The sequence below is a fragment of the Setaria italica genome, chromosome II (assembly GCF_000263155.2).
Source record: "Setaria italica strain Yugu1 chromosome II, Setaria_italica_v2.0, whole genome shotgun sequence".
NCBI classification, from domain to species: Eukaryota; Viridiplantae; Streptophyta; class Magnoliopsida; order Poales; family Poaceae; genus Setaria; species Setaria italica.
This window is the reverse complement of record NC_028451.1, coordinates 40,237,255-40,308,443: the sequence shown is the minus strand read 5'-3', so window position 1 is coordinate 40,308,443 and position 71,189 is coordinate 40,237,255. Positions and strand designations below refer to the sequence as shown.

Below are 71,189 nucleotides of genomic sequence, written 5' to 3'. Positions count from 1 at the left end.
GCGGTGGCCCCGAAGCCGGTGACCATCCGCCGCCCTGTTTTTTCCACTTCCCCTCCACTTTTTCTCTCCAACTTCAAACGTGAGCAGCCATATTTTTTCCGGCGCGATGCCATACGTTCGCCGGCTCTTGAGGCCCCCGCTTGATTTCCCTTCGCCGGATCCGGCCATCTCCGGCCCTGATCTGGTCTCTCCCGCCGTCTTCCGGCCGTCCCCAGTGGGGGAGCTCGGGGACCCCTGCCCAGCTCCGGCTCCTCCAGGATGGCGGCGGACGGGGCTGCTCCATCCAGGCCCTGCTGTGCTCGACTGGGGGCCTGGTGGCTTCGGCGACGGCGTGGGGTCGCGGGCACACTGCCCGGCGGCGATGGCAGACGTGGGCAAACTTCGGCGACGTCGGGGCTCGCCACACTTGCCTCTTCAGGTCGGCGCGGGCCGGATCTGGCACCTCCACGACCGGATCTGCTGGCGCCCAACAGCCATGATGCTCTTCTTGCATATCGATGCGGGGGCTGCCTATTCCGCTCACCGGTGGCCGGCAAGCACCGTCCTCCATGCAACGGCGGGGGCCGACGCGATGGAGGCCTCCATTGGCTCGCTCCTCGGGTCCGGTGGCAAGCACCTTACTCCCGTCCAGGTCAGGAGGTGATGCTGCAGGTACGTGGCTTGCGGGTGGCTGTGCGTCATGGAGTTGCAATGTCCCTTGGCCGGGTGCTATGTTCCTGTGGCGCAGTCTTCGTGCAGGCTGGCCATGTGTGTAGGTTGGGTGATGGAATCGCCAGCGAAAGCTACGCTGGAACTAGCCGGCCACGACGACGATGACGCCCTCGGGTGTCGTATCCTTCCTCGAAGGCGTTGTCACCGCGATTTCCTCTCCTCCTACACTAATTTGTTAGGGCACCTGGAAGTAGTAGCGATGGTTCACATTTGCTGGTGCTTGTTGGCAATGGCAGATGCGCAGCGAAAGCATTACGACCGGTGCGTAGGAAGGTGCCCACCTTCGCGCATCAAGTGTACTGTTGCGGCTTCCAAACTCCAAGGTGATGCCTCTGTGACGTATGATGCTGTGTGGCGTGGTGTTGTTATTCATGGTTAGGGTGTTAGTGTTGTGATATGTGGTTATGCCACAAATTCGTCCATGTGTTGGGCGTAGTGTTGGTAGAGGCCTAGTTTAGCAAACTAGGTAGCTTGTGGTTTTAGCCTGGTTTTCCCGAATTAACCGAGTATTGTTGGGTTTTGTCTTGTTTCTAAAAAAATAAGGCTGTTGATCTGTGGTATGCTGCACATTTGAATACAATTCAGGTGGGGATGCTCTGCCCCGACCATTCAAAAAAAATAATTAACAAGTTTAGGAGCTGTTTTTACTATGTTATTTAAGGTCTTCTGAATGGCAGGGTGTATATATACGAGTTGTACAAGATTTCTGAAATCCTGTGAGCCACTTTTAGCTGTAGGAAAATTTGCATCAAAATGTGAGGCGCATCCAGACTTTTGCCGCTGCCATCGACCGTACGTGCCGAGCAGACCTGCGAGTGGTGGCCTGGTGTGTTCCTGGCGAGGCGCGCGGGTTCGTCGGTCAGCCGTCCACCTCGGCGATGTGGGCTGTAATTTCCAGGCCGGCAACGGCGTCGCGTCGCCTGCGTAACCGAGGCGAGGGCCAATTTGCCGTCCAGGCATGCATGGCGAGAAGATCCATCAGCACGCCGTGAGACCTCGCGGTCGGCGTCGAACCGCGCCATCCCGACGGTGTCCACACCTCGCAGACGCAGGTGAAGACCATTGACCGCGCCGTCGTCTCCCAGGAGTTCCGGAACACGCCGTGCACCAGACTGGGCCTCTCGCTGATCGTGGCTGAGATCAACCGTGCGGACACCCCTGCTGCAGGAAAACAGACGCGCATGGTTGCATACCGCTGCCCGGTGCGCGCGGCGGTGCCCCGCGGAAGCGCCTCGATCGTGTTCCAGGCGCGCGCGGCGCGGAAACGATGGACGCGCCGGAACACGTACCTGGCGGCGCGGCAAGACGGGACCAGCGCCGCCTAGTCCCCGAGGTCGCCGCGGTGCGTTTCGAGGGGTCGGCACGAGGCTGTGCGCGGCGACAGGCGACCCGGCCGCGCGGGCTTCGCGACGGGCGAGCAGGTTGGGAACGGGGCTCTTTTCTTTGCGATAGACGATCTCGCCCGCACTTGTCCGATCGGACGGTCAAGGGGGACCCAGGGGTGGACGGTATTTCATTTACCGTCCACCCCCGGGGCCTCGCCATCTCGGGCGCTCTCCTCACCGAGCTCGTCGGCGACAACCACACCTTCGTGGCCTTCGTCGCTACCATCTCGACGCATTCTGCTGCACAGGATCTCCGATGTGCTCGCCGGCGTGCTGTCCCGTGGACTTCGGTTTTCGACTGTGCGTGTCCCGCCTTGTCATCGCGCTCCTGAACACTGGAAAGCGCCGCCGATCATCTCCATCATCAATGAGCCGTACGCGAAGGCGTCGTCGGCCACGATCACGATGTGCGGCGGGTGCTGGCGTGGAGCTAGTGGGCCTAGATGGACTTGTTCGAAGGCGGCGCGGCGGAGGACTCGAGTGCGCGCGCTCGCCGCCGAGGCCGGATGCCGTGTCTCTTGTCCTTGGAATGCCGAGGCCGGCCACCTACGCCGCCATTCGCGGCGCAGAAGCAGAGGCCTAGGCGCCTTGCTTCAATCAAGGTGACTGACAGTCCGACGCTTTAAGCAGGCTACGGTGTGCTGAGATCACCATGTTGGAGCGCAAGGCGACCACCGGATGACTCGTTCGTATCGGGTGTCGCCTGCTGAATCTCGACCGTTTGCGGTAAGGAACGAACGGCTCTCTGGCACCCAGGGGGTCGACGGTAAATCAAATACCGTCCACCCCGGACGGTGAACGAAATAATATGGCAGCGAGCAGCGGCGACGGCGACTCGGGGTACGGCGGCCCGAGCTACCTGCCGGTGAGCTGGGAGGAGGCGGCGACGGAAGCCAGGAAGAGGAGCCGATCGAGGTACGTGGCTGGGACCCTTTCGGCGGCAGCGCCGACACCAACCGCCCTGCACCATTCGAGCAGTGCCTACCAGCGCTGCGTTAGGCCAGGCGCGGCGACCGGGGGTGGAGCAGCGATCATGGTTGCTCTTACCTCCCAATCGGAGGGGGGGGGGCAGGTAGGTGACTCGGTGTGGAGGGAGGCCGCAGGCGGCGAGGGTCCAGCGACGGCGCGCTCGCTCGCATCCTAACCTCCGCGCCACGGCAGGGGTCACCGGGCGTCGCGACCGTCGTCCGTCTGCTCGCCCAGGCGGCCTGCGCCAAGCTCGCTAGTCACCACGCCGCCGGACGATCGACTCAGACACTCAGGTGTCTCTCCGCTCTGGCCACGGCCCACGGCGCCGCACACCAGAAGCCGGAGACCGTGCGCCCGTTTCTGATTGCCTGACCGACAAAAGTGACAATGGCAACCGTGGTTTATTTCCAATACCTTTCGTGGCTGATCTTCACTGAGAAAAGGCTCCTTTTTGTAAGTTGTTTTTAATACTCAGGCAAACAACTGAAAAAAGCTTCCAGAGAGAATTTCAGACAAGCTCCCTTGATCACTCGCCCAATTACCACAATCTTGTCGGTCAGATCAGGAATTGGGACAGTCATGGTAAAACAAAAGGATTCGATTATCATCACAACCTTTGATAAACATCAAAACTAGGGCCTTGTTTAGTTCCCAATTTGGGAGTGGTAAAATTGGCATTTTGCCATAAATGCATAACTGTAGCATTTCGTTTGTATTTGTGAATTATTGTCCAAACATTGACTAATTATGCTCAAAAGATTCGTCTCGTAAAGTACAACAAAACTGTGCAATTAGTTTTTGATTTCATCTACATTTAGTACTCCATGCATGTACCGCAAGTTTGATGTGATGGGGAATCTTCTTTTTTCATAGTACCAAAGTTGGGATTTTGGGGGAACAGGCCCTGGATGTTGGCAGGTTTACCGGTCTTGACCTCAACCGGGGACGATGAGATGGAGGACGCATGCACCATTAAAGCCAGTGGAAGGCCCAGTGAAATCAAAGGGGCAAGATCGAGCTTCTCTTTGAAGTTTTGTTTGGGAAAGACGTGAGGCAACACTGCAGGCCTTGTCACGTTGGATGGCGAGTTGCAACACATGGAAGAAATGGTGACACCAGGCAGCAGGGCCCGGGCCATGGACCAACTGAAAGTTCCTCTCACGCTTTCTCCATCATGCTGTTTGTAAAGAAAGGAACTTGTCTTCTTAGAGAAGGATGAAAGATGCAGCTTCTTCTCACAGAAGGATGGAAGATGCAACTTCTTACAGAAGGATGGAAGATGCAACCTGAGCCTGACACTGATGGATACGAGACAGCTACATTGCTACCACCATTAACTTTTAATAAGTACTTAATGGGTGTCCTCAGGGGTTATAAATAGGAGCTCTTTTACGGTACACAATACTACTACTTAATGGTATATAGTATGTATATTGTTTGTTGTTATGGATAATTTAGTAATTATTACATTGTAAAAAGTGATATTTTCAAACGGAATGGTTTTTTACTAGTGTCAAAAATAAAATTTTAGTGATGCCATTTGTGATATTTTACCGTGAAACCCTTATACTACATTAACTACTCATGTATACTATCCATACCACACGTGAAGGTTTCAGTAGTATACAATTAATTTTGACCGTAGTCGTTTTCGAATGCTAGTATAGCCTAGTATTGTGTACCGAGCTATAGACACGTCCTAACATGGTAATAAGGCCCTGTTTTGCAATGGCAGATCAGTTATTTCAAAAAAGTGTACCATTATAACAAAAGAAAAAATCTACAGACATTGTGTTGAGCGTTCAACAATTGACAAGTTTGCTGTGCTGAGTATACTTGAGGTTTTATTTACCAGCACCTCGTATCATAGCCTCTTTGTCCTCCACCGCTCGCTGTTGCCATCCCTACTCACCCATCATGTTGCAGAATAACAGCCTACACAAAGCAGAAACTGACAAAAGTTCAAGAGCAAATAATCAGCACCCAGATGGAAAAAAATCTGCGCTGGACGGAACGCCAGCCACAAACCACTTCGAGTGGATGGATTTCGATAGGAACTTAGGAAGCAAGAGCTTCCTACTGGATATCCACCTCTGCCTCTCTCTCTATCCTATTGTTGCTCCCCATTCTCCTCTGCTCCCTCCCCTGCTCTCTTCCTCACTCCTCAGCAGCACCAAGATCACCTCAGTACCTCACTGCCTGCTTAGCTGAGCACAGCAGCGATGGCCTCCACCGCCGCCGCCGCCACGTTCCTCTCCACCCTCGCCAGGGCCACCGCCAGCCTAAGCAGCAGCGCCAAGGTCGTCCGGTTCTTGCCCGCCGCGCAGGCCGGCCAGGGGCGGCGGCGCGCCGTGCTGTCCGCGCCGAGGGCGGCGGTCTCGGGCACCGAGAAGGCGCCGCCGCCGCCGTCCGACAAGGGCCAGAGCAAGGACGAGCGCGTGGTGAAGGTGAACAACGCCGAGGAGTTCGACGGCGCGCTCAAGGCGGCCAAGAACCGGCTGGTGGTGGTGGAGTTCGCGGCGAGCGACAACGAGAGCAGCAGCCAGATCTACCCGACGATGGTGCAGCTGAGCCGGACCTGCGGCGACGTGGACTTCCTGCTGGTGATGGAGGACGAGTCGGAGGCGACAAAGGAGCTGTGCCGCCGGGAGGGGATCACGCAGGTGCCCCACTTCAGCTTCTACAAGGGCGCCGAGAAGGTGCACGAGGAGGAGGCCATCGGCCCCGAGCGGCTCGCCGGCGACGTGCTCTACTACGGCGACAGCCACTCGGCGGTGGTGCAGCTGCACTCGCGGGAGGACGTCGAGGCGCTCATCGACGAGCACCGCGGCGACAAGGGCAAGCTCGTCGTGCTCGACGTCGGGCTCAAGCACTGCGGGCCATGCGTCAAGGTGTACCCCACCGTGGTGAAGCTGTCGCGCTCCATGGCCGAGACCACCGTGTTCGCGCGCATGAACGGCGACGAGAACGACAGCTGCATGCAGTTCCTCAGCGACATGGACATCGTCGAGGTGCCCACCTTCGTCTTCATCAGGGACGGCAAGATCGTCGGCCGCTACGTCGGCTCCGGCAAGGGCGAGCTCGTCGGCGAGATCCTCAGATACAACGGCGTCAGGGTTACCTACTGAAGCTAGCGTCCTAGCTCATTCAGCACCAGCAATGAAACAAAGGAAAGGAAAATTCAGGTCTTGTTTAGTTACCCCAAAATTCCAACTTTAGCACTATGCAAAAAGAAGATTCTCCATCACATCAAACTTACAGTACATGCATGGAGTACCGAATGCAGACGAAATCAAAAACTAATTGCACAGTTTGGTTGTACTTTGCGAGACGAATGTTTTGAGCCTGATTAGTCAATATTTGAACAATAATTCACAAATACAAACGAAACGTTATAGTACGTTACAGTGCTGGTACAATGATTTTGTCCAAAATCGGGCAACTAAACAGGACCTCAAGCGATACACACATGAACGGAGAAGATACAAGATGTAAAATTACTGCGACATCCATCGATGATTGGTCGATGTTTAGACTGTTTGTTGGGCACCATTACCATAAGTGTATGTTAATCAGAGTATTATCATATAGTAATAGTACAATTTTGGAGTGCTAACAGCTTTGCTTCTCCAGTTTTTCTTGCAACTAGTTTACATGCTCTTACAGCGACGCAATGACTTTTGTATCTCTTCGTACAGACGATTCTAACGACCGAATGACTTTTGTATGTCTTCATACGGACGATTCTAACGACTTGGCTCTTGCGATGTTATCCAGCAATGGTACAGCCAGAGACACCACAAAAATTTGTTTCAAGCATGCCACACCACGAGATACCTACGGTAGAATCCACAAACAACAAATGTCTGTTCAACAAGAGGCCCAAACATCCATTTTTCAGAGGCCAAACCGCAGGCAAGAAAGCATGCCGACTACGGCCAAACCGCAGGCAAGAAAGCATGCCGACTACGACTCGGAAAATATCAACTGCAGCGGGGGGAAATAGCAACTTGTCCACCAGTTTACACTTCACAGAAAATTATACATCAAGTGTTGTTTTCACCACTCCCATATCTTTTACCCAGCTGCTTGCTGGAGGTAACACCAAGCACACTGGTTAAAAGTGAACTTCCATGTTGCGGGTCTGCTCTTGGGAGAGATCCCCGCATTATCAGATTACACATCTGACACAGAATTGGGTAGTACATGCATGCTTTGCCCTAAGAATCTGACCTACTTTTCATATGCAGTTTTTACATGAAATGGCTCAAAACAATAAAACATATAAGTCAGGTTAGATTCTAAAATGCCGTATCTGCTACTAGATGCAATTACCTAACATGCTAGTAGGCTGAGTTTGTAAACTACACAGAGATATCCCTGAAGCAACACGATGCTATTGCTCTGCCACCTCCTCCCCCTCCTCTTCATCAGCTGCCCACCAAGCAAGAAGACCAAGACCATCTCCTTTAATACTTCCCTGCAAAAGCATTACTACCGCAGTTACTCACCAAAGCATGAAAGGACAAAACTCGGCATGATACAAGAATAACTCTCTCAAAAGGCATACAAAGATGCTATGTTTGACAGATCAAAGGAATCAAAATTCAAAGCACAACACGATTCAGATTATGGGATTTTGTCACCAGTAGAAAACTTGTGCATTATGCTATTTATCTAGCTTATTCAAGCAAGTAATTGTGTCCTAGGCATGCTAGATTTGACACCGTGCATGGTGACATGGAATGCATAGCAAATAACAGTGACTTCTGTGTATAGAATATGCAAGTAATCATGTGTTAAGCGTGTTAGATTTGACACCATGCATGATGAGATGTTCCACATGGCAATGACAAGAAGTGATGCAGATACGGACACATGTTAAGAAATATGCACCCAAAAATACAAAAGCATGCCAGCATGCTTGTATGAATAGCCTTTACCTTGCCATCAATCACAAGCTTTATGTGACCTCTCCACTTCCTATATGTAAACACAGAGTGCTATGCGTTGGCAACTTGGGAATTGAGATTAATGTTTCTCTTGAAAACTGAAAGAACTTAGTGGGCCAAGGGCTAAGGCCCACATGGGCTTCACTCCAATATATGTTCTATATCATATCAGGCCACCAAATTGGATGCAAGATATCAGAAGCAACAGCTTATAAGATATAGCAACAAACAAATGTTATGTAAATACAACTTGAAGCGGTGCTTAATAATTTATCGTGCAGAATGAGCATGAATGTAGATGCAACATGGACGTCATTATCCAAAGCATGATATTAGACAGAAATGACTATTCATGAATATAAATAGAGCTAAGCTGGGCATATGTACTATATGAACACAGGAAACAGTTCTTACAACAATCTGCATTGGGGAAAATGGTGGGTCATCTGCTTTTTGCTCAATTGGGATAGGCGGGTACTTTGTGCCAGATACCAAGAACCTTATCTGCACAGTGATTGCATTGATCATGAGTTTGGTGTGTGCAGTGATCTGAGGAAGTAGTCTTTGCTTTGCAATAAACAAAAACAATAGAGCTAAAAAATACCTCATCATCTAGATCTAGATATAGCTCATCATTATCTTCAGTCCGCAGCATCCATCTACCATCTGGTCCCCTGGAAATCCAATGGGCATTGAACAAAAGATGAGAAGTAAAGAAAATATACTGAACTTTACACTGGAAATACTTTCTTCAGAAGCAGAGGAAAATATCAGTGTTTCATCAATGCATAGTTAAACTAAGGTTCTTTTAGCTGCTATAAAAATGCTATCTACTTCCTGGAAAGAGCAAACATAGTTCTCCTTTTCCAGTAATTTTCATTTTAGTTTCTCAGGGATTCTTTACAATGTTATGGCATTACAGTCCACACAATCATGGTCGAATGCAGTACACTGACATGGTAACTAACATGATTTAGGTCACACTTGAGATGTAAATGATGAATAAATGAAATGTTAATACAAGAGAACTAAAACTAAAATGTACGATATAACTCTCGAAGCACATAATAACCTCAGTTTTAAATAACACTAGTTATTTATGTATTGCAACAAAAAATTAACAAATAGGGTTGTGCCCAACCTCACTGTGCCAAACTGCATCAAATGTCCAGGGATGCATATGTCATTGAAGAATTCAAGTGAAACTGCAAAAGGAGGTCTATTAGCTATAGCCAATGTAGTTATACGATGATAATATATGTATTTGATGTTTCATTTAATTGTCAGAACAGAAATGGAGCATTCCGATTTCATAGCGACCAGGAAATGTATAATGCTCGTAAAAAAGATATTTATATCTCCAAGCAGAAATACTACAGTGGAAGTTAATAGGCCAAAGTTTATTCATGCATGGCAAGGATTAGACATGAACCAGGACGTTTGGTCTTTTGCTTAAAGATTAGATTGGACATACAATGATATGAAAAAATGAAGGGAAAAATACCCTGCGGAGCAAAATGTTACAGAAAACTAAAATACAGGACCAGAAAGGACGCTAGACAAGTTCAATCAATTACGAATTAAGAGATTGCTAGCCAAGCAGTTCTCCAAAGTAAACTCACCCTGCAACCCCTTATCATCATATCCACTAATTCTCCCAACAAGAACCTCCCCATTAAATGGCCTGAACATCAGCAGACGAAATGAAACCTATCCGAAACAGGAACAAGGAAACGTAAGAGTTAAGCATGATTTGCAAAGTGCAGGAAACCTTGGGATTGAAGTAAATGACTTCACAGAGATCAGATATCTTATAATTATACAATACTGGAAGAAAGTGCCGCGCTGTTAAAAAGGTGCGACATTCTAGTTATAAAGGATCATTCATGTATCATAACTTGTGCTGAAATCAAGCCATTAGCAAGTTGACACTCAAACAAATAGAGTACAGATTCAGATCAAAGAAACAATCAACATCGTTTTTCAACAAAGGGAAGAAATGGATCTTAGCATTTTTTTTTCCTTGAAAGACATTGGAGAGCTGCGTGTCATTGTATTAACAACGAAAGAAAACAAGGAGAGGCCAGCGGCCAACTCCCAGAGATGTCCAATCACAGACGCGCCATGTACACTAGAACCTGGACCTCAACCATACACACCCTGACCAGGGTCAAGGATAAGTGACCTGATGACTAGCTCACGGGCAGCTGAAGCACCAGCGAAACACCACAAGCTACTCTCATTTGCCACAGATTGTAACAGTATTGAAATACAAGGCCTAGCACCCTCAAACAGAACTGGGTCTTAGCACGAAAACTAAAAGGATCAATTAGAAAATACAGATTGGGAATCATCACGGTTTGAAATAAAATTGAAAGTGCCTGTGTGGCAAGGCCATTGGAAAGAGAGAAATGCCAGGAAACTGTGCATGTTTTGCCTTTCAAGTTCAAGTGATGGGCAAGTAGCTATATACTCATACGTGAACAGAAGAAAAGCTATTGACAGGATAAGTAACCACCATAACAACACAGCTTTTAGGATCAACCACAAAAGCTACTGTTCTCATTCAAGCACAGCAACCAAACAGTAAGCAAACTAAGAAATGGTCATTCAATCACAGCAACCAAACGGTAAGCACTACTACCAAATGGTTTTAAGTAATTTAGTGAGCACCAACAAGAAGGAAACAGGATAAAAGCTAAATATAACTTGGATTTCACAGCTTGACATCAATCACACAAATTAAAAAGAGTGTGTCTGGGAATCGCAGTATTTCCCGAATTTTTCTTCCACAAAACATTATAAGGCAAGCAAAATATATCAAGAACTTGAACTTAAGAGATAAACAAAAGTAAGGCACGCATTACTTTATAGATCGAGCAGCCCTCTCCTGGATGGATGGACCCTCCTTCAAGGGATCGGATATCATAGACAGACACGCACAGCCCAAGGTTCGCGATAACCTGCCTCATACACCAAACGCAAACAGATAAACACACTTAGGAACCACCAACATTGGAGCAAAAGGGCTCAATCGATTATTTCTGACACTCCGAGCAAATTTTGCTCAACAATGTTGATTCTACGGCTAAAGAAAAAACAAAATTCGCTTAACCTTGTCCAAGAAGAGCCTCTCGAGCTCAGCCTTGATGGCGTCGGGGAGGGGGCGGCTCAGCAGGTGCGGCGGCATCGGCAGGTCGTGCTCAATTAGGCTCAGCGAGAACATCCTGCCCGCCAAGAACCACCGACCACCGGAGCCAATCGAGGAGGAAGGCGCCGGAGTTGGGTGCGCCGAATGGAGGATTGGAGGCGGCGCCGGCGCGCCCCTGGCCCGGCGGGCTGCTCCCAGCGAGGAACAACGGGGAGCAAGCGCAAGTCGGGCCCCCGCGTCGTGGAGGCGGCGAGCCGGCGACGGCGGCGCGGAAGAGACGGCGACGGAGACGGCGCGAGGTATAGGGTTTTACGGGGGACGCTGACGGGCTCATTGGGCTGCAAATGGGCTCCATAGTTTGTACCGGCCTTCGTCAAGCAAGCTCTCTCTCCTCCTCGCTTAGTTAGGCGGTGAGCCCAATTCGCCCGCGAGTTGATTTGGGTCAGGCCTTTAGGACTGAGGGGTATGCAAGGAGAGAACTTAGGGCCAGTTTGGTACGGCTTCGGCTCCTTTGAAAACGGCTCCAGCTTTGGCTCCTCAGGTGGAGTGGCTTCTCTGGTGAAGCTGAAACACTTTTAGAAAATCGTTTGGCATAACGACTCTTCCGTGTAGTTTAAAATGATTAGATAAGATAAAATACCCATAATACCCTTTCCTTTTCCTTTTCTTTTTTTCTTTTCTTCCTTCTGTGGCGGAACCGTCCAAATTAACTTGACAAAAAAATGCATTTACGTCGCCTGACAAGCGATCGTGCAATTTAACCAAGTCAACTTGGTCGTCCGTCGGATTTCATCACTTACTCAGGATCGAGAAGCATTTCTCACACGAAGGTGAGTGGCACAGAGATTACAACATTCCCATAAAATAAACATAGTTCAGCAATTTATTACATCAGAGTTTACGAAATTCAAGCAGAGTTTGTAAGGTTGTAAACAATGGAGAAGTAAAACAAGCAGAAGGTACACGACGATACACAATACCATAGCGAAGCCGATCATGATATCCATTTCAACGATCCACGTTGTCTGAGGCTGGTTTCCACTCGATCGACCAACCCGGAGGGAGTTGGGTTGGCCAAGTCAAACTGGCAACCATTTCCTCGAACTCAGCACTACCTGAAAATATAGCCACAAGTAAGGTTGAGCAACTAGTACTCAGCAAGACTGACCCGACAGGTGATAACTACTTCACTGACTCCTAGACATGCAAGACTTTTTGGCTGTCGATTTGTTTTTGCTAAAAGCGCATAAAGTTGGTCCTTACTTTCAATATTTTAGCTCAAGTTATAAGTTTATTAACTAGTCTAGATTAGCAATTTATACTAAGCAAGTATAGTTTCCAAACAATTAAAGGACAAGCATCAAGATTATTCAGTGCGGAATAGCGATCAAGCAGTCCCAAACTGTAAGAGGCAGACGTATCGATTCGAATTTATTAACCATGCATGGCGAACCTAATCCCATGACATCCGCGCACCACGAAGGGTCGCTTCACTTGTTAGCCGTCCCCATCGATCCCAAGGCACATGTCAGGCCAAACTTCTCTTGTGAGATAACAGGTTGCAAAGTTGAGGAAAAACATGAATTCCAGGACTTAGGTCATTTGAAGGATTTTGATGTACTCCTGATTTGATTCTTGTTTTTGACATTCTCCCACTCCAAATTAGCCAAAGTGCTATTAATAAAAGTTGTTTGAAATTAAAAGTTTTACAACTCCTATTTGGACAAAATTTCAAGTTTGTATATAAAATCTCAAGTTTCCTATTAACTCCAAAAAGAGCTTTTTAGGGGCAATTTGGACCTTCCACTACCTCTACTCAGTGACTAATGACTTTCTTAAGTTTAACTACACCTAATTAAGGTAGAGTTGTTCCACCTTTCTTCTTTCTTTTCTCTTCCTTCATTATCCTTTTGTCTCCCTTCATTATCCTTCTCCCACCGCCGGCTCACCCCCGGCCCCCACCATCCGCCTCCCGGTGTCCCGCCGCCTCCCGCGACTGCCCCCCACCTCTCGCTGCCACCTCCCGGCTGTCTCCGCCTCCCGCCCGTCTCCGCTCCCGTCGGCCCGCCCCCACCTCCCGCCGTCCCCGTCGGCCGCCTCATCCTTCATCCAATCCGTCAGTCCACCCCAACCCCATCTGCTCCGGCCCGCCGTCGTATGAGGAGCGGGCATCGTGCGGCTCTGGTCCTTGACGTGCCGCACCCTCGCTGCCACGTTGTGGCCCCGACGCACCGCCCTGCTTCGGCCTCGCGGTGCAGCCCTCGTCGCCATGTTGTTGCTCCGCCGCCGCTGGTGCCCACCGCGCGCTCCGCTGCCGTCGCTGCTCCTCACCATCGTGCGTCGTCACTGGTGCCTAGCTGCTGCATCTGCTCCTACTAGTGCCCGGTCCCTTGGCCACTGTGCGTGCCATTAGGGCTTGGTGGGTCGGGACGCTAGTGGCATGTGGGGGTGGAAAATAGCTAAACTCTATGAGCATTTTGGTACAATCAATGTGGGGGGCGGAAGAAGCCGCTAGAGCCAGTATTTTTGGCTCTGTGGTCCCAGTTCATTTTCGGGAATGGCTCCACAAGTGCTTCAACATCGAAGCCGTTTTCTTTTTTGGTGTTTGGCATGGCTCCTCCAGAAGCCAGAGCTGGATCCGTTAGGAGAGCTCTACCAAAGGAGTCCTTGTGCCCCTATATTTGCTAATAAAAAATGTACCATCAATAGAGAAGACGGGACGACAGTGCCTAAAGATCTCGACACACTGAGGGAAGCACCAGAACGCACGTTCGAATATCTACCTCCCATCCTTCCAAGTATTTGGTTTTGGGATGTACTCATAATGCATGCCTGGATTCACCATTTTGATTGCATTGAAAAGCACTAGCAGCTGCTCACACCAAGATTCTCAGTCCCCATATATCATCTGCCATGCTCGCTGCTTAGCCCTCCAAGCTTTACCATAAGTTATCACATAACCTCCATAAATCTCCACAACAGTTCTGATAATTGTCCTAACTTTCATGTTGGGTTGTTCCTGCAATATTTCCATCATCCGTTTGGCAATTAGGGTAGATGTCAACTGCCGATGTCTCACTATAAGCTCATGGTCAACACAATTGTGTGGACCGACAACTTTTGTGATCTTCCACTTTCCAGTGATATTTTGCTTCCTTGCACAAACTCTCCATGGGGCACCGTTCCATGTCACACACAACTGTGTAATGGAGTTGCGCATATGAATGCCAGACCTTGTAAGGTCTCTTCCGTATCACCGCAAACGCCTGCAACCACCTCTTCAATACGGGGAGGTCCTTGAATACCCTACACTCCTCAATCACCATACTAAGGCCAGCCTCAGGAGCTTCTAGGACTCATCATTACGTCCTTCAACAAACACCTAATCAGAATGGGTAAGATCGCTGAACTCGTGAACTCTCGGATCATGGCCGAGGAAGATACGCCTGAACATCTCAATATCACTCTCTGTCATCTCCCCAACAGGGCGATCATCATCAGAATCAAGATCCACTCTCATCTTATATGCATCTTTATCATTCATAATTTCAACACTATTGGAGCCACACAATCCATCTTCACATTGCACTTGCGCAGCAACTGGAGGCATATCCACATTTTCAGGAATGTCTCCTGCAACATAAGTAGAAACATGAGTAAAGAACAGATTGATGGAAAGAAGGGGGTTAGCTCCCAACAAGCGTGCTGATAAGACACTTACTCGGATGATTTTGTGTCAAAAGGATCTCATGAGGAGAATCTGCCACATCATCAACAGTCCAAAAAACATCTCCAACTACCTCATTGGGGGCAGATTCAGCATCGGGAACCGTAGGTGCAACCTCCACGTCCATAACAGGTTCCGGGATGGGAGGGTCGAAGTGTGCCCGTTGACCCATTGGTCGGGAAAATCGACGAGGAATTAGATCAACTAACACCCGACGAACAACCACTTCCATACTTGGGGAGTGGCCATTCATAACCGTTCCCACATATTTCTCCCACTGGTCTGCACACCGAATTGGGACCATCTTCCTTTGAATGTTGAGAGGGGAACCTAGGTGAAGTACGCCCTCAACTACAATGTCATCATCTCCATGACAATGTAGCTCCTCCTGAGCCCTTGCAACCAACTCACTAAACAAGGGCTTCTCATCGAATATCACAACCTCGTATTGCATGGCAACAAACTTAACACATCCATAGTCATCCCTTTACACGGTGCCTCCATGATATATGCTCACTACGTTGTCCATCTAGTACATAAACATAACAATGCACAATTCATTTAGTCCATAATAAATGAAGCATACTAAGTACAAGGTCTCTAGTATGAAATGAGATACTATCAATTCACTACTAACTACTAAATACTACTAACTAACTATGTCACCTAATATGTACCTAAGTATATAACTACTTAACAAAATATCGCAATAACTATATTACTATCTAACTACGTAAACAAAATTACATACGAAGAAAATTCTATCTAACTATCTATTTCTCTATCTAACAATTCTATCTTCTTATCTATTTGTCTATCTATAAGCACATCCACCTAGTTAAATAGTGTCATGAGTATTCTGTATTCCTTCTATCGTTGCAATTCATACACAAAACCTACCAAATTAAATTAGTTTTCATATCTAACAATTCTATCTAACTATCAATTTATCTATCTAACTAATCAATCTATCTAACTATTCTACTAACTACCTAACTATTCTACTAACTAACTATTCTTACCTAACTCACTGTAGGGGACGGCGCACACGGCATCCACCAGCGGCCAGGGGCGGGGACGGGCGGCCAGGGGCAGGGGCGGGCGCCTAGGGGTGCGGTAGCCTGCCCCCAACCAACGGCGTGGCGAGGGGCGATGCGCGTGAAGGGCGGCGGCGGTGGCGACGGGCGGCGACGCTAGAGACGGTAGCCAAAATAGTTGGAATGAAGAAGTAAGAAAAGAAAGGGGCGGCGTTCCTATGGTAGAAGGCTTGGTGCCAGGCTGGCTGGCGTCAAGATATATGGCGCCAAGGCTTCACCACGTAAGCTGTCAGCAGCTCACCACGTAAGATCTAGGGGCTGGACCTTGTCGCCATGGAGGCTAGCGCCAAGACGTGTTAGCTTGGCGCCAACCACCCTAGCGCCAAGCTATGGGTCCATTTTTTGAATTAGTTCGGTCAGGGGTGTATTTGTGAAAAATTTTCGCAAAAAGGGCTAAAATAAAAAAAGTTGGTGGCGGAGGCTGGCGCTGGGTGGATTGGTTTGGGCCCCACCGCTGGCACTCTCCAGGAGTTGGTTACATCCTCGAGCCTCGAGCGAGCGTACTAGCGCAACTTTTTCCTATGGTATACTAGGCGATCGAAAACAGAGAGGCAGCGATAGTGTGGCGTGTCGGCCGGGCAGTTGCAACTCTGATCACACTCCAGTGCATGGTGTGCATCGAGTTGCCGGAGCCCATGGCCAGCGCTCGGCGGTGAAGTAAAATACAATTTGATTTCACCTAGCTTCTAGTTTATTTTAATTCCGATTTACAAAATGATTTCATTGCTTAAATTTGCGCAAAACAGGTGGAGCTAAAGCTAAAATAAGCTGCCAAATAGGATCTTAAATCAAGCTATGATATTGCATTGCCCGATCTTATGCGTGTACCAGCCGAGCCATTCTCTTTTGCCGGTTTGCTCAAATTAAATAGGGAAAACTATATTGTGCATGAGTTTTTTTTTCTTCTCTCCATACTTAATTTTAGTTCTACTGACACAAGCCAATCCAAGACTACTGGAGCTTCTCCTTTGCATCCAGTGAGGTTAGTGTCGAGATTGGGATGATTGAGGTTCGGGGTTGGAATTGCCGGAATGTGCAGAGCCTAATGGGAAGGCTAGGGGTGGCTGAGGCCTCGTTCATTTCCTTTGGAATGGATCCAGTCCAGGAACCGTTCCAACCCAGGATCGAGTGGATCCCCTTGCTTCACTCAATCCTGGCCAGGAACCATTCCAAGCTCAGGAACCATTCCAAGCCCACAAATAATATGTTCGGCTGTACAGGAATTATTTCAGGGCTAGAGCTATTTCAACAGAGCTATTTGACCAAAAAAAATTGTTCTTGAAGCAACGAATTCAACCAAAACGAATTTAGCAACAAAACGCTTGTAGCAACAAATTTGTTCTTGAAGTAACATTTGTATTCGACAGAGCCATTTATAAGTAGCATTCTCCTTTTAGGAATAGGAAGGCACACTAAGCATTAATGTGATGGTGGCATGTGATTTCGATCTCACCATCACTTTTATTTCTAGTGGATGGGAGGGATCAGCTACAGATTTCAGAGTGCTAAGATCGGCTATGAGCAAGGGCTTCTAGGTACCTCCAGGCAAATTCAATCTGGTTGATGGAGGGTATGCAAATACTCCATCTTTCCTCGCTCCATATCGAGGGGTTCGATACCATTTGAAAGAATTTGGAGCTAGACATCAAAGACCACAAAACTCAAAGGAGCTCTTCAACCACCACCACGCACTACTGAGGAATCGTGTCGAAAGAACTTTAGGAGTGCTTAAGAAGCGCTTCCCCATTCTCAAAGTTGCCACCTTCCATATGTTGGAAAATCAAGTGAAAATACCAGTAGCTGCAACCATCTTCCACAATATAATCCGATTACTTCATGGAGATGAGGAATGGTTGGATCATCAGCCGGATAATATTGATCCAACACACTTTGTTTCTCTACCCAATGGCGATCAAATCAATGACTCAGGCACTGCATAAGGCAATGCTTTGAAAGATGCCATCGCCCAAGAAATGTGGGTTCAGTACCAGCAACATGTAAATTAGTCTTCATGAATTAATAAGCTTATATCATGAATAAGTTGGTGAATAAGTTAATAAGCTTGTATCATGAATAAGTTGACGAATAAGTTTTTTTTCTTTGAAAAGCGATGGTTGGAAAAGGCTCCCCAAAGCTCAATGTGATTGCAAGGGGGTCACCAAAGTTGAGTAGGTTCCTACCTACAACAAGTGCTACCAAAAAGAAGCCTTCTCCTAAATGTAGTGGGGCAAAGAGGAGTGGAGGTTCACCACGAGGTACGATGTTTAATGTTTCTTCATGCTTTCTTGTCAATTTTGTATTATTAATGCTATGAAATTTTTATTACTAATGCTTGACCATTGTTTATGTAGGAAAATAAAGAGCGGACTGGAACCCAACTCTTGAGAAATCACTTGTTGAAATTCTGCATGAGTATAAAGATAGTGGCTATAGAAGTGACAACGGTTGGAACACTAAAGGGTGGAACAAGATGGTGAAGGAGTTCCATCTGAGAAACAAGTCTGTCTCGTACACAAAGGCACAAATTCAAGATAAAGAATGTCAGCTTAAGAGAGACTATAAGATTCTCAAAGCGGCAAGAATGCAAAGTGGATCAAAATGAAATGAACAAAGAAATATGGTCAAAGGATCAACAGCAATGTGGAAGAACCTCATGGTGGTAAGTTAATTTTTTGAAGTAATTCTACGGATAACCTCATAGTGATAACTTTGTATTTGATCAATGTTTTTTCAAATATGCAGACTTTCCCAAAAATTAAGAAGTTTCAAAACAACAAGGCAAGCTTTCCGCTCTTTGATGCTTTGGGAGAACTCTATGATGGTAAGTTCTGTATAGTAAGCTCTTTCCCAGTCAGATCTCTATGATGTAAAATAGGTGCTTGTCCTATTTCTTTGAATACATTGTGCTAAATGTAGGTCATCCAGCTAAAATGACATACAATTTCACTTCTATTGAGTCACAACGTGTGGAAGAGCCCCTTCACCAAATTAATGATGTAGAGGAAGAAGCCCTACAGGAAATTAAGATACGTGATGAAGAGGATGAAGAAAAGGATGCAAGAGATGAGGAGGCAAGAAGTGGAGAACGAAGAATGGCAGCATTAAGAAAGAAACTAGAAAAGGAAGGACAAAGGCCTAGAAAGAGTGCAAAAATTGAAGCCATGATGGAGAGATTCCTGGAAATGAGAACAAAGCAAGCAGAAGATGAAGCTAAACAGCTAGCAAGAGAAAATGAGGCAAGAGATAAGGAGGCTGCTAAAGGTGATGAATACTCCATCAAAAGGTGCATATCGATCATTAACACAATGGAAGTGACCAAACAGGAAAAGGCCAAAGCTTATGCAATCTTCACCAAGAGCAAAGAAAATAGAGAGACTTTCATTTGTGCTAGTGAAGAAGATGAAGAATCCGCTTTGATTTGGCTTAGGAATGAGATGGCCTAGCAGGTGAGATGAGATAAGCACATGCCTTCAGTTTGTTTATATTTTCTCACATGCCATTATTTGTTTAAAATTAATTTGCTCAAGACTGATATCAGTAATCTGCTCTGGTCTGCATAAAGAATCTTAGCTCTGGTCTGCTCTTATCAAATTCATGTTTGTGTGTATAAATTGTGTATATATTGTTGCTTTCACAAGTAGTGTTGTCCACAACCAACCAGTGAATAGTTTTAGTTCTACTGCTTGAAAATTGTGAGTATTTTAGAAGGTTACTACATCTTAATTTATACTCTTATCTGAATTTCTCTTGCTTTCATTGTGTTTGTGCCATTTGCATATTCTTAGATTGTGTGTATAAATATTATACTATCATGCACAGATTATTTGTGTGTATAAATTGTACATGCTTCTGAAAAGCTCTATCTTGTTTATGATAAGTTCTATGAATGTTTGCAGCATTGGGAGCAGCCTCTACAGTTGAGGAACCAAGTACAGGAACTTCAAATACCTGATAAACAGAAGATCCTCAGTGTGAATTTCTACTTTTCTTGGCTTTAAATTGACACCGGCAATGAAGTAAGTTAAAGAGCTCAAGTGCTAACGAGAGGAGGGCGTGACTTGTTTTGTTCTTCTTTCTTTTCCAAGAGAGTGCTATGATTCGGACTTTGCCGTGCTAATAGAGGACACCTACAGTGTCTTGCTAGTTGCTACTTATAAATGGCTCTGTTGAATACAAATATTACTTCAAGAACAAATTTCTGTTGAATACAAATATTACTTCAAGAACAAATTTGTTGCTACAAGCGTTTTGTTGCTACATTCGTTTTGGTTGAATTCGTTGCTTCAAGAATAATTTTTTTTGGTCAAATAGCTCTGTTGAAATGATTCTAGCCCTGAAATAATTCCTATACAGCTGAACATGTTATTTGTAGGCTTGGAATGGTTCCTGAATTTGGAATGGTTCCTGACCGGAATTGAGTGAAGTAAGGGGATCCACTCGATTCTAGGCTGGAATGGTTCCTGGACTGAATCCATTCCAAAGGAACGAACAAGACCTGAGGCGGCAGGACGGACCAGGCCCGGCTCTGACCCTAGGGCAATAGGGGCGACGGCCAAGGGCCCATGACACAAAGGAGCCTAGGATTCTATACGTATAAATACATGTATATCTCCATTTGAGGCACAGCTAGCCTGCTAAGTTGCAGACAGAGGCACTTGTATGCGTTGGAAGCCTGGAAACAAATTGTCGTTTGATCCCTGGCGGCAGCGCCCGTCCATCCCTGACACCGCGAAACTGAAGTGACGCGCTCGGTGCTCACACCTGTCGTCCTATCCGCACCGCACCTGATACTTGTCCGCGGTTCCGCGTAATCGAAATGAGATTAGCAAATCAGATCGATAAGTTCCTCCAATCGGTGAGTGCGTCTTTACTTACTTACTTAGCAGTTAGCACCTAGCATGCATGCTATTAACCTAATATCTTAAATTTCTAGGATTTTAAACTTCTAAATTCCAATGTTACCAACGAAGTATTTGCCGAGTTCTCAAAAAAGAAAAAAAAGGAAGACAAGATCGTACTATTGACAATATTTTTCACCAGAATACATATTATTAGTACTACTTTTTTTCTTTTTTATGTTACAAATAAAAAGAAACATTTATGTTAAAGGGTTCATAATTTTGGTTTGCTCAAGGGTCCTCAAAAGAGCCCTCAAAACTGTGGGCCTGTTCGCTTCAGCTTATTCAGCCGGTTTATCAGCCACCAAACAGTATTTTCCTCTCACAACAAATCAGCCGTTTCAGCTTTTCAGCCGGCTTATAAGCTGAAGCGAACAGGCCCTGTACAGCTGGCCCCGACGGACTTGGATTTTGTCGGAGCTCCGCTGAGGCGTGGGGCAGGGTAGATTATAGAGAGAAAGAGGATGAAGAACTCAGACGTTAGACGTCGTTGGAAGTTGAAGATGATTGTAGGCTGTCCAATCTCCATCTAATGCATGGAAAAATCGAGTGTGTAAACACTCCCATTAAATAAACAATCCCCCTCCCCAAGCATATATGCATGCTACCTACGTGCGCATGCATGCATGCCCAGCAAGAACGTACTATGCGTGCGCTAGCTTCAAAAATTTTAAAACCGCCTAGTCCGCAATGCGCACCAAAGTCCAAACCGAGCCTCCGAATCCTCGTCGCGCCTCCCAGTTGGATGCCGGCGCTGGGCCCACGAGCCATCGGTGGCGCAGCCCGCGCCCGCCTACACCCGATCCGCGTGGAAGGCATGGTACGATGACGGGTGGGTCCAGCGCGGGCCCACCGCTGGCGCTCGCGGACTTTGCGGCGTGACGCGCCACGCGCGTACACGGCACGATCGGTATGACACGCGATGCCTGTTGCAATTGCAACGATCGATCGACCGGTCCAGTTCGGACACACACGGCCGCCGGCCGCGCGCACGACGAGATCGGCGTCCGGCATCTATCCGCGTTCGTACAGTGCGTGGCGCGCGGCGTGTCGTGCCCATGGATGCTGCGTGCATCCGCGTGTCTGTATAGCAGCGTGCAGTGGCGGAGCTGGCCGATTTCCACGCCTAGGGCCACTTGTCCAAGCGCTTAAAACACCCAAACTAACCCACTAGCGATAGTCACAGTAACAAAAACTCGATAAAATTTCCTGCGGCTGCTGCCAAACCACACGGGGGTACCGGCGGTTGCTGCTTGGATTTCCTAAGAAGTAGCGATCCTGGAGATTGGAGAGAAACAGAGAGGGAATGCGTCACTCCGTCTGGACGACGCAGACCAAGGCACGAGGCCGTCCGACGATGGTCAGGCAAGCCATGGGCTGCACGTTCAATGGCTGGGCCTGGGCCTTTGCCCCCTGCTCTGCTGCTGCGTAGGCCTGCTAGGCAGGGCCAGTCCATATAAATGCCAGCTAGACCATGAAAGGCCAGTGGCCCAAAGGCCCAAATCAGCCCCTGGCAGCGTGCGGAGCGTTGAGTCGTTGTCCCGATCTTTTTAAATGCATGCACTCTTTTAAATGCGTGCAGCTAGCGTATGATGTGATGATCAAGTTTCTCCCAGTCCATCTTGTATTCTCGAAATGTCCATTCCCATGCCTATCGAATCAACGATTCGGCAACAGACCACTCCATTCGTCCTAGCCTCCTACAGCAGCAAGGAGACCCCCACGTCTACCCTAAGCTAGATTTCACACCACATCAGGGCACATGCGCACCCATCTCGGCATATTCTTCCTCGTATGCCGCCGTACAAATTGAATAAGCTCGTGGCCGAGCGCTGGCGAGGCGACAGCGAACGGTCAGGGCGCCTAAACAAGATTATCCTCTCAACGATGGTCATCACTGCTTGGTTAATCTAATCACCCTCCTCATATCATCTTCCCGCGAACCATTGTTTATGACCTCTACAACTATCAATGCTAATCCTTGCAGGCCTGCATACCTAAGTCACAGTTGACAATACACATCTCCTGCCTCGGTAGCTTGGGTTTTTCGAATTTAAAATTGCAGAAAATTTGAGCTGGGTTCCAGCTTTCATCTCTGTTGGATTCGGCATATGTATACCCCCCGATCGAAGGATTGACTAGGATTGCCGTCTAGTGCAAGTGCATCAGAAATTTACAATTCTGTATCTGTCAAACCAAATCACATTTGAAAACTATGTGTGATTCTATAAATTGTAGCACAACTGGAAAGCAACCTGTTCCTGGGAGCGTCTGCCACTTATCTTAGGAAAAAGCCATGGTAAAACAATCTACATAAAATGAGAATTAAGTTTGCTATAGTTTAGCATTAACAAAGTAGGTAGACAGGTAAAATTCAAGTGTAGAACTACTCTTGGTTTCACGGGCCAAGTAAATTTTTCTTTGTAGTCTATGCATGTATTAACCTCCAACTATTATTTCTAATAAGATTCTCTTTTTGTATAAAAACATCATCATCGATGATCGGGTTGTGGACTAATTACATATGTTATCCACACAGCTGCCACAAATCTTGAAGATTGCACTAATAATAGTATTATATTATAATCATAATAAAGGACGATTCGGGACCGAAGTTTGCAACCAGTAGTGAGTCAGGCACAGACACTCAAAGTTGTTTAAAATAACAATAGACGACAGAACATAGAACTATACGGTGCTCGTTATAGCTATACGAATCAATCCATTAGAGATGGAGCCTATTCAAATAATTACAAATATATAATATTATGCCACTTGTGTTGTTTCAATTTATAGACGACTTTTAACTCTTGTAGTATCTTACCGAATCGGCACATGATAAAAAATGCGTTGACTATTACTATAAAAATATTCCATCTAACTCTAATTGCTAGTTTCTGAAAAAATTTAATGAAGGTGCAATTTTTTCATCATGGTTTCTCTATAAATAAATAAGATGAATCTTCAATTTATAAATAAATAACTAGTTATAGTCAGAACTTTTAGAACAAATATATTTTTTCTCCGTTCTTTGAACAGTGTGGTTTTTTAGGTTGAACATATAATATGCTATTCCACTTGTTCACAACTTTGATTTATTATTAACATATCTCTGGTAAGGTGTTTTTGAAACGAATCGGCCAGGAGAGCTGCCGATTATATTAAAAAAGAAGGAGTTCCAGACTGAAAGATACAAGAAAAGGAAAAGAAAAGAAAAACAAAACAGACTCGCCCGGTTAGATTGGGACATCAACGCGGGTAGCCACTCAACTCAAAACTGCCACACCCGACCGGTTGGATTGGGATATCAACGCGGCCTCACCACTCCGCTCGCCACGGCAGCACCCACCAACATCCACGCTCATAATTCACCGAAACCTCCAGGCGTGGCCCGACGTCGACAAGGAACCGATAGAAACAGACTGCATCGCACTGAGAAAGCCACCGCCATGCGGTACCCTCCGTTGTAGTGCCGCTGCAACACCACACTCCACCTGATAGAGTGATACCACCAAATCCGGACCTCTCGCAGGCTGCCTCGCAGTCGCCACCGTGATAACACAACGTGCGGGGATCTCGCCACATCTGCCGTTGGACTCCACCTCACTCTCGTCGCCTCGAAAAAACACCACGTGTGGGGGTCTCGCCACGCCCGCCATAGTACTCGACGTCACGGATCCGTTTCTTTTGTTGTTGTCAGAGTGGTGAGCAATGTTGCCCCGCTCCACAAGATCGTCGTCGATCAGCCAAACCAGCGCTGCAGGCCGACTTCGCCTCGTTGCTTCACCCGCGCAAAAATATCTGTCGCCATGTCAGCAAGCTAGAGAAGTTGCTTGCGTCGTCTTCCGATGATGTACTGCACCGGGTAGCCCAGCCAAGATGAGCAACCCGCCGTGGTCCGCTGCAAGTCTAGTTGTCCCATGATGCCGTTGCCGCAAACGCCATCCTCCGACGCAGTTCCACGCCGCACTGACCGTTGCCAAGCAACGCTAGCCGTCGTGGTCCGCTGCAAACGGCCAAGACCGACAATCATGTGACAACTCCTGGCCGCCACCGTAACTGTGATTGCCTCCACGTGGCCTCGGCAACAACCGTCCATCTTGCCATGCGGCGGAATTGTCGCCACCGGCTGCGGCCGTCTATGACTAATGCACCAGGAATGCTACAGACCGAGATAGGTCTCTAGAGATAACACCTCCAAGGAGGGCACGACACCAATGGCGCCACCGTCGCTCGTCTAGAATCAAGATAGGATTTTCTCCCAGAGGATCCCATGCAGCAGGGTTGTAGCTCAGAAATGACACCCCCAATGGGAAGAACGACGCCTAGTGCGCCACCGTCATCTCCACCAGCAAGAAACACCAACAAAGGCTTTCGCTCAGAGCATCCCAACCCCTGCACGCTCACGGCCCGGCACTCCCGGCCACAGTCACGATAGTCAATCCGGGATGGCGTCGCCGTCGTGCCTCCTCGCACCATGCCACCGTACCTCCACCTCCGCTCACTCACCGACAGTCATCCTCCTCGCGCTGCGCCCTGCGCCGCCCCACGCGCGGCCTGCGCACAACACCTCCTCTACGCCGGCACCACCTCTATGCCGCTGTCCTCCGCGCTGGCGCCACCTCAGCGCCGCACCCTGCGTTGCCCTGCGCGCAGCGCCCCCTCCGCACCGGCGCCATCTCTGTGCCACCGTCCTCCGCGTTGGTGCCCCCTCCGCGCCGCTATTCTCCACGAGCTGTCACTGGCCACTGCACCTCCTCCGCATCTCCTCCTTCAACGCCTCCTCCGCATCTCCTCCGCCTGGCGTCCCCACCGCGTCTCCTTCTCTATCAGGCTGCCACCGCTACGCGCGATCTTTTTGCCCCACGCCGGGGCCGCTGCCGCGCTCGCTATCCTACACCCGGATCGCCGCCGTCGTTGCGCTACCACTCTCCGCGCCACCCGTCGCTTGCTGGGATGGGTTGGGGGAGCAAATCCAGCGGCGGGAAGGCCGGGTCCGCCCACAGCAGGGCCGGATCCGGGCTGCCGCCGCTCTGTCGTGCCGCCCGGCCAAGGCCACCGTGCGCCGTCCCGCCATAGCGCACAAGACCCGTACTGGCCGGTCTGCCCCGCCGCCACCATCCTCGGGAGCCGTATGGGTTTCCGACGACCCCCTCCGGCGGCAGCGAGGTGGGCACGAGACGCGGTGGTGGGAGGAGGGGCGGGTTGGCGGTGGCGGTTGGGGCGCCACCCGGGTCACCCGCGGGGGGAGCGACGCGGGGGCGTGCGAGTTTGAGGCCACTGCCCCTTGGCCCTGCACGCGCTTCCACCCATGTTGCTAAAGTTGCGGCCGGCAGCACCCGATGATGAACCGCCGCCGCTACAGCCACCTCCGCACGTGCACAACGAAGGAAGCCGGCTACAGGTTGCAGCCACCAGGCGGCCATCAGCAAATGGCAGTCCAAACCTACACGCGAAGCCCAAGCGTCGCCGCACCGCAAATCGGCGGATCCACACCGGAGGACACTGGATCCGGTCTGCCATGCCGCGAAATCGGCTAGAGCCGCCACCAGCAAGCCACAGGGAAGGCAGGAAGAATAATGGAGAGCAGGGCCGACCCTGGGGGGAGGGGCGTAGGGTGTGCGGCTGCCTCGAGCCCCCCAAATCCCAGGGGGCCTACCCCAGGTGTCAGCCTGCTTTATTGGCGTAAATCCCAGGGGCCTGGTGCTGCCACATGCGTTGTTGCTGTGTTTCGCATGCTATCCCACCATCCAGGGTCCAAAACTGATTTGAGGGTTGCCGCATGCGTAAATCGTGTCCAGGTGTATATTCTCCGCCCGGCTGGCAGCCAGCGTATGTCCTCCTCGACCTCGTTCCTCTCCAGATCGAATCGACGACGGCGTGTCGACTGACGCGATGCGAACACGTGACGCGAATGGGCATCTCGATTCGAGAGTGTGTGCGACCACGGAAGGGCACAATCATTCGGTCCTTCTTGAATCGAGAGAGAGATAGGGGCATAACGGGCGGAGATCAGATAGGAGATCGTCAATTTGCTTCGGTGATCAGGTGATTCGATTGCCAATTCCCATTCTTCATATCATTAATTATTAATTCACTATCACAAGTTATTTAATCTCAACTGATTTATAATTGTTGTGTATTTATAATAATTTCAGCACTGTGAGATATCATGTCGTCTAGAAAATATGAATCAGGTAACGAGAAAAGGAAAAGACAAAGGCGTGTGGATGAGTTGATAGAATCACAGAGAGGAGCTATGGATAAATTTTGCAAGAGTAATCAGGGCCCTCAGAGTAATACGTGCGCTTCGACAAACCTAGATGAGTTGGCAATAGTTGTTGTGGATGAACCAACTAATGGGAATCAAGAAGAAAATGTTAACATCAACGTCGATGATAACAATGTAAGTAACTCTGAGAACACAATAAATGCATCAGGTGCACATGCACAGCTTGCTAGTGTTGATGAGTAACCAGTTTACACTTCAGATATTTATGATTCAAGAAATTGGGATAATCTTGATAATAAAGCAAGAGACATATTAGTTGATAAAGGGTCTATAAGAGAAGAAAATATCGAATTTCCTCTAGATTCTGCCTCAAGACATTTTTCATATGCTCATTATTCTAGAAAATTAAGCAATGGAGAGATACATGATAGAAAATGGTTAGTTTATTCAAAACATGTCGACAAAGTTATTTATTTCTGTTGTAAGATCTTCAAGTCTAGTACTAGCAAGAGTCCTAGTTCCTTAGCATGTGATGGGTTTAGAAATTGGAGGCATATTAGTGAGAAGTTTAGAGAACATGAAAATAGTGTCGAGCATATTAGTAACATGAACAGTTGGAATAATTTGAGAGCTAGACTGCGGAAAAAGGAAACAATTGACAAAGAATTGCAGCAGCAAATCACAAAGGAGAATAATAGCCATTGTGAAATTTCTTGGTAAACGCAATTTGGCTTTCAGAGGAGGCAATGAGCAGCTTTATAATGATAATAATGGTAATTTTTTAGCTTGTGCTGAGATGATTGCAGAATTTGACTTGGTAATGCAAGACGATCTTAGATGTATTCAGAACAAAGAAATTCATTATCATTATCTCAATCATAAAATTCAAAATGTGTTGATATCTCTTTTGGCTTCCGATATCCCAAGCTCTATCATAAAGGTTGTTAAAGAGGCCAAGTATTTCTCCATTATCCTAGATTGTACCCCTGATGTCAGTCATCAAGAACAAATGACTTTATTAGTTTGATGTGTTAAGTTGTCTGATGGTAAGATAAAAATTGAGGAGTACTTTTTGGGGTTCTTGAAGGTGGATGACACATCTGGTTTGGAGCTGTCGCTGTTTTAACCCGGCAACCTACCAAGGGAGTATCCGAGGTAGAGTTTTGGTTGGTGGGTATCACCGAAATTATGAGCTCAATGGTGTACGTAGGCACGCGATTTAGATAGGTTCGGGTCGCTAGATCGCGTAATACCCTACGTCCTGTATGTTGTTTTCTTGTATTGGATTGAACTTGTCTGGAGGTGATCCCTACCCGCTCTTATATTTTGGGGGAATAGGGTTACAGGGTAGTTGTCGTATAGGAGTACTAATCGGATTCGACTAGGGAGTTCTACTCTAACTGGGAGGAGTAGTTTCCATATCTTCGACTAGTCCCCTGGAGTCCATGTAGACTACGTCATCCTGTATCGTAGTCTCCATATCTTGATACGATTCGATGTACGTCTCCTGGTGTGGGTCCGTATAGGTCTTCTGGTGGGTTCATAGGTGTATGGCCGACAGGGGCCTTTTAATGTATTGCTTGAATCTATGGAGTCCTTTAGCCTGAATATTAGTGACATAAAGGGTCAAGGCTATGACAATGGTTCTAATATGAAAGGAAAACACCAAGGGGTACAAAATGGTTAATTGATATCAATTCAAGAGCATTGTATATGCCATGTGCGTGCCATAGTCTAAATCTTACTCTTTGTGATATGGCAAAATCTAGTGAGAAAACTATTTCATTTTTTGGAATTGTTCAACGCATATATGTATTATTTGCTGGTTCTACGAAAAGGTGGAATGTTTTACTTAAACATGTTCGTAGTTTAACTGTGAAAATATTGTCCAATACTCGTTGGGAGAGTCGAATCAAAAGTGTTACAGCAATAAGATATCAAGGTACTGAGTTAAGATCTACTTTGTCTGAGTTATGTCATGCTTCTGACATTGAACCTAAGGATAAAAGTGATGCAAAAAATTTATTTGATGCACTTGGCAGCTTTGAGTTTGTACTTGGTATGGTTATCTGGCATGATATTTTATTTGTTGTAAATAAAGTGAGCAAGAAGTTGCAATCACCAGGCATGTGCATTGACTCTACTTTGAAGCAAATACAAGGTATAACGCAATACTTTGAGAATTACAGAAATGAGGGATTTTCTTCTAGTCTCATCATCATCAAAGGTATTGCAACAGAAATAGGTGTAGAGGCATCATTTTCAGAAAAACATCATGCTACGAGGAAGAAACGGTTTGATAAAAGTAATTGCCAAGAAGAAATTCTTGAAGCTGAGAAGGATTTTGAAGTTAAATATTTTTTGTTTTGGTTGATATGGCGATCACTTCTTTGAAGAACATATTTGAAGAACTCATAGTGTTTAAAGATATATTCGGATTTTTATTGAGCTCAAGCACTTTGAAGTCGTTAAATGATAATGAACTTGAAGAATGTTGCACTAAATTTGTAGAAACTTTTTTTTTTGATGGTTCATCTGATGTTGAGGTATATGATCTTATTTTTGAATTAAATATTATGAAATTCTCTTTGCCAGATGGCGTAATGTCTGCTATGAAGATTTTCGAGCATGTCAGAGATGTGGATTGTTATCCTAATGTCTCCATTGCTGACCGACTCTTATTTACTATGCCTGTGACTGTCGCATCGGCTGAAAGAAGGTTTTTAAAGTTGAAGTTATTGAGGAGCTATTTGAGGTCAACAATGACTCAGGAGAGATTAAATGGTTTGGCAACATTATGCATCGAGAAGAAATTGTTGGATGAAATTGACATCAACTCTATCATAAGTGATTTTGCATCGAGGAATGTTAGAAGAAACTTTTTAAGGTAATATGTATAAATAATTTGATATGAATATTTCTTTTAGATACATTTAAATATTTATTGGTAACATTTCATATATATTTGTTATAATGTTTTGTTATAATGTTTATATTAAAGGGTCCAAGTTTTACTTTCGTCCCGAACCTTCCAAATTTCAGGACCGACCCTAATGGAGAGACATGGAGGGAGAAAGAGAGGAGCACGGCTGTGCCCCGCCGCCGCCATCCTCACAGCCGGCTAGGCTTCCGGCGGCGTGCTCGGGCAGCGGCGAGGCCGAGCTGAGGAGTAGCAACGGCAGCGGCTAGTTGGAAGGAAATCTCTGTACTTTATCTCTCGAGGTCAACTGCCTGTCTCATTTTCTTTTGAATTGACTTGCCTCTGACTTTTATTCAAACATAAATAAATATAAGTGCTGGTCAATGCGATTGTTTTAGTGAAAGATAGCAAAATATATTCACATATACATGGTATCTATGGTCATCAAGACATCTGCAATATATAGGTTGAGTTTCTACATGCGCCCATTATATTATAGTTGAAATCTAAGAAAAATTATAAGTGCAACTGCTCATTAAAAAATTGTTGGGTGAGTATAATATCATTTTAGAGCTACCAGCTAGGTTAGTTGGTACAATGTCTTACACTACCATCCCATTATATTATTATTATTATGTATAGACACATCAGTACTAGGCAGCATGTATAGTACTAATATTCATCTAAAATAAGGCAGTGAGCATACTCCGTGAAGATATGGTAGTGATATTTTTCCTTTTGACTTTGTAGACTCATACTAAACTTTTTCTTTTTCGTAGAGGAATAACAGAGTTTTTCTAGGAGCGACTTTATAACAGTCTTTCACACTGGTAGAATCAGGATCTCCTACCTACAAAAGTATTATATCCTCTATAGCTTACTCCTACATTAGATACAAATTTACTTATCCCCTTCATATTTACGTATTTCAAATTTTCGTATCGTCCCTTTTTCCATCCCATTGCTTAATTTTTTCCATCCCTTTTTCCACGAGGCTGAAGTACATGCATAGCATTATTTATAGCTTAGCTTGGTGCAACGATGTCCTCATGCCTGTCCAGGTCCACGCTGAACCTGGCTGGAAAGGCATCCCGTATTAGAATTTGGGATAAGATATTGCCGCATTGGAACCTCACCTGTATCTTAACGTTACCCGAGAGACTTCCGAATTTCTACCTCGTTAGAATCAGCGGTGCTTTTGCTTAACCTTTCAAAAAATTATAACCATGTAGTATTGCCTAATGAAAGAAGCAAAGAATAGTGCGCGAGCCGTGATAATGATCACCAGAGCAGTCAGCACGCATTATTCGAAAAAGGGATTTTCTACCAAAGTACCAATGCAACAATCAACTAATTTTGTATGAACCATCAATCAGTTTTTTCTTTTGTTCAGTAATAATGTCATGACTTGTTTGCTAATAACCAAATTGATACTTCCTCCATTCCAAATTGTAAGTCGTTTTAATTTTTCTAGATTCATAGATATTATTATATATCTAGATATACTATAGAAATTTGGAACGGAGAGAGTATTAACGAACTTTTGTGTGGATAAGATCACCACGAGGCTGAAGTACATGCATAGCATTATTTATATAGCTTAGCTTGGTGCGACGATGTCCTCATGCCTGTCCAGGTCCACGCTGAACCTGGCTGGAAAGGCATCCCGTATTAGAATTTGGGGTAAGATATTGCCGCATTGGAACCTCACCTGCCGCTTCGGTCCAACGAATTGTCCAGTCACGTAATATATCTACACATTTTCCTTGGGTCGCAAAAACAATGAGTTTTCACCAGTAGCATCGTTTTGGCGATCATGGTTGAAATGATGTACTGTACAGTGGTATTTTGATATTTGTTTCTTTCCTGCAAAGTTTGTAAAAGCATACTAAACTAATTACATTGTTTTGCATCTTCTCCTAAGGTGCAAGGTGCTCTATAAATTTCCACATAGTAGGAACACAGGAACACTTTTCCCTGTCCACTAGTAGTACTCTATAGGTTTAAAGTTTCCTTAAAAAAGAAGAGAGCAAAAACCATAAAATGGGAAATATTGTTTACTCCATCCGTCTCATTATTACTTGTTTGGCTTTTCTACACTCATAGATTTTATTATATATATATATTATGTCTAGATACATAGTTAAAATATACGTACATAGAAAAACCAAAACGACTAATAATTTAGGATGGATAGATACATATTATGTCCAGATACATACGAACCTAGAAAAACCAGAACGACTAATAATTTAGGATGGATGGAGTATTATATACTAATACTATTATGAAACACAAAATTGGCACATTTTAAACAATCAATTAACTAAAATAACGTCATTAAGATGTGTGATTATTGTGAGTGAATACTAATCCCATGTTAAACGGTGATTCGACGCCTGACAAATTGGATAAACAGTTTTCTAGGAAAGAAGGCCTGATCGCTTCAGCTTATAAGCCGGTTGAAAAGCTGAAACAACTAATTTGCTGTGAGAGAAAAATATTGTTTGGTGGCTGATAAGCCGGCTGAATAAGCTGAAGCGAACATGCCGGAAACTGTTCTTTTAGCCAAGAAAATAGAATAAAGTCAGACAAGGACATGTCAGAGCACGTGAAGGCACTTTTACGGATCCAACCTTCACAGAGTCACTAATTCTTTATAATCCGCTGTTAAACTTATTCCTTAGCATGTGTATAAATAGTAGGAGTACTCATTCTGATATGCCTGCGTACTTTATGAGTATATACGCACGAGCAATGAGTGAAATGGGAGAACCAACTTTTAAAATGCATGCACTCTTTTACTGTACCCATCTGAGTTAGCTTTTGGTAATCATGTGCTTATATGCATAGCTATAGCCATAGAAAACACGTCGACACCTTGGAGGAACATGCTAATCTAACACTAAGAGTGTGTTTGGTTGCATGCTCCACATGATGCATGCATGGATGATCCTAGAGGTGTGGTTCAATCAATTTGCTTGTATCATATGGTTTACTCTAATTAGTAAAATAATGTATTAAGTGGGATGGCCTCATCCTGGTCCAATTCACCCAACCAAACAAAAGGATTATTATTATTTTAAATCATTTCATACATGAATCAAATGATACAACTAACAAACACACCCTAGCAGCCCGTCGCTTCCCTTTTCTCACGATAAGCTCCATGGCCTACAAAATTGAACATGCTACAAGCAGTACGCACACTGTCATTTGCAAGTGCCAGGAAAACAATCATAGAGTACTATATATGCTTCTACGAAGGAATATGCCCTGAGATGCCATGGAACCTCTGTCTAGAATGCCACGCGTCCGCCTAGAATGCCTCTGTCTTTATTCTGATAGTAGTACTAGCACTACTACCAGCTGCTAGTAGCATTGGACTATTATTGGAGTTCTATACCTGTAGTATGACTTATTCGACTTCCGGTTTGTGACTAGCTAAGGAGGTGTTTGGGAGGCATGTGCTAAATTTTAGCACTTGTCACATCGGATGTTTGACACTAATTAGGAGTATTAAACATAGTCTAATTACAAAACTAATTGCACAACCCCTAGGCTAAATCCCGAGACGAATCTATGAAGCCTAATTAGTCCATGATTTGACAAGGGGGTGCTGCAGTACCCATTCTCTAATGATGGATTAGTTAGGCTTAATAGATTCGTCTCACGATTTAGCCTAGGGGTTGTGCAATTAGTTTTGTAATTAGACTATGTTTAATACTCCTAATTAGTGTCCAAACATCTGATGTGACAGGTGCTAAAATTTAGCACCTGCTATCCAAACACCCCCTAAGTGAGGTGATGCAAATGCAACTATGCAACAGAGAACGTTCAGAATTTTGGGATTCTTAAGTATCATTCGACTTATGTTGAAATATCTTTTTGTAGATAGTGATGTATGGATAGTATATTCCTATAGCAACTTGCTACAAATTGATATGCTTTTGAAATTAAAAAGATGTCTTCAAAGACAAGCTCAAAGTTTCAGTAGGTATAAGAGAGAGGCACACTGGTCATTTTTCTGAAAGAAAGCATATATGATTTACATAGAGTTTGATATATATTACATAAATCAAATGACTCTCTCAACAATAACATAAAGATACGAAGATAACTCTAACCCAACTCCGGATTTCCACCAGCTGATGGTGCTGGTAGAAAATTTGCTCAGTTTGGCAAGTGGTTTTGCTAACTTGTACAAGTTTATCTTTCACTATTTTAGACTCGAGCATATAGGTTTGGTCTGCTCATGGCTTGAAGCCCGTCCACAACCCAACCCAATTAAGTTCCTGAATGGGTCTAGGTAATAAGGCTAACACACCCGAAGCAAACCAGGCCACGCATGCAGCCATTTATTTGTTCCACGCTTCGCTTGAAGAAGCAATGCTAACCATAACAAGTCAAAGGTAAAATAAACCTAGCATTTCTCTTTATTTTTTTTATAGCTTAGTGCTTTAAACACAAAAGAAGTGCTTGGAAGAGGCAAGAGGTGAGAAGAGAACTCCTTGGACTTTGGTTTTTCTTACGACCTGCCACACCCCAATTTCGATCATGACACACATTCAGTGGATAAAATGTGCGCTGTATTGAAGGCGTAGTTACAAAGCAATGGTACATTATTTGGACACTTATATTGCCCTTTTAGTCAGAAAAAGAAGAGTTACAATAACTTAGTTTACTTTTTAGCATGCTTGGGTTGAGAGGGTGTGCTCATAGACATTCGTGAAAAAAGAAAAAAAATGAAGGAAATATTACACATCCGATCCCATATCCGTATGCGCCAAAATAGAATTCGGAGAAAGAGAGGGGCTGAAGTGTGAAGCCGGGCGCCTCGAATCCCTGGCCCAGCCGCCCAGGCGAGCAGCTTCCCGTCTCCCCGTCGCATGACTCAGCACCACCTTCCCTCATCCTCCTTCTCTCTCCTCGTATAAAGCGCCGCAACCCACGACGGCGACGCCGCCCATGGGAGCACCACCACGCCACGCCGCCCCGGCTCCACGCCGCGAACCCTAGCCGCCCGCCCCATGGCCGCCGAGTCCTGCGGCAGCCGCGGCGCCTCGCCTCCGCCGCCACCTTCCTCCGCTGGCGGCGGCGGCGGCGGCGCGGCTGGGAGGCGGCGGAAGGCTGAAGCCTACGCCGAGGTACTCCGCCGCATCCGCTCTGGCGGGTACGGCGGCGGGCGCCCGGGGTTGGAGGACGAGCTCTGGGCCCATTTCCAAGGCCTACCAGCCAGGTCCGCCCGTCTCTCTCTCTCTCTCTCTCTCTCTCTCTCTCTCTCTCTCTCCTGCATGTACTAGGCTGTGGTCGCTAGTTTGCTAGCACTTCTCTGCGAAATTTTGCTGCGTCGCGCTTGATGCGTAGGATGCTCTACTGTTGGATCGCATCAAGAGTTCATCTGTCTTGTCCTCGCTCGATTTTTCTTCGTTTCGGCTGTTGCGGCTTGGGCCCAGTGGATCGCACAGGGAGCTGATCCGCGCCGCAGCTGCTCGTCGCCGCTGTAGCTAAAGCTATGGCTATCGCCCTTTTGTCGCTGATAAGATTTATTCGCCGTGGAGCTTGTCGTATGGTCCACCATGGGCCATGTCAACTTTCGTGATGCTACGTAAATACACACGGATCAGGATGCAAAGATAAAGCTAGCCGATTTCTCTTTCTTGGTAATTAGTACATGCTAATTGGATTGATTAACGCGCAAGCTTACGAGCTTAATGCTTCCCGTTGCAGGATCTAGATTAACACAACCTAACTCGTCTTGCAGACAGTACATGCTTCCCGTTGCAGGATCTAGATTAACTCAACCTAACTCGTCTTGCAGACAGTACATGCAGTACAGCTCCTCATAGTACAAGTTGCTGTTTCTTTTCCCTTTTCTCTTTAATCTAGTGAAGACTAGTTTTATAACCCGAGCCTGAACCAGTCTGGTTGGATGGTCGGCACACTGTTTAGAAATGGATGTTTTATCCCTCTTTAAAGTTTTTCAGAAGTTTATACCGTTTATTGCATTAATTGACACTCGTAAATCTACTCATGTAGAGATTTCTCCTTCTCATCTAAATGAAAATTGTGAGCAATTGGTGTACTTTTTCTCAAGCTTGGGCTGTGTGTGTACACATCAAACGGTCATTGTTTGGGCATTCCTCGTGATCATCACCATTTCATATTGGTGACACTATGCATCTTGTTTTCTTCTTTACTTGTCACGATGCGGTTTGCTTCTTTAGAATGGCTCGGCCTGTTTATTAGAGTATTTCTCACAACATCGAAACAGCAAGGTTGTTCAGAAGGGTACTGCAACGTTGTTATATGTGCGTGGCTTATTGTAGCTCGCTGTAGAGAGAACTAGCACTTTTTTAAATAATTGCATGCCACTGAAATCGTATATTGGGCTTGCTTGACTATATGGATTGGACAGATATGCTTTGGATGTCAATGTAGAACGAGTTGAAGATGTCTTACTGCACAACAAATTGCTTGAGCAAGCCCGTGAACCCATGAATGGGCTGGTCTTTGATGTTCGTCCTTCACAGGTGATTATCTCATACAGCACATATCTACTTCATTTATTCATTCTGACTAGGCATCAATAATTAGCAGCCGTTATTGTCCCTATCTGTTTAATGAGATAACCATAAGCTCTTCCTTAAAAGAGTCTTAAACCAGCTCCTATCTAGTTTAAGCACAATTACAAGAATCAGCTTTCCTTCTATTTTTCTGAAAAACTCTGTTTATGTGACATCGTGCCATTGTTAAAACGAACTGCATAGAGACTGCTTTCTACTTTATTCCATTGCATGGGTACATTCTCAGGCTTTTGCTTTAATCTTGGTGACAGCTAGGTCTTTTCATTTTATGTGGAATAACTGCTTTTGCGTAAAAGTTTGCGCAGTTACTTTTAAGCTTATCTTGTCTTGTATGAATATGCATGAAGGGTTGGATGCCCCAATCAGTTTTAGAATAAAAGTTCAGTATGCGTTTATTCAAAGCATATCTCATATATTTCTTTTTGTATATTACCTTTTGGCATTTGTTTCTCTGATTTCAGCGCTCTTAAAGTACACCACAAATTCATGGTTTGCTACATTTTCTTGTGTGCTTTTATCACGAAACAGAGGGAGATAACATACAAAACTGTAGACTCTTCTTTTACATTATTCTTACTGTACCAGTCGCTGTGTCCGTGGAGTATATGTTGCCATAGTACTGTAGGACTATAGTTTGGAATTGTGCGTAGTGGGTATCGATAACGTTTTATATAAGAATTGATCAGGGATTTATTTAGCTTTTGCTGTGTTTAATGGAAATTGCATTTCTTACAGTGGGAAGTAACTTTAAATTTGAGTCAATGAATATTTAAGCTGGATGTTTGCAAACTTGCAATCCTTGATATCTGACAAACTAGACCCTTCATAGTATAGATACTGATACTGTGACTTTTTTAGCACATATATTATAGTATGTTTCATTAGCATGCTATTAACCCAACTAAGTGAAGTGCACCTTTATGTTGACAATGATTTAGTTTTAGGTTGTTACTCCGGAGGACAGCACCGGATTTGAGTCCTCAACTTCCTTTAAGCAAGAAGAACAAGATCCCCAATCCTCAGCATTTACATCAAGAGATCAAAGGTGATTTGGTCTAGTCTTGTTTCATATTATGCAGTCCACTTGTAACTTTGTTAGTCGTGTCCTTGGGATGGTTTTTTAATGCATCTTATAGTGTAGTTTAATTAGTTATTTTTTAACATTTCTACAATCTTTTTAGTTGTGTGTTTCACTTGCATTTCTCTCATTCTTTATGGGGCTTCTGTAGGTTTGAGTATGTTTTGGTAATGACAAGTTAAGGGCCAATATTTTCTGATACGTAATACCATTACAGGCCTTTATATGAAATTATATTTGCATGTGACGATAAGCCAAAGCTTCTTAGTCAGGTAAACAATCAACTTCTTGTCTGAACTGGGCACTATTACTTGCATGGTAGTAGCATTTTAATGTGACTGCATCCTCTTTGTGGCAACTTGATATAAGTTATATTATGGCCTCAGAATTGTGGAAACCTCAATCAGCATGGAGCCACACGAGCGATGTTTTAGTTATTGTGCTTAGTAGTGAGATATACTGCATATGTAAGCTACAGCCAGCCTGTGGGCTGTTGATATGATGGTTTTCTTGTGATTCCTGCTCTTTTCTGCATAATTATGCTTTGCATCTTCACCCAATTTCATTTCTTTTTTCCTTCAATTGTCCTTTGATGTAGCATAAAATTGTTTCAAATCTTGTTTTGTCTTGTATCTGTGCCTTATTCTTTGGATGCTGTGGATATTTTACTACTTCGGAGCTTGTACTTTATGTTATCACCAACAGTATAGTTCCAGCAGGATGCTACCCAACTCTTTCCATAAAAAACTGTTTATACACTAAAGTTATATACTTGATCAGTTGGTTCTGTTTTATAATTCTTCATGATTGCACTTTGCTGTACTCTTGGTTGCTTTTTTGGTTTTGGGATAGCTATTAAACATGTGCATCTTTTGTTTTATCCAGTTAACCTTGCTTCTTGGGGAGCTTGGTCTTAATATCCAAGAAGCGCATGCATATTCGACAAGTGATGGCTATTCCTTGGACATATTTGTTGTCAATGGTTGGGAGTACGAGGTAATTCTACTTTTCTGTGGAAAAACAACTGAACAATCATTGTTTGACAGAGCCATGTATACTTACTGTAAAGCTATCATTTAAGGCAAGGTCATACAAGCTGAAACTGCAATACATACAACCAGTGTACTGATTTTGCATAGATGTATTGTCCAATGAAACCAGTGTACTGATTTTGCATAGATGTATTGTCCAATGAATTGTAGGGTCTGAATTTGTTCTTTATACAATGATAGAAACTTTTGGTATCGTATATTCCAGAGTACAATTGGGCTCAGAGTCAGATAGCATATTGTTGGTGAACCTACTATTTCACCAAATTTCCAAATTAAAAAAAATACAATACTATAGTTTGACGAGGGCTTCTCAACACCTCATAAATGTGATGACAACACGATCGAGCAGTGACATAAAAAGTGTAAAAGTTCACCTTATCTGCTAATTGAGCTAAGATTCCAAGTTTGAAGTGATAATAGTTCAAACTCGTCTAAAGTATCTTTTCTTGCCTTGTTCTAATGTCCTCTGTTTTTTTCTCTCAAAATGTGCCACCACCAGGTTCTTGTCATAGTTTATGTGTGACAGCATGCCTAGAGGCACAATGGAAGCTATTCGGTTAAATTTTATGCTTTTAGGCCCTTTAGTTTATTTTGACAAATCAACATTTCCATTTTCCTGTCATAATTTGTCATGGTTTTTAAATGCGATCTTGTCTCATGTTACGAGTGTCATCTTCATTGGCTTTCTTTTCTCTTTTTAACAACAACAATGCAGGAGTGCTGGCATGAAGGGGTAAATAAAACAGATTTTGTAGCTGAACCATGCATCTTGTTATTGTGTTGGGGGCAGTTATGGCCGTTTTCCTGCGCACTTGTGCATGGGCTCAGGATCTGCAAAGGGGCATATCTTGGGGTGCTGGCACTGATTTGTTATTTTGTTATTCCTCACACAATATAAAAGAAAATGGACGGTGGTAGGTTTCCTGGTTTAATGTCAAACCAAAACTAACTCTGGAAAACCATAATCATCTTTGCACCACCCTTCTGCCAAACACTCTTCTTGATGACGTAATCTCCGAATTCCAGCCTGTAGTACAGAACCTATCATGTAGGTGTAACCTTTTGCTCAATACTCAAACCTACAATAGCATCTGAGGCCACGTCAATGGATTATACATTTAAGGCTGGTAACCATTTCCAGAAATGTGATTTGAAAACACACATGATTTTTGGACAGTTCGTTTTCATATCTGCCGGTAACTGCCAGAAATCACTGGATCTCAGGTCTCACACACCAATGGCTATGGCTACCAATATGGATGGTAGACCTATGGTGGAAAATAGTATGTTGGTTGTGACATGTTAGAAACTAAGGAATTTGCAGAGTTATAGCAAACTTATAGTGACCACTTGGCATTTGAAAATGCGTATATGTTTGACCTCTTAATGTTTTTTAGCCTTCTGTTTCATCCTCTTATCCAACAAATGCAGGTTGACATTCTCCGAAGTGCATTGAGGAAAGGCATTGATAAAATAAAGGTAAGATGACAGACCAATGCTCTAACTGGAATATGATTGACTTCAGATTTCTATCTATCTCATATGACGAGTCTCATGTTAGTTGCTTCTTTATACTACAAAATGAGAGAATTGTTGATATAACTGTAGGTTTAGAATTTGTTAGTTTTCTCTTACTATTTAATACTATATTGTCTGAAAAGTAGTGGTTCCACTGGATTTTGTTGTTTCTGAACAGTAAGATTTGTTTGTCTATCAGATTTAAAAAGAAACTGGTAAACTTTAGTGCCATTTAACTGTGAGGAGCAGCTTGAATAAGACCACCAGCACTGCTGGACTTGGAGCTCATGCAATTTATCATCCATAGACTTCTTGTGCACTATGGTCACCTTCTTTGTGTTTCTTTTTAAATACTATAATGCAGTACAGAGCATGGCCATTGGTCCAGTCAATGGCTGCTAGGATGGATCACCGGCCAATGGAGGTTTCTCCTTCATCCGACTTTGTCCAGATACCAGCTGATGCAGCTGATGTTTGGGAAGTTGATCCCAGGCTTCTCAAATTCGAACGAAAATTAGCGTCTGGATCATTTGGTGATCTGTATGTTCAAGAAGTAAATTGTAGTAACTCTTATTTATATGTAACTGACTTACTTGGTGTGCCATCAGATACCATGGGACGTACTGTAGTCAAGATGTAGCTATCAAAGTACTCAAGCCTGAGAGGGTTAGCGTTGATATGCTGCGTGAGTTTGCACAGGAAGTATATATAATGAAGTGAGTGATGAGCTTTACATATTCTTGGACTGAGAAAGTGGTGCAACTCCAATCTCTAAAAATACAACATTTTAGAATGATGTTCCATTATTTTATTTATGACTGCTCAGGCGAACTGAATTCACCATAATGACTTTGCATGTAAGAAGTAATGCGATGCTAATTTAGAAAAAAAACATTTTCATATATCTGCAATTTGGGTTTACTGACCATGGGTTTAAGAAGTAACCTATACTTTGTTTCACATCATCTTCTCAAATAAAGCTTAATAATGTAGTGTATAAAAACATAGAAGATCATTAGCCTGTTTTTTTTCAGTCTTGATGATCTCTTGACATAATCACGCTCCATCTCCCTTGTTTTTTTTTCTGTTATTTCAAAATTAATTTGGCATGCAGTTATTCTCATCGATATGTCATTCTCATCCACAGAAAGGTTCGTCACAAGAATGTTGTACAATTTATTGGTGCATGCACGAGACCTCCTATTTCATGTATAGTTACAGGTATACAGACTTCACACGAAATAATACCTCCTATTTTACAGTGCAGCTGCTTAGATTCCCTTGCGTCTCTACTCTATTTATTTCTTTTCTTTTCGTTGTTGCCAGAATTCATGCATGGAGGGAGTATTTTCGACTTCCTTTACAATAGACGAGGAAAATTTCAGCTCCCAGATGTGATAAGAATTGCATCTGACATTTCCAAGGGAATGAATTACTTGCATCAGATTAATATTGTTCACAGGGACTTGAAGACTGCAAATCTTCTTATGGATGATCAGGTGCTTGACTGCTTCTCATATTATTGACCTTTGTTACAGCATCTATGTTAGGAAAATAAAAGTCTACTACAATTTTCACTTCTCAGCATAGTGGAATCTTAGCTTTGTGAGAAAAGGTTATTTTGATCCTGATATTCTGACAATATGAAGATACTTCTGCACTTCACTTCTGTGAAATTGAATAAAACGTGATCAAGCTCCATGGCTGTAATTACGTATGATAACACAAATCAAGAAACCATCTGCCTCAGCTATCCCATTTTCTGCACACCAGTCGGCCAACTTATACCACAAATGCTTCACTATATGATTAAATACAATAGTGTGATGCTTGGCCAAAGCTGACACCCATAACCCATAAGTAAAGATTGAACCAGGTTGCCTACCCTGAAACAGATCAATGGACCCATTCTATCTATGATTCATGGCATTTGCTTTTGAGAATGCATCATGATCATGTTGACCTGGTTATGTTTGCTCACCCTTGGCACTACATATGTTCCAAAATATATAAACATGTGTTACCTCGAATTACTGTGCCACTTCTATGATGTAATCGGTGTTTCCTTTTACTTGCATTTTTATTACATACAACATTTATCTCGCAGGTTGTCAAGGTTGCAGACTTTGGGGTTGCAAGGGTTAAAGACCAGTCAGGAGTTATGACTGCAGAAACAGGAACCTACAGATGGATGGCCCCTGAGGTTGATTTTGCCAAACTGCCTGTAACTAAACATTTACAAGCTCTTAGCATTAAACTAATCTTTTATGAAATTCGTTTTCAGTCTTAAATGTGGTTTTGTATCAAGTGTTTACATACTAGCTGTGCAGACTGCAGTGAGAATGCCAAAATGCAAGAACTTACACTCCCTTGATTATCCGCTGACAGTTCTGCTTGAAGCAGCAAATTTGTGGGGCCTTTTAGTGTTGGACTTAAAACCTTAGATCCCAATGTCATTTATCAAGAAATCAAATTAAAGTTTCTTTGAGCAGCTTGCAATACCTGAGCTATTGTGACATAATTCATTCTTGTTATTCTGCTTGATCTACATGAATGCTGCTTCACCAAGCCACCAGTTGTAGCTTGTGAATATAATTCGCTTATTTTGTCTGCAGTAGGTATCACTCTCTGTATTATACCAATTAAGATATTATTAAAGCAAATCCTCATAATTATCAGAAAGTACCTATGAAAAAGGAAATCCAAAATCCTTTTGTGGGATTAAACCGCTGATCTCTGCTAGAGTAAAATAGTGGCATGCAAAACTGAATGTAATCCAGCAAATTCTTATCAACATTTCTATGTTTAGATTGCCTTCAGCAAGACATAACAGATAATTATTGGCGTATTGGGGTTAATGAGTTCCTTTGGAGGTGTCATATGAACGTGCCATCTTCACTATGTGCTTGAGCTGTGTGCCACTTAAAGAGTTAAGACTAGCTTGTAGCATCTTTTTTACTAGAAAATATTTGCAGGTCATTGAGCACTTGCCGTATGATCATAGTGCAGATGTTTTCAGTTTCGGGATAGTTCTTTGGGAGCTACTAACCGGAAAGGTTCTTTACTCTCGCCAGCCTTTTGTTTTCAGGCATAATGGTAGTGCAGAATTGTGATTTTGCTGATTGTGAAGTTGCCTTTTTCCTTTTCAGCTTCCATACGAAGACATGACACCTCTTCAGGCTGCAGTTGCCGTTGTTCAAAAGGTATCCTAACACATCAGTTACTGTAGTTTGTCAGAAAATAAGAACAACAGCACATCTTTGGCGTAATCATAATACACACGCAATTTGCTGAAAGGAGAAACTACAAAAAGGCAGATGTTGAATTGTTTGGTTCGTTTGGGGTGCTGGACTATTTTCCGGTGCTTCCTGGATTTGAACTGCTCCTTGTGAAATTTCTGCAGAATTCTGTTCCGAATACTACTATGTTAAGCCTAATATCTCTGCCTGCAGGATCTGAGGCCCACGATTGCTGCTGATACTCATCCCGTGCTTGCTGATCTGATTCAGCGTTGCTGGCAGAAAGATCCGGCTCTAAGGCCAACCTTTGCAGAGATTGTGGATATACTGAACTCCATAAAAGAGGTTTGTTCACACAAAGATCTAGTGATCTACATGCATTTCGCCTGTTTTCTTTTTTAATTTTGTGTTTTTTCTTTTATTGCCAGGTGGTTCGGAGTTCTGGGCATCACAAGAGACATCCAGGTCGATCCGACTCTGGGAGGAGACGAGGATGTTGATGCGGCAGTTTTGTTTAGTGTTCCACGCCTTTGTTTCGTCGCCCTTTCTCATTTTCATCTTTGACATTGGTGTTATTTTGGTTGTAGTTCAGTAATAGCTTCAGAATATGGTCAGATGAGTTTGTTGCACTCATTTCGAGAGGGTTACTTACAGTTTGTAGGCTTGACTAAATGTTAAGAGGAGTTCCACTTTTTAAAGCTTGATGAGGGGTGTAGCGTATCCACGTGTGGTGTACTTAGGGGTTAGGGGGGTTAGGGATGGTAAAGGATCCTCTAATTTAGCCTAACAAATTTAAGTATCGGGTTTAATAAAGGCCGGACCATAATAATATATGATTTTGAGCTAAAAATAAATAAGGTAAAAATAAATAGGGTTAAGTTGGATCCCATTTTCGTTGCTTCATCCTTCGTGCAGTACAAAACTACAAATGGCGTTGCCATAGAGCATAAGCTAGCATCGGTCCCCTGATTTTCCTCTGTTCACCCACCACCTTTTTTTTCTTACGAATAACGTATCGTACTTTATCTAATTATTATTGTCCTCAGGCAAGCTACAAGTATGATCTTGATTCCACCTTACCAAAGTGCTGTCGTGGTATTTCTTCGATTTATCCAAGATATATGAACCGCTGTTAATGCCCTACAATCTCATCTTAATCGAAGTATCTCTATCGTAAAGCAATAAAAGAATGTTTTTAGGCCACGTTTGAAATCTATAAATCTTACTAGAACCTTGGTGGTGCGAAAAATCCTATCATGCTACAGCCTATACGCATACAATTTTCTCAATAAAATTCGTATTTGGAACTTATGAACACATCATTCTTTTCTTCTTTGTAATCGAAGTATCGCACAATATCGTTTCAAGTCTGAACTTTGTATGTGAGTTGTGAGAGAATTCGACTATGGTGGTGTGTGTACAAATTCGAGTGACGACGACTGTTGGACCGACGAGCCCAACAATGTGCGGGCCAGTTCAATCTTGTCTCACATCACAAGGCCCGAGAGCTAACAAGGCCCAGCCCATCAACACCTAGCCGAAACGAGGACAAGAGGCGAGGGAAAACCTAGCTCCGTTGTCTCACGCGCAGACTACTGCGCAAGCGCCGCCCCGCCCTCCCCTCCTCTCCCGTCGCGCGCTCTACTCACCGGCCGCCACGCACGCCGGCGCCGTCCGCTCCGTCCCCACCCCTGCGCCGGCAGCCGCCGTCTCCCTCCCCGTCCCAGGTAACGTCGCACCAGTCATCCCCCACTTCCACCTCCCTTTCGCCTGCTTCGCTAGCCGCCCGCGAGGTACCCAAAGGGGTAGTAGCTCTTGTTGCCCGGTCCGTTGCCGTGGTTCCCTGGATTCAGTCTGGGTAAAAGGATGGTGCCGGGTTGGATGTGTCCGTGCATCGCAACGAGCGTTAGGATTTTTCCTGAACTGCCGTGGGTGTAATTTCATCTCATCTGCTGCTGATTGGTTTTCCGATGTATGGAGGTGAATGGATTGCGTCTGTAACTGACGATTGGATGGTTACGGATTTAGTCTAGTGGTTTCCTTCTTAGCTGCAGCAGATATTTGCTTCAGTACCTGCTTTGGTATCTAAAGACATGGAGTTTCTCTGACGCTTAATTAAACCTTTAGTTTGTGACGCTTAATTAAGCCCGCAGTTTGAGAACTTCAAGTTCATGTTTATTTTTTGGGCATGTGTGTGTTTGAGTTTTCTTATGTAGATTAGTGGCATCATCTCCATTAGATTTCCTTTTCCTTTGTGTTGTGCAGCAATGGTTGAACTTGCTGGAGATGAGCATGTTACTTTTTTAGTTAGTTTATTTCTTACCTTATCTAATCTGATACCTGAAGAATTTATATTGGGCTGCAAATTCTACACAAATGTTTGCTTCCCACAAGAACACGATAGGCGGGTGGACTGAATCTCATTAGTTATTTAGTCTCTTTTTATGTCTCACATGACACCTTTCACCCACAATGTTCGTCCACTTTTAGCTGTATTTCAAGTTTGTGGATCGTGTTCCTTATGAATTAGGCATTCACACTGTACTTTTGTCATGTTTCGTCACGAGAAGCACCCAGCATTAGTCTCACTCAGTAGTACAAAGTAACGTTGGGGCTTTGTGGAATCTGAATTCCACCAATCCCTTTATTATTGTTTTTTTATAACTTTCAGTCTAGTTTTGCCATGTGGTTTTGCTGATTAATATTATCTTCTTTTCTTTGGTATACAGTAAAAATGGTGGGACTTTCAAGTGAAGAAGCCCTGGCTCATGATGAAGTCGTCATGGATGATGTTGATTCTGATGTGGAAGAATCGGACTCGGAAGATGATTCAGGGGAAGAAGCCCAGGCTACCCCTTCAGACAAAGCTATATACAACAAGGAGGCTATTCTAGAGAAACTTGAAGACATAGCCTGGCCCAAGAATGTCGACTGGAGGCACAAGCTCACCATTGAGCATGATCAGGGGGAGAAAGTTGATGTGAATGATGATCTTGCCCGTGAACTTGCGTTTTACACCCAAGCTTTGGATGGCACAAGGCAGGCCTTTGAGAAGCTGCAGTCGATGAAGGTTCGGTTCCTCAGGCCAACAGATTACTATGCTGAGATGGTCAAGACTGATGTGCACATGCACAAGATCAAGGGGAGGTTGTTGTCAGAGAAGAGGAGGATTGAGGAGGCTGAGGAGAGGAAGAAGGCTAGAGAGGCCAAGAAAATAGCAAAGGAGGTGCAGGCAGAGAAGAACAAGCAGCGGGCTAAGGACAAGAAGGAGCAGATTGAGTCAGTCAAGAAGTGGAGGAAGCAGAGGCAACAGGGGGGATTCGCCAAGGGAAATGATGACGTGCCAGATCTTAACTTTGAGGGAGAAGAAGGATTTAAACAATCAAAAAAAAAGAGGCCTGGTGTTTCTCCTGGTGACAGGTCTGGTGGTCTTGCTAAGAGAGGTAAAGAAGGGAAGAACAGGAGGTCAAGAGATGCCAAGTTTGGGCATGGTGGTCGTAAAGGGCTAAAGAAGCAAAACACTGCTGATACCACGAATGATTTCAGAAGCTTTAACAAGGGGGGTGAATCTCAAAACAAGAAGAGAAAGAGATCTTGATCCGATATCTTAAGAATTTTTGCTCAGTTCTTTTTGCCGTTATTACTATTCTTGTTGCAACTTTGCTATGGTGTGTTGTTACCAGAAGCAAAAAAACTAGCTGAAAGATTAGTCTAGGGAAGCAGTCCAAACACAAGACTTAATGTTTAACTTTATCTGGTGATGGTCTTCCTTTATTGTGGAACGCAGATGAATCTTATCAATGCTGCAATTATCTTAAATAGTGTACAAGTTGCTGCTGTTGTTCCAGTTGCTTATTCCTTTTGTTCTGCACTTTTTTGGTACTATGCCTGTGCAACTAGAGTTAAAGGAGTGAAAATTGTCCTTATCAGCGAGTCAAATCTCCCTTTCTCAATTTTGAGGATATACAGTTTCCTCATTGCACCAATTGCGATGCAGCATAAGAGTGCTTTCTCCCTGCATTTGATTGTTATGGAATTTAAAAATGTTCATCCTGATTCCTGATTGCTATGGTCTTATGGATCCCCACATGCAGCTCGGATATATCATAGCAATATTGAGGTTGTGCATGTGGAATTACTTGTGCAGTTTTTTTTTTTTGTGGAGAGCAATTACTTTTGCACTAGTTACGGCATACTCTGTACAGTTTTGATGAGCTATACTGTTTGCCATAAAAGCACATGCCTATATTTCGCAAATTGCTCCTTTTCTGGTGATAATTGCCCAGTACAGTGTCACACTGTTGTGAACCAGATGCTGCAATACATGATTGTTACTCCTATAGAATCACTTGTGATACTAAAATCCTCTCCAACCCACCCAAAGATTAGCTGCATTTATGAGCTCTTTCTTAGATTGCCTTCTGACCTTGTTCTACAAGTGAAAATACTAATGTTCTGCTCCTTTCAGCAGTGCTTTTAGATCTTACTGTCTAACCAGGGATCATAGTTGTGTGGTTCTGCAGAAATTTCTGTAAAGAAAAGATCTTGTGTCTAAGCCATAGAAAAGATTGCTGTTTTTTTAATGCGTTTGTGAATTGACCATGCTTGTTCTGTGCTACCTATTAGTGTACCAGATCGAGAAATATGTGGAGTGTAGGCAAGTCATAGATTAGTCACTAAAAACAATGGTATTTAGTTGATGTGTAGATAAGATTTTCAAAAGTTGTAGTTGAATGATTGTCAGGATTCGATAAGAGGCAACAAGAATGCCTTCAGGCATGATCCTGCATCCTGTACAGATCTGGCTTGTCTGGCTGAACACTCTGAAATAGTGAAACGCAACTTGATCTGTATAACTTTTCTGAAACGTAGCTGTCAACTGCAACCAAGCAGATGGCGGTAGCTCTCTGTTCCTCGTCTTCATTCTCTCCATGATCCCAATAGTGCCTGATCCAACACAATGTCCTTAAAAATCTAGTATGCATGGAATCGCATTGCCATCTAGTATGTCCAGCATTCCAGTCAGTGTAGATAGGACATCAGTTCATATGCACCGCTGAGCTGATAAGACATGTTTGTTATATGTCATGAATTATGTTTATGTTTCTGTGAGGCTGACATGCGAAAATCATTTTTGCTTATTCGCTCCATATTTCTACATCAGCTTTTTGTTCTTGTTTCCTGGAGGTGGAGTCGAAACTGTATCGTCTTGTGTGGACAGAAATTGCCTCTTTGTTTGTAGCAATGTGGTGCAATGATTGTTCATGGTTAAGAGGAATTGACGGAGTGAAAGCAACCTATTCCCCATGCTCTGGGAATATGTAGTGGCTGATATGTGTACTGGCTTTGATTTTGTTGATCTGTTCTGACCCTGCAAGAACTTCTTTCATGTTCGACCACACCTTTCCCAGTTGCTTACCCTACCAGACTTAAAACACCAACACATCTTGGATCTTGTTACTTATCCACCAGCAAGTTGCTGACTGAAAGTGCAAGGCCCAGAAGAAGATCAAGAACTGTCGAAAGATCTCCTTCAACAGAACCTTAGCCACACCAGAATCAAAAAATGATACGCAACTCATTCCTGTTGTGCACATTCACAAAGCATGCAGGACTGGTCCTCCACATGCATGCCTTGATCGTATCATCTATCTCCTGTCAACAACTTATCGTTAGCTTGCAAGTTGCAACCAAAGGAAAACAAAATTGATAAATTCTAGGATGTTCCACAGTCGAAGAATATAAACTAGAGTACTAGACAAATGAATTTAGGATTGAACTTCCCTCATAAAAAAATAAAAAATAAAACAAGGATTGAGCTGAAGAAACGGTTGACAAATTATGTATCCTCTCGGGCATATAGCTTGAATTGGACAATAACTGGCAATTTAATAATAAATAACTAACATATGTAGGAGTGGCACTAAGATTTGTATGGATGGTTATGAGTGGCACGTCGAGACAGAGGGCGAGCACATGCGGCGCCTTGCAACCATTGCCAGCTGCCTGCTGATGGAAACGCCACCTCCCCGCCTGAGCAGCCGTCACTTTCTCTTTTAAGTTTCCCGTCCAGAAACGACCAAGGACAATGTGGCACCTTTCATGACCCCGTAGGCTGTAGCACACATATGTATATATGCAAATCCCCTAATTCGCAAATTGTTGGGCGCCATTGATGATCTTGCACTATTTTTTTTTTATCCAATGGCTTGAACAACCGAAGTTTGCTTTATGCATTGCATTATTAAACAGCAACAGTTACTTATTAGAATCCCGTAATTAATAAGGTACACTTACAAGGAAAATTTTCTAAAGGGAATGCAAAGTTACACAAGAAGTGGGCCGGCACGGCACAGGGAATAAGGACGCGATGTTAACGATTTTACACTTACCATTTGGCAGCAGAGTCACACCAGCAGCAAGCCCTCATTTTGCCTTCCGTTGCGATGTATCTCTTGCTTGGTACCTCACTCTCAACACATTCCTGTCCAAGCAGCCAAGCCCCATGAGCATGAGCATCCTCAACCAACCATCCAATTGCAAGCCCCAAAACCTTGAACACCTCTACTACTTTGGACAGCGACACATCACAGAGAACACGACTTCATTGGATTTGTCCATATATAACTGCATATCGATCTATTTTATTTTAAAAAAAAAACACCAGATACTTAATTTCTTTTCTATATCGCTGTCCATTATTATTGTATATGTATATGATCCATGCATATATATAGTCAAAAGGTTGATAACATTTTTTGTAACACTAACATAGTAACATTGCCCCTAAATCGCGTGCCGTCATCTCAAATCACTTAAAAAAAGCGTGCGGTCATGCATCAGTTTTGCCTTTTTGATCTTGATGAGCGCGTGGGTTAGTTGTTGAGCCATCTTCTTAGGCGTTGAGATTGAGAAGCACCTCCCATGTGCCTTGTTCCACGATGAATGCAATGTTTCACCTGAACCCAATTGACGTCTATCCACTTCAATTCCATCATTTTACATGTCATCTTGCATTGTATAAACGGCGTACACAAACATTTAATTAATTCTCAGTATTTTAATTGGTAGTTCAAACACCTACACGTGCAGATACAGCCGCATCGGCAACATTCTGTTCCATTAGATTCGACGATATATTCACACTGTATATAGATACATATACCAATGCAGCATGATATATTCATGCTACAGTTGACATATCATTAATGTAGAACATGTATGCAAGGGCTAATGCTGCATGACATCGAAGCATGGGTCTACAGATATATGGATCCCATTTTTTGTTTTCGTTTAAACGTTTTTAATAACTCTTTGAAACGTACGGGAAACCCCTTCAAAGTTTGTGTACTGTGGAATTATCCTGATTCTTGACTATGTTGATGATGTATTACCTCAATGGTATTAATGCCATTACAAGAGGCTATATAGTTCATATCCTGTATAATTCCTGCAAATTAAAAAGGAGGAATCTCCTTGGTGCGGTGGCCAAGTTGTGGGTGAATGACTCAAGACTCAAATTAATCTTGGCACACGCATTTTAAAGATAAAATGACTGTATATACTTATGGGTTAATGCAGAATTATTTCTCCATTATCTTAGAAAGTATCTTGCAGAGACCACACTATTATCTGGAGCTTTTTTCATCCTGTTAAGAGTTGCAACTAATGAAACTCTACATTTTAGTTGTGAGCTAGCATATATAGAAATTTACTGTCAATGTACCCAAGTGAATTTATTTTCCACTAAAAATGTTAACTCTTCTAAAAGATTGCACCCAATCTACACAATGATGTTACAATGCACGTACTTAACATCGACCACACAACAACACATACCAGTCATGACAACGAAAAAGGTGGAATATAATTCTCAAAGAAGAGAAAAAAAAGTAGGTAAAAAAACCAAGGAATGGTACAAGTACGGAGATGTTACATCATGGCAAGTTGGCCATAGTACTGCCAGCCACAGCTGGTCTCCTGAGAACATGCCATTGGCATGTAGACCAGGAAGAGCAGCAAAAAAGAACATCCACCAATTAAACAGATCGATCACAACGCCTAGATTGATCAGCAGTTCAGTGCCAATGAATCAATGGATCGAAGCTAATATATAATCTCACAGTCATCCCTGCATGGCAGAGCCAGCTCAGCAGCAGGGTGCAGTACAGCAACATGTGTTCTGCAATGGCAATGCCTCTGCTACCAGATCTTGCTGATCCTGCCGCCGGCGCACTTCTTCTTGGCGCCGCCGCCGCTGCGGAAGGCGTCGAGGATCTGCTCGAGGCGGTCGGCGGAGCAGGGCAGCACGATGGGGCGGCCGCCGGGCGCGCCGAACTCCTCCTCGGCCATGTTGAGGAGCTCCCGGAAGGTTTCGCTGCCGAGGTAGGCGATGGGGATGAAGAAGCGGCGCCCGTCCCGGGTGTAGGCGGCGAAGTGGCCCCGCGGGCACGGCGCCGCGCTCGGCGAGGTGACCTTGCCGCCGCCGAGCTTCTTGGAGACGATCTCCGTCAGCTTGAGCGAGCCCATCATGATCGGGATGCTGCAGAGACGTGCTCGTGTTGGTGGGTAGCTAGCTTGCGTGTGCACATATATGTTGGTAGCTGCACTTGTATTAGCCGAGACTTGTTGGAGACTATGCTTGTGTTTGTGGCTGGTGAGGTGGGTGTGTGAGGAGGGGGTATAAATAGGTGTGTTTGGGGGGCGGTTCTATTCTGTGGCAATCAGGACAGTACGTGTGGGGTTTTGCTTGTGCATGTGGGGCATGGTTGGTTGCTGCATTTGCATAGAGAGGATTGGGATTGACGAATAATGGGTGTGTGTTTTACTTGTTAATTATTAATTATATAAGAGACAAAGCATTTTTTGCTAGGCCAGTGGTCCTGAATCCTGCTGATGATGTTAACCTTGCATGGAGAATGGTTGTACTTCCACCGTTCCTAGCTAGAATGAAAATGCATCATGCCAAGGACTCGCTCTGTTCTCAAATATATGATGAGTTTGCTGCTGTCAAATTTTATAAATTTGAGCACCATACACAAAAGTAACAGGGGTTTAGCACTCGAAGAACGTGTTAGTACGTAGATTTATCAAGACTAGTCCTTCCGAATGGTTTATTTTCAATTCATTTCAAATTGCTTAGAAAAAACAATTTATTGAAGACATGTATTGGAGATCGTCTATTTGTTCGAAACCTTGAGCAAACAGAAGTGGTAGTGCCGTTATAATCAACCACACTTGTGTTTGGGAACATACAATGGACGAGTTGAAATAGTAACTCCACAAATATTACAGGCTGATGAGAAAATAGTCTTCTCTCGCCGCACTGATTTCGTAGCAAAAGGAAGTACAAGACGAGGACGAGGGCACGTTAAAGTGCTCACACCACAACGTGTACGTAATGTGTATACGATGAGAAATGCTTCTTAAATACTCCCTCCGTTCCAAATAAAGAAACGCCAAAGCATCACACTGTAACACTTGTGCACAAATTTGCGAAGAATTGACAGTGTAGTGCGTGATCTCTATATGCATACAAGGATAGTTGACCATTATCTTGGAAAGATCTATTGGCCACGGCGACGAGGTAGCTGCCAAGATCCAATGGTTCGTTAGAAAGCAGCTGGTTCAAAACACGAACAAAATGTTAGAGCTGTAATGAGACATGACCTTTTTTTTTTTGCTACTAGATCTTTGCGACAACAAACAACTTATTATAAGCTGCACAGGCAGATTCTGGCTCAATGCATGCAGTCCATACAAATATAATATTACAGAAATATTTTTAAAACTTTTATTGTTCGAACCGAAAATATTATATCTATGTTTGTCGTACTTGTTTCAATATCTTTTCCTCTTTTTTCATTGGTCACAATATTCATGGGTAGCTACATACCATGACATCTTTTCCTCTTAGGCGCATATGAGAATGTATGTGAAGGCGGCATAATGTATAGGAAGCATATTATTATATACCAATGCATAAGAGCTGAAGTTATAAGACTATAATACATGTAAAAATGTATACGAAATTTGCTTCAGTGCATTATTAAGTGCCAGAAATAAAAACTACAGACTTCAGAAAAGCTTTTCGACTGCATTCTGATCGGTTGATAAAATTATTGTATGGTTATCTAAAAAAACGTTATGTAATCTTTTCTATGATACGTTAAATTTGAGTCTTGACACTGCATGCATCTGCACGGATTTTCGTGCATCTGAGATATTTTCCGCCCGTTATCCATATGGGATAAGTTATCTCTGAAAAAACAACGCAAATGTGTGTGATGACATAGGTGGTCAGTGTGTCAGCACAGAGAAGAAGAGGCAGGCAGCGCGCGGCCATGCATGATTGAAACTGGACAGAGGCTGCCCGTGTGCTTCGCTTGCAAAATCTAGAGTATCTTGGACCACATTTTTATCCATGTCTATGCATACAGTTTATGCATGACTAATCAGTATTTACCAAAAGGAGTATTTGCCAATAGTCGAGTTTGGTCACTAACACCTCAAATAAGTATTTGCAACTGATAATTCTTAAGAGCCATAGTTTGTAATTTAATTAATCTGGCCATAATCTTCTGTACATGGCCATTTGGAATTTCGGTAACCGCCTTGTCAAAATTGACAATCACCTGTAAACTGGGCATGGCCGGGTCAAGTTAGCACACATCTCCAACACCCATGCATCCGGGGTTAATGTGGCAAAGAAAGGGCATTCTCATAGGGGTACCTGGTTTTCCGGCACTTATGGGTTAGACAAGCTAGAGACAATAGTGTCCTTGTGTCTTTGTTTTTGGATTATCCAACCACCAACAAGTGGAGGTCCTTGCACGTACCCAAGTATATATAGGACCATACATCTGTGTGTACGTACATCAGCACGCTCGCTTGTTTTCTTATTGTAATAATGGTATATGGAGGTTTCCTTTTATTGGAAAGTCGTTTCATCAGTTGCATTAGAGGTTACTCCAAGTTTTTCACCTTTTTTGAACCAACAAAGCCCCCTGATGCCGCTTTTAAATTTGAAAGACTAACAACCTTTTCAAACTAGCTTATTAGCAAATCTTTTGAAATTAAAGACACGCACGGTTATTAATCCCAAAGAAGAGATTTTTTTTTTGTACATAATGGATATCCCGAAGAAGAAATAAATAGAATCAAATATTAGAAGTAGCAAGGTGCACCATGCAATTAAGCAAGGACTAGTGCCAGCCTCATGCATCATCCAGTGGACAGCGATGCATGACAGCGAGAGGGCAATGGTACAAACCTAAATCTGTGCATGCATGGAGCAGTACCAGGAACTGTACGTACGAAAAAAGGCAGGGCCGCTAGCCAGGTCCGGGTCCGCCCGGACGGCGACCGGCGGCAACCACAGGCCACACAGGTACACAGATATATCCACCAGCAGGAGAATCATATCCTCACTTATTTTGGCACACATTATTAGCTAGGCAGGTTTAATCAACTTTAGTGATACCAACCGCTCCAGATTATAGATGTTTTGATGTTTTTTTTTGTAATAGAATCAAAGTGGACTATAATTAATTTGAAATGGAGGGACGAGGGAAAGAAAAGGCTACGTTCCTGGTGTGACAAGAAAACTACAAAAGCACGTTTGCAATGCAATGCACACTGTAAAATTGTAAAAAAAAACCCTTGTACATATATATTCACACGCACAGATCGATGGGCTAGCTGCAATACATTCATCATGCCAAAATATAATGTTTGGAGAGTAAGCAACAGTAAACGCCGGCAGAGGTAGGTCATGGGTGCACCGTGCATGGCAGAGAGAGGGACCTGCATGCAATGCAATGCCTCTCCTGGATCACATGCAGGCCGGATCCGAGGCCTTGGCTGCAGATGGCCGGTCTCTGCTGTAGGGCACGGCGGCGGAGGCGATAGATGGCCCTGGAGGCGCTGCCCGTCTTTCTCAGGCAAATCCAAGGCAAGCAGGCAGGCAGGCAGGCAGGGCCATGTGCCGGGCAACGGCAGCCACAGGTTGCGGCGCCCGGCCATGTGGCGCACGCGTGCCGGTGGGGCCCCGCTTATGCATTATTTACGCCTTATGCATTATTCCAAGTATGAATGCGCTGCTATACCCTGTTGAGGACCAGCATTCGCTACTGAGCGTAAGGCACTATCGATACAACTGCACAAAGTATACGGAAAAAAAATACTTTTGACACAGGTGTGTGTGCTACCCCTACCAAGTATCAACAAGGCAAAAAGGCCTAAACTATTTTCATGCTCTTGTATCTACGTGACTTGAATTGTTTATTTGAACTCCATGGCAATACATTCTGTTGAGGGTGCGGAGAGGAGAGTGAGCTGCGGGATACGAGGTTAGCCCTGGCAATCAAACTTTGGTACTGTCTGATCTGGTTCGTTGGAGGAGCAGACAGTTGTGTAACCGGAAGAAGAAATCGGAAGGGCCAAGAGAAAGTTGGGCCTCCCTTTTACCATTTGGACACCAGCAAGAAAGGACCGGCCCAGGATGATCCGAGATGGCATTTTAAGCCGGGCCTTTGGGACGGAGACTAACTAATTCGGCACGGCCCACTAAAATGTGCTATGGACTATGTAGAAATCACTCACTATCCACAGTTGGGCCAGGCAAGAAATGCTCGTCCCTGATGAGAATCACGCTATTTGCTGGCCCAGACCCGAATTTCCATTTCTGAGAATTCAAGCCTACTCATCTCCATGATAGTCCCACGAAGTTATCACGTGCGAATCTTTATCTCAGATAGTACAAATTCATACCAACACAGAAATATAGAGTAGCAACAACGTATAAATATTATAAATATCGAGTACATCACTTCAGCACATGCCGGTACAAGTCCATCAAAACTGAATCAAGAAAGGTAAAACATCTACGCAGCAGAAACATAAGCTATGGAGAATACCATCTCTAGAGGTGACTTGAGCGAGGGACCATCCCTAGTCTTCCCATCCGTCGTTGTCGAAGTCGTAGTCGGGCTCTGACCCTGAAAAGCCACCATCTACTCGAGAAGCGGGTAGGCCATGTCAACCCCCAATAGCAGCAAGCCAAGGAAATAGGGGAATATTACTATATGCGTGGATAATCCTATTTATGGCTGTAGAGGTATATGAAGCGGCAATCAAGGAAGCATCAAAGCAATACCATCTCCGAGGTCAACACCTCATATCAAGAAAGTCGGCACAAATCACCCGGATCCTTCACCCAAGGATCTAGCACCCAAACACACTAGGCGATGTGAGAGCTCCCCCAACATCTCAATGGCAAACGCCGGCCTATCTCAAAAAGGGGAGGTAGAAGAGTAGACAAAGTCTAGTAAAAAGTAGCGGTAGTCAACAACACTATCCATAACCAATGAACATGGACTACATCTATAGATTTATATACTTTGTAGAGGTTGTACACCTGTACCCGCACGGATGGAGCCTGAATGGGGATCAACTGTCCAAACCCCACTTAACGGCCAGATCCCTAGTAAGTGGATATAACTCTCCTGTTTCCTCGAGTCTGGAACCATCCTCGACTGCAGGGCACGCCATCACCAATGAGGACCTAGAAGCTGTGAAACCTACCCACATCGGGGTGCGGTCTGGTCAGAACATACCAACGCCTCGAACTCTTTACACTAAACCTCCAATCCGCCTACAGGCTGAGCACTATCCACTACTAGTCTCGGACCGAACCCCGTCCATAACGTAAGCGAGCTATGTATGAAAATAGATGCTGTGGCTGGTGGTAAACTGACTCGATCCATAGGGGTCGAGAGTGAGCACTCTACCGCAGGTATGTGCCGAAGCACCTGCAACATAAAAGTACACCACCTTCTCTCAATAACACACAAGGTACTCGCCACAGGTACAGAGGGTAGAGAGAGTCCATAATGCTCTCTCTTGGCAAGGCACTGGCAAGGCACTCCTCAGTACCAACCACGACTCACTCCCACCAAAACACATCAAGCACTCCTACTCATCCAAAATACACACGAGAGTGTTCAAGTAATCCCATCACCAAAACCATGACATATGCCCATCCATAACTCAAAAGCTATATGTGTGGTGGACTAGCTAGGGGTCTGTAGCTAGTCCTCAAATAGGTAACAAGGAAAACAGCACAAACAATTATCAAGGCATGGCTAGAAATATTGGCTATGCAATCCATCATCATCTAGTATCATAAATAAAGCGCTACCAACTAAGCATGCAAAGGATCTATATGATTGGGAGTAACATGACATCTTATTCATAATCGACGGGATCTTTCTCGGCGTAGTCAGGGTCTTGAGGATCTTCTGGGTCATAGCTCGGGTCTGAACAGAACGATATATAACGCAATGTAAATTAATCAGCATTACATCTAGGAAAAAAACTCCATGGAATTCAAATTTAGAAGATCCAAATAACATCAAACAAGCTACAAATAATGAGCTCGATTTTACGAATTTCATGCAACTAGTTTCAAATTTTTCGGAGTTCAAAAGAATTAGTTATGAATTTTTAAAGATTAAAGGATTTATTTAATTATTTAATTAATTTCAAAAATATTAAATTAAGGTGACACGTGTCAGCTCTTGGTTGCACCACGTGGCAGCACAGGAGTGTGCCATGTGTCAGCTCACGTCAACATGACATCAGCGTTGACTTGGTCAGCGATCAACTGAGCCCCACCGGGCAGTCGGTGGACCCCATTGTCAATTAGTTGGCCCCACAAGTGGGCCCGATCAATGCCACATCAAAGCCACGTGGCTCCACGTGGCGCACACGTGGCCGCACAGGTTAGCCTGGGATCTGGTGTGCCGACTGGATCCCATGCGCCACGCGCGTGTGGCCGCGCGTGCGGCGCGCGCTGATTGGCGGTGGGCAGAGCGACAACGCACGCGATGTTGAGGTGGCAGGCGCGCGGTGACCGCGCCCACGATGCCGTGACACAACACGACGCGGACTAGCACGGAGCGAGTGGTAGGCGATGCGGCCGGCGCAGAGCGGTGGCGTGGGGCGACGCTGCGGTGCAGGCGGGCCGCTCGTGCGTAGTCACATGGTAAACCCTGGCTGCGGCACGGCTGGCTACGCGCGTGGTGTCCTGGGATCCTAGGGCCGCGGCGAGGACATGGCTGCACGGAAGGTGGTGGCAACACCTACACATCATGCACGGCACAAAGGCTGGCATCGCAGCGGCAACGGCAAGCGCCAGCGACAAGGCGTTTGTCGGTGCAAGGAAGAAGGAGGAGAGCGTGCGTGTGTGGCTCACCAGGGTAGGCTTGGCTAACGCACAAAACGTCGAGCAGGTTGCGGGTGTAGCAGGCTCAGCGTGAAGGCTTGCGGTTCTGTCAGCTCTGCTACGGCGGTGGTGTTGTGGACGTGCTCAAGCGTGCGGTGGCCGTCATCATCCTTGGCTCTTGATGCGTCGTCCAGCTTGTGGTCAGCGTCGTCATCATCGTCTGTGACATCCCCCGTGGTTCAGCATCCCGCCGTGCTTCTGCTTGATGTAGGTGAAGAAGCTCCTGCTCGGCTCGTGGTAGACGGCGGCTCCTCCGGCCAGCGGCGCCCTCTTCTTCTTCCCCCTTCTTCTCCTTCCTCTCTTTGGTCTCCTCCTTGCTCTACTGGTGTGTGGCGGCGGCGGTAGAGAAAACCCCAAGGGTTTGGGCCTCAAGGGTGCGGCGACCATGGCTTTTATAGGCAAAAGGCTAGGGTTTTGGGGTAAGCTCCTTTAGGATGGACGGCCGGTGATCTTTGGTTCGCGAGCTTGAGGCCACGCGGCGAGCATCGGGCTTGGTTGGGCGAAACAGTGCCGCGCATGAGTGCCAGCAAGGCGGCAGTGTGCGCTAAGTTGCTTGTGTGTGGGGGAAAAGCGGAGCATCCCGTTGTGGAATGGGGGCACCTCACCAATCCATTTTGCGGGATGGAGCAACAAGGGAGAGAGCGAGTGCCTACGACGGAAATATTTGAGCAGAGCGGCGTCTGCGTGGAGCAGAAAGGAGAAAGGAGAATAGGGAGATAGAGGGATGTGCTGCTCTGCGCTGGGCTGGTCAGTGGTCGATATGGGCCAGCAGGCTGGTGGTGGTCTGGATCTTGCTTGGGTCAGGCCGGGCTGCATACTGGGCCTCGGCCTCGTAGCCGGTCTAGCATCAACAACGTGGAGAGAAAAAGGAGATGGGCTTGTGCTGCATGCACGGAACGAGCTGGGCCACTTGCAAGCAAGGTCAAGCAAGATGCTAAGCAAGATTAGCAGAAGCAGCAGTAGTCCAAAATACAAACTCACCTTCGAGATCCAAATAAAATCTAATAAAATCCCAATCACTCATGCAAGTATGTTTTAGATTTGAATGCACAATTTTAATTACCAGCTTTCGAATGTAGGGAAAAGATTTGCGGGTTGACCTTAAGTTTGACCAACATTCAAACAAAAAGTTTTAAATTTTTGCAAAAAATGGCACAATTAAAATCAACTCAATTTTGAGGGATATTAAATTCTTTTGAATGTTTTCAAAAACTGGCACAATTAAAATCAACTCAATTTTGAGGGATATTACAATCTCCCCCTTTAGGAGAATCTCATCCTCGAGATTAAGGGCGTCTTTGGATGCTTGGGCTAAAGTTTATCCCTTGTCACATCAAATATTCGAATGCTAATTAGGAGTACTAAACAAGAGCTAATTATAAAACTAATTGCAGAAGCCCTGGGTTAATTCGCGTGATGAATCTATTAAGCCTAATTAAGCCATTGTTAGCAAATGGTTATTGTAGCACCACATTGTCAAATCATGGATTAATTAAGATTAATACTTTCGTCTCGTGAATTAGCCTCCATCTATGCAATTAGTTTTGTAATTAGCCTATTTAATACTCCTAATTAGTATCCAAACATCCAATGTGACAAGGGCTAAAGTTTAGCCCCTAGGAAACAAATAGCTCCTAAGCCTGTACCAGGTGCAGTGGGTACTCCTCTTCTTTGATTGTCTTCGTTCTTCCCAAAATCTTCGGCTTCAGCACAATTACTCTTTTGACAATCGTAGGTCTTCATTGGTGACCTTTCTTGTTCAAGTGTTGCCACCTATTTGAAGTTCATAAGCTCTTGTTTCCATGAGTGGTTCTTCGAAGTCAAGTGCTATTGTCTATCGTCTCTTGGTCTAGAATCCATAGGCACTTCTCTAATTATAATCCATATCTCATGGGCTATACTTCCATCAAGCCCTTGGGAAATTCCAATTTTTAGGCTAGGGTCCCATTATCTTAATCCATCTCATCTTGCCATGTATACCTCAACTTTGGTTAGCTTAGGTTTAGAGTCTTCGTGTCTGATAGAATATGATGATCTCAAATTATTGTAATCCTCCAAGTCGAGGTTATTAGATCCTTCTTGTTAGCATAGCCTTTGCTAGCTACTTAAACTTATTCCAACATATTCCTTATGAACTTGGCCATGTTCTCATGGCGTTCATTATGTACTTTTAATCCAATAAGGCACGATTCTCCCACTTCTTTCCATGTGCAGGGAGTCGTATACTTTTTGCCTAGCAGAGTTCTTAAATTCGATATTTCTTAGCTTACCAAGTGGCCCATGTATAGTTGAATTGCATACGACAAGCTCTTAACCAACTTTATTGCCATATTCCAAAGCTTCTATTCTTAGCGTACACATAAGTATATTGTTATCTTTTTCCAAATTTTATGGCTTATCCGAAAGTGATACGCTGAGTGGTAGTTCAGTATTGGTCCATGGATTTCATAGGCGGATACTAGGTATCACTACTTATTGGGATTCGACTCCTAGCATTCTCATTTATGGATTGCGAAGTAGGTAATTTAAACTTTCATTTTGAGTTACCAAACCTTTGTCTCATAATCTTAAACCTCTTGGTGCATCAAGGGTGAAAGTATGAACTACCTTTTCTAATCCATCTGGCACATCAATGCATTACTTGTTTCTTGGGTGCCTTACTCCTCGATCCTAGGATTTAGGTTCACTTTTGAGTCAAAATCTCTTTTAGTTCATCCATCTTTTGAACATCCCTAGGTTTCCATCGTTTATTCAAGCAATTTTCTTAACACCATGCCCTTATGGGACATGTCGAAGATATTAAATTATTATCTCTTGATCCATATGTACATATTATGGATTTCCAAAGTATTAGTGCAGCTACATCTCCAATGCAAGCATTCTCAGTAAACAACTGCATCTTAAGGCTTGGATAGATCGCTTCTTACTTCCTTAGCTATCTCAAGGCTTAAGGAGTATTTACGATTCTTGCACAAGTACATCATGTACGCGCTGCTTAACAACTCATATTCCATAGTAGGCTCTTGTACAATTAATCAAGGAGATTCCGGTTCTAGGTTTGGTTCTCCTTGCCTAGAGACTACTCTCCAATCCATTAATCCTTACCAACTTCATAGGTTACTTTATTTTATAATCCATTGTTGGTGTAGCACGTCTTGAACGGTTCTCATAAGAGTGCTAGTATTATCCATCACAATTGATCATATTAAGGTTCCAAATATCATGGATGGTTACTTCTCATTCATGGTAATGCATGTTTAGAGGGTTTATCTGCAACACCCTCAACTATGTGAGTGAATCACTCTAACCAAAAGCTTACACTAGTTAGTTTTGGATCCAATTTCTCAAGGTAGATCTTCTCAAGTGCATGACTTGCATGTTACTCATGCTCATTAGCAAACACATGATAGCTGAGGCTAACTCCTACGAATACCATCAAAACTTGACCAACTCCCTATAGGGTACTTATTTCTCATATCTATTGGTGAATCAGATCACTTATCAATCCTCAGTGTGGATCCTGATCCTTTGCAAATCCTTTATATTATTCCTCTTGATGGTATTCTTACCTTATACATATCCTGGAAATATACATGGCTTCATCTCTTTGCCATGTTACTCTACAATTCTAATTAAATAATGTCACTTGTTGGTTAGTTCATCTAGGTGAGCAATTATCCTCTCTTGTGCTCACAATCTCTTCCTACTCCCTTTCCAATAGAGTAGGTGGTTCAAACTACTAGGTCCAATCACTTTTGTCCAGTAGTCCTTGGATTTATTTCTCATGCCACTAGTCCAATATGTAGTGTCCAATAGAGCTTCTTTACTATTGGAGTTATTCCAAAAGTAGGGTCGATCGGAACTCCATATCTCAATCCACTCGTAGACCTAGTAATTCCTTAGGAATTCCTTCATGTATCCTGTTCCTAATGGCACAACTTATGGTGCTTATCCTGTTACGCTGCTTATCCAATAGTTCTGAAAGAACTCGGTAGGTCTGGAACCAAGGTTAATTCCATAGTATGACTTACGGATGACTACTCATGTAGCATAAACCTTGTATCCCTCGAGTTTGGTCATCCAAACCATATCCAAACACTTCAACAATACATTTGGGTCGAAGTATCATTTACTTAGTTGTAGTCCATTTGCTTCCACATCTTGGTGATGTCATAGTCTTATAGCCATGGATTTATGTCCGAGTGGCAGGGGAAGTGTAAATCTAGAAAGAATACATGATCATCCATCCATGGGAGGCTCAATGCACATATTAAGGGTTTTGGCAATGCATATTATCTTCGATCACCAAAATAACTTGGAATGAACAAACGCTTATATCCATTCTTTCATTATCTTGGGATCCTTTCGAAAGCACTTGTTACTCATGTCCATGTTTCAACTTCCAAGATATGAGGGTACCATTTTCCAGGTCCTTGCTTGGGTTTACTCGAGATAGGGAGAGCCCTCTTATTGGCAAATCTCATCCTTTCATTTGACAATTCCCAGCAAGGTGCAAACGGGAAGCTAGAGTACTCTAGTGGGAACTCTTAAATTATTTATTCCATAGGGAGTACTTTCTCTTTGTCCATTAATTAAGTACCAATAATCGACTGCACTTGTCCAAATGCATCACTAGTGTCTCAGGGTACTCAATTGCTCTTAACCAATATGTGCTTCCATGGGTATACATGCACTTCTGAACTTGTGAGGTTCCAAATTCTCGAGACACTCATAACCAAGACTATGATCTGAATTCCAATATTCATAGGTAGCTTATCCAATGTATTAGTCTGACTTGCTAAGATTGCAATGAAATTCTTCTCTTCTTCTGAAGCAAATCTTGTTAATTTGCTTGAATGCATCGGCCTTCATTGTCTTGAAGCAAGGTAGTATAAGGCTTCTAAAGGAGTTATCTAAAGGATCTAGCAAGCATGAGCACACAATACAATTTCACACAAACATGAAGATGCATAAGATCCATAAGAACATAAAGTTCCAATTCACTCAAACAATGCACCAAACAAAAGAGCATATCTCGAGGCTGACTCCTAAGACCTTCGAGATTACACCCGGTCGATAAGAAGCGTACTAGTATATCATGGCCATGGGGGTATGTAGCGGTTCTCTAATGTTAGTGATATATCACTGAATTACAAGCTTCACTCCGACTTCTGCATCTATTCCATATCATGACTTTGTGTGAAGCTTCCAAAGAAAGCTGGTGAAACTCTATATTTATGCTGGCCCATCTTGTTGGTTGTAATCCATATTGCTCTTGGAAACACCTAATGCATTCAGGTCTACATCCTTTAGCAAACCTAGGTTCTTGAACCAACCAGGTTAAGATCCCGTTACCAAATTATCTTTTCTGACAAAATGCGTTCCATAAATAGCCTTAAAAGCACATGGGTTCTAGTACGTGGGAGCTAAAAACTCCATGTTCTTAGACCAAAGCTTCTCGTCCAACTCTGCTAGTTCAGATACTCTGTCGTAGTTGGACTACTCTCCTTCATCCATGGCTCTCACAGCTTTGTCCTTGCAAGGAGGGTGCTTGCTGTCCATTTCTATCCATTCTCTGTTATGATTTCATTTGTTTGTTCACCATTAGATGGAATAACTTCTCTTGTAGGTCTTTAAAATCCATGCCCCCAAATTTCTCACACTTATCCGCAATGGGAAATTCCTTATGGTGAAGTAACAAGTCCTTATTCATTATTCCTTATTCTTGGTATGTGATGCTGGCTTGCAGGGTGATCTTAACCTTCCATTCAATCAATCCTTTTGCCTCGTGTAGCTGCAGCTTGTTACAATATCTTAAACCTTTGCAACTTGGCTACACCTGTAGCTTCAAGTATATGGATCTTCATCCACATGCTGAGCTACGGGCATCTCCAGAGTTTCCAAATCCTGCATTCGAGCTCGTGTGTGCAGATACTATGTAGCTGATTATCATACAACCTTATGCTAGCACACAACAAATTAAAATCTTAAAGTCCTCATTCTCTTCATAGTGTAGACCAGGGCGACCATCCAGCCTTCATCCTAAAAGCTCCAAGTCCTTGAATTCGCCTGAGCAAGAGGCAGCAGGGTATATCCTGTAGTTGTAGCCTCATCTGCATGTGGACCTGATGTAGCATCCTGGTGGGAGTATAATCAACCTTTGATGTTTTGAACTTAAGGGAGAGACAACTTGGTGGTGTAGTCCGGCACTGAAGAGTGCAGGGGTAATCCAAGTGAGTCCTGTAGGGTTATCTTCATCCATTCCCCGTATTCAACTTTTATAGTTGTAGTTGGAGTCGTTGACTTCATCTTGCATCAGACATCCTTCCTTAGTGTTGCATGACCTCGATATACTAATCTAGAGTAGGTGACAAATGTTGTTCACCATGAGGCAGGAATTGCACGAAGGGTTGTTATTAAGTAAACTAGTGAGAAATCAAGGATGTAGTAGTAGAATGCCAGGGGTTCATATACTAATCAAGGAGTATATACTCAATCAAGGATATTTAGGTTGTCCTAAGCAAACGTCCATTGTTAGGGATCGTCCTACGGTCAAGTACGGCTCTGATACCAACTGAAACGACCCGAATTCCCATTTCTGAGAATTCAAGCCTACGCACCTCCAGGATAGTCCCAAGAAGGATATCACGTGCGAATCCCTATCTCAGATAGTACAAATCCATACTAACACAAAAATATAGAGTAGCAACAGAGTATAAATATCATAAATATTGAGTACATCACTTCGTTACATGCCGGTAAAGTCCATCACGACTGAATCCAGAAAGGTAAAATATCTACGCAGCGGAAATATAAGTTATGGCGAACACCATCTCTAGAGGCGACTTGAGCAGGGGACCATCCTTAGTCTTCCTATCTGTCGTTGTCGAAGTCGTAGTTAGGCTCCAACCCTAAAAAGCCACCATCTACCTGAGAAGTGGGTAGGCCATGTCAACTTCCAATAGCAGCAAGCTAAGGAAACAAGGGAATATTACTATATGCATGGATAATCCTATTTGTGGCTATAGAGGTATATGCACCAGTAGCAGCAGCAGCAATCAAGGAAGCATCAAAGCAACACCATCTCCGAGATCAACACCTCAGATCAAGGAAGTGAGCACAAATCACCGGATCCTTCACCCAAGGATCCAGCACCCAAACACACTAGGTGATGTGATAGCTCCCTTCCCTGACATCTCAACGGCAAACGCCAGCCTATCTCAAAAAGGGGAGGCAGAAGAGTAAACAAAGTCTAGTAAAAAGTAGTGGTAGTTAACAGCACTGTCCATAACTAGAGTACATGGACTACAACTATAGATTTATACACTCTGCAGAGGTTGTACACTTGTACCTGAACGGATGGAGCCTGAACGAGAATCAGCCGTCCAAATCCCACCTAATGGTTGGAGCCCTAGTAAGTGGATAGTACTCTCCTATTTCCTTGAGTCTGGAACCATCCTCGAATGCAGGGCACGACATCACCAGTGAGGACCTTGAAGCTGTGAAACCTACCCACGCTGGGGTGCGGTCTGGTCAGAGCAGGACAACGCCTCGAACTCCTTACATTGAACCTCCAATCCGCCTACAGGCTGAGCACTATCCACCACTAGTCTCGAACCAAACCCCGCCAATAACGAAACTTAGCGGTATGTATGAAAATGGATGCTATGACTGGTGATAAACTAACTCGATCCTTCGAGGCTAAGAGTGAGCACTCTACTTTGCAAGTATGTGCCGAAGCACCTGCAACGAACAAGTACCCCACCTGCTCCTCAGTAACAAAGAACATACCTGCCACAAGAACAGGGGGTAGGGAGAGTCCAGAATGCTCTCTCCTAGCAGGGCACTCCTCAGTACCAACCACAGCTCGCTCCCGCCAAAACACATCAAGGAGTTACACCCCAAACGCACGTGAGAGTGTTCAAGGAATCCCAACACCAAAATCATGGCATATGCCCATCCATAACTCAAAATCATGTAAATGGATATATGTGTGGTGGACTAGCTAGAAGTCTGTAGCTAGTCCTCAAATAGGTAACAAGGAAAATAGCACAAACAATTATCAAGGTATGGCTAGCAACATTGGGTATGCAATCCATCATCATCTAGCATCATAAATAAAGCGCTACCAACTAAGCATGCATAGGATCTATATGATTGGAAGTGACATGACACCTTGTCCATAGTCGCTGGGATCTTCCTCAGCGTAGTCGAGGTCTTGAGGGTCTTCCGGGTCGTGGCTCGGGTCTAAACAGAACGAGATATGGCGCAATGTAAATTAATCGGCATTACATCTAGGCAAAATCTCAAAGAAAGCCAAATTTAGAAGATCCAAATAACATCAAACAAGTTACAAATAGCACGAGCTCAATTTTACGCATTTCATGCAACTGGTTTCAAATTTTTCGGGGTTCAAAAGACTTAGTTATGAATTTTTAAAATTAAAGGATTTATTTAATTATTTAATTAATTTTCAAAAATATTAAATTAAGGTGACACGTGTAAGCTCCTGGTTGCGCCACGTGGCAGCATGGGAGTGCGCCACGTGTCGGCTAACGTCAGCATGACATCAGTGTTGACCGGTCAACGGTCAGCGATCAACTAGGTCCCACCAGTCAGCCGATGGGCCCTACCGGTCAGTGGGCCCCATTGTCAGTTAGTTGGCTCCACAAGTGGGCCCAACCCATGCCACGTCATAGCCACGAGGCTCCACGTGGGCACCCTATTCTACGTGGCAATGCCACGTGCGCCTACGTGGCGCACGCGTGGCCGCACAGGTTAGCCTGGAATCTAGTGTGCTAGTCGGATCCCGTGCGCCACGTGTGTGTGGTCGCGCATGTGGCGCCGCGATTGGCTGCGGGCGGTGTGGCGACAGGCGCGTGATGACCGTGCCCACAACACCGCGACACGGTGCGACGCGGACAAGCGCTCACCAAGCGGCAAGCGAGGCTGCGGTGCAGGTAGGCTGCTCGTGCGTGGTCACGGGGTAAACCCCAGCTGCGGCACAGCCAGCTACACGCGCAATGTTCTAGGATCCCAGGGCTGCGGCGAGGGCACGACTGCACGGGAGGCGGCGGCGGCACCTACACATCACGCACGGCACAAAGGCCGGCATCATAGCGGCGACGACAAGCGCCAGGGACAAGGCGGTTGTCGGTGCAAGGAAGAGGGAGGAGAGCGTGCGTGTGTGACTCACCAGGGTAGGCTTGGCTAACGCATAAAACGTCGAGAAGGTTGCCGGCGTAGCAGGCTCAGCATGAAGGGTTGCGGTTCTGGTAGCTCTGCTACAACAGTGGTGTCATGGACATGCTCAAGCGTGCGGTGGCCATCGTCATCCTCGGCTCTTTGTGCGTCATCCAGCTTGCAGTCGGTGTTGACATCATCGTCTGTGACATCGCCTGTGGTTTAGCATCCCCCCGTGCTCCTGCTTGGTGTAGGCGAAGAAGCTCCTACTCGTCTCGTCATAAACGGCGGCTCCTCCGGCCGGCGGCGCTGCAGGCGCCCTCTCCTTCATCCCCCTTCTTCTCCTTCCTCTCTCTAGTCTCCTCCTTGCTCTGCTAGTGTGTGGTGGTGGTGGTGGAGACACTAGTAGAGAACTTACCTTCCATGCGCCCCATTTTATCCCGGTTTAAAGTTAGTTCGGGATAAAAGGTTCACCAACCGGGACTAAAGCTTGGTCACTGGTGGGGGGCTCACCAACCGGGACATTTATCCCGGTTGCACAGGCTAGTGGAAAAAAAGACCCTGAGAGGCCTTTTATCCCAATTTGAAACACCAACTGGGATAAAAGATCCCCCCTTTTATCCCGGTTGGTGTCGAGAGCCTTTTATCCCGGTTTATAATACCAATTAGGATAAAAGGGGGGTCTTTTATCCCGGTTGGTGTTTCAAACAGGGATAAAAGGGTCCCCAACGGGGTGGCTGAAAGAGGACTAAATCCCTTGAACCCTTTTATCCCGGTTTGTAATACCAACCGGGATAAAAGGATCCCCCACGAGTTAATGCAAAAGGATTGCATCCCCTATATAGTCAGATGTGTTGTGTATGTGGGATGGTAAGGAAGCTACGCTCGAGGCTGGAGGTTGTGGGTTCTAATCCCACGCAGCGCGCACGCGCATATTTCGCGTGAAAAATCGTGTGACTTGTGACAGTTGAGTGACCCGGGATAAAAGACCTCCCCCTTTTTGTCTCGGTTGGTTTATCGCGGATGGATTTTCGGGAGATTTGCATCCTACCAACCGGGACTAATACCAAGTTCTCTACCAGTGAGAAAACCCCATGGGTCTGGGCCTCAAGGGTGCGGCGACCATGGCTTTTATAGCCAAAAGGCTAGGGTTTTGGGGTGAGCTCCTGTAGGATGGATGGCCGGTGATCTTTGGTTCGCGAGCTTGAGGCTACGCGGCGAGCATCGGGCTTGGTTGGGCAAAACAGTGCCGCGCGTGGGAGTGCCAGCAAGACGGCGCCGTGCGCTGAGCTGCTTGTGTGCGGTGGAAAAGCGGAGCATCCCGTTGTGGAACGGGTCGCCTCACCGATACGTTTGCGAGACGGAGCAATGGAGAAAGCGAGCGCATGCAACGGAAATATCCGAGCAGAGTGGCGTCTACGTGCAGGAGAAAGGAGAACAAGGAGACGGAGGCATGTGCTGCTCTACGCTAGGCTGGTCAGCGGTCGAGCTGGGCCAGCAGGCCGGTGGTGGTCTGGATCTTGCTTGGGTCAGGTCGGGCTGCATACTTGGCCTTGTGGCTGGTCTGGCATCAAGTATGTTTTAAATTTGAATGCACAATTTTAATTACTAGCTTTCGAATTTAGGGAAAAGATTTGAGGGTTGACTTTAAGTTTGACCATATATTTAAATGATCCACCCATTCAACAAAAAAATTTAAATTTTTGCAAAAATCGGCATAATAGATGGATATTACACAGCTTGACTCGCTAGTTTACATGTTCTGATTCTGACAAAGTGACAAATTGATGCAGCGGTGATTACAACAACAACAGAAACCGTTCGATGCTACATCATCACAAACCCTAAGTTTTTTAGGAAAAAAATAAAAATCACAAAAAAAGGTGCCTTGCAAAAGCAAACCCGTGTTTCAGTCCGTGTACCAAGATGCCAAATGGTGGCATCATATATAGAGATGACAGAATAGGCTTTCTGAAAAGTAGCTTTTTCGAACTCAAGGCCTACGTGTGGGGCGCGGTTATGCATCGCAGAAGGCAACATTTCAACCGTTGTTACCTTCTCTGGCTAGCCTGCAGCCTGATTGGTGGGCCACGTGATGATTGTTAGGCTATGCGGGTGAAAGAGTAACAGCTCACTAGAGTTGCTGATATCATTCACATACAATAGGGTCCGAAACTAAAAAAATCATAACTCTTAAACCGGACCTTCAAATCAAATTTTGATTGTACCATTAAATTTTTTATAACAAGATCTTCAAAACAAGACCCCACTTGACTATGTTTGGAGAATAATTTTAAAAAATATTTTTTAGATACGGATTAATTAGTTATTTGTATTGTGAACAAATGCTTCAACACCACGAACAACTAACTATTTTCTACGAACAAAAAATTAAACATGTTTTTTGAGTTCATATATTATGTTCGATATGTATGATTGTTTTGTTTCACGGGTTCGTATAATTTATTTCACGTCTATATGTCTCACAGAATATGCTATCTTAATTAAAAAATGTGAATAAAAAAGTTTATCCAAATATGGTCAAGTGGGATCTTGTTGTAAAGCTTTTATTGTCAGAAATACAATGGTGCAATCAGAGTTTAATTTTAATACTCGGTGTAAGATTTATATTTTTTTAAGTCCAAACGATTTTGCACGTGGGATGACATCATCAGTTTTGTCTCTCTTGCATGCATGCATTAGCTTTAGACGCGCAGAGTTATAGAAGGTGATGGGTGGTGAATTTGCAGCATATGCAATCCCAGTACCAGTTGCTCTAACAAAAGACCCATATGCATGCAAATTGGAAGTTTAAAAAAGTCATAAATCTTAAATCACCTGTTAAAATTAAATTCCGATTACACCGTAGTCTTTCTAATGATAAGATTTTCAAAACATGATCACACTCGATTATATTTAGATATTTTTTTCAAAATATATTTTTTAAATAAAAAATATTAGTTTTGATTATAGCAAAAAAATACTTAAATAACTAGAATAAATTATTATTTCATAGGAACAAAAAAATAACATAAAGAACAAATAATTATAAATTGTTATGAAATATTGAACATTGAGAACACATGAGTTATATGATGTGAATAAAAAAACATAAAAATAATAATATATTATAAAAAATATTAAAAACTTAAATAGTAGAATATAAACATCAAGTTGGTATATTTTCAAATACATACGCATTAA

General features: G+C 44.4%; 5 protein-coding genes and 1 pseudogene across 7 annotated transcripts; 4 read left to right on the top strand and 2 right to left on the bottom strand.

Annotated features, from left to right (window-relative positions):
- The first annotated feature begins 5,144 nt into the window (after positions 1-5,144).
- Positions 5,145-6,667, top strand: LOC101754807 (thioredoxin-like protein CDSP32, chloroplastic). The gene is made up of 2 exons (XM_004957622.4): positions 5,145-6,246; positions 6,520-6,667. The coding sequence occupies exon 1, from the start codon at positions 5,288-5,290 to the stop codon at positions 6,191-6,193; it is 906 nt and encodes a 301-aa protein (XP_004957679.1). The 5' UTR covers positions 5,145-5,287; the 3' UTR covers positions 6,194-6,246; positions 6,520-6,667.
- A 397-nt stretch (positions 6,668-7,064) lies between these two features.
- Positions 7,065-11,494, bottom strand: LOC101754148 (DNA-directed RNA polymerase III subunit rpc8). 3 transcript variants are annotated; one of them, XM_022823962.1, is made up of 8 exons: positions 11,133-11,494; positions 10,885-10,980; positions 9,640-9,727; positions 9,159-9,222; positions 8,622-8,691; positions 8,432-8,521; positions 8,009-8,175; positions 7,065-7,545 (listed from the first exon to the last, which is right to left on the bottom strand). In XM_022823962.1, the coding sequence occupies exons 1-7, from the start codon at positions 11,241-11,243 to the stop codon at positions 8,029-8,031; spliced, it is 666 nt and encodes a 221-aa protein (XP_022679697.1). In that variant the 5' UTR covers positions 11,244-11,494; the 3' UTR covers positions 7,065-7,545; positions 8,009-8,028. The 3 variants fall into 3 exon arrangements, with proteins under 3 accessions (XP_022679697.1, XP_012699264.1, XP_004957678.1); XM_012843810.3 differs by having other exon boundaries at positions 8,009-8,048; positions 11,133-11,491; XM_004957621.4 differs by lacking the exon at positions 8,009-8,175 and having other exon boundaries at positions 11,133-11,488.
- A 6,607-nt stretch (positions 11,495-18,101) lies between these two features.
- On the top strand, positions 18,102-18,660 carry LOC101763474 (annotated as a pseudogene).
- A 16,155-nt stretch (positions 18,661-34,815) lies between these two features.
- Positions 34,816-44,236, top strand: LOC101753744 (serine/threonine-protein kinase STY17). Its single transcript, XM_004957619.3, has 15 exons — positions 34,816-35,281; positions 36,461-36,575; positions 37,574-37,674; positions 37,925-37,979; positions 38,593-38,703; positions 40,191-40,238; positions 40,642-40,817; positions 40,886-40,993; positions 41,425-41,498; positions 41,604-41,776; positions 42,385-42,480; positions 43,253-43,333; positions 43,427-43,480; positions 43,730-43,861; positions 43,945-44,236. Exons 1-15 carry the CDS (start codon positions 35,073-35,075, stop codon positions 44,014-44,016), a joined length of 1,605 nt encoding a protein of 534 aa, XP_004957676.1. The 5' UTR covers positions 34,816-35,072; the 3' UTR covers positions 44,017-44,236.
- Positions 44,237-45,089: 853 nt separating this feature from the next.
- LOC101753333 (probable rRNA-processing protein EBP2 homolog) lies at positions 45,090-47,354 on the top strand. The gene is made up of 2 exons (XM_004957618.3): positions 45,090-45,243; positions 46,246-47,354. The coding sequence occupies exon 2, from the start codon at positions 46,251-46,253 to the stop codon at positions 47,112-47,114; it is 864 nt and encodes a 287-aa protein (XP_004957675.1). The 5' UTR covers positions 45,090-45,243; positions 46,246-46,250; the 3' UTR covers positions 47,115-47,354.
- Positions 47,355-51,239: 3,885 nt separating this feature from the next.
- LOC101752925 (auxin-responsive protein SAUR36) lies at positions 51,240-52,339 on the bottom strand. Its single transcript, XM_004957617.4, has one exon. The coding sequence runs from the start codon at positions 52,046-52,048 to the stop codon at positions 51,719-51,721; it is 330 nt and encodes a 109-aa protein (XP_004957674.1). The 5' UTR covers positions 52,049-52,339; the 3' UTR covers positions 51,240-51,718.
- Between the last annotated feature and the right edge of the window lie 18,850 nt (positions 52,340-71,189).

Excerpts from the sequence above, each read along its gene's own strand:
- LOC101753744 (XM_004957619.3), top strand. The coding sequence starts at position 35,073 with ATGGCCGCCGAGTCCTGCGGCAGCCGCGGCGCCTCGCCTCCGCCGCCA. Across the intron at positions 40,994-41,424 it reads CAGGAAGTATATATAATGAA|AAAGGTTCGTCACAAGAATG; the intron begins GTGAGTGATGAG and ends TCTCATCCACAG. Across the intron at positions 43,862-43,944 it reads TACTGAACTCCATAAAAGAG|GTGGTTCGGAGTTCTGGGCA; the intron begins GTTTGTTCACAC and ends TTTTATTGCCAG.
- LOC101752925 (XM_004957617.4), bottom strand. The coding sequence starts at position 52,048 with ATGATGGGCTCGCTCAAGCTGACGGAGATCGTCTCCAAGAAGCTCGGC.
- LOC101754807 (XM_004957622.4), top strand. The coding sequence starts at position 5,288 with ATGGCCTCCACCGCCGCCGCCGCCACGTTCCTCTCCACCCTCGCCAGG.
- LOC101753333 (XM_004957618.3), top strand. The coding sequence starts at position 46,251 with ATGGTGGGACTTTCAAGTGAAGAAGCCCTGGCTCATGATGAAGTCGTC.
- LOC101754148 (XM_022823962.1), bottom strand. The coding sequence starts at position 11,243 with ATGTTCTCGCTGAGCCTAATTGAGCACGACCTGCCGATGCCGCCGCAC. Across the intron at positions 8,692-9,158 it reads ATGCAGTTTGGCACAGTGAG|GGGACCAGATGGTAGATGGA; the intron begins GTTGGGCACAAC and ends TTGGATTTCCAG. Across the intron at positions 8,176-8,431 it reads TTTCCCCAATGCAGATTGTT|AACATATATTGGAGTGAAGC; the intron begins GTAAGAACTGTT and ends GATATGATATAG.